At 39.4% G+C, this 71,548-nt stretch overlaps 4 protein-coding genes across 12 annotated transcripts in view; 2 read left to right on the top strand and 2 right to left on the bottom strand.

The window, feature by feature from the left end:
* The window catches only part of LOC117401809 (STE20-related kinase adapter protein beta-like), an 8,350-nt gene extending 6,439 nt beyond the window's left edge, over nt 1-1,911 (bottom strand). The window contains exons 1-4 of one of the 2 annotated variants that reach the window (XM_034002669.3): nt 1,553-1,910; nt 718-803; nt 234-304; nt 1-11 (exon numbers count right to left, since the gene is read on the bottom strand). The exon at nt 1-11 is cut by the window's left edge and continues 70 nt beyond it. In XM_034002669.3, coding sequence (XP_033858560.1) covers nt 1-11; nt 234-245 — 23 coding nt within the window. In that variant the 5' untranslated portion in view covers nt 246-304; nt 718-803; nt 1,553-1,910. Of the gene's footprint in view, nt 12-233; nt 305-717; nt 804-1,552 lie in introns of both variants that reach the window. The other variant, XM_034002668.3, reaches the window with a different exon arrangement.
* A 98-nt stretch (nt 1,912-2,009) lies between these two features.
* On the top strand, nt 2,010-35,111 carry LOC117413205 (trafficking kinesin-binding protein 2-like). 7 transcript variants are annotated; one of them, XM_034022040.3, is made up of 18 exons: nt 2,038-2,158; nt 10,668-10,796; nt 12,065-12,408; nt 14,521-14,718; nt 19,635-19,670; nt 20,148-20,224; nt 20,916-21,032; nt 21,575-21,784; nt 22,020-22,098; nt 22,761-22,891; nt 23,650-23,724; nt 24,426-24,563; nt 25,269-25,348; nt 25,668-25,850; nt 26,955-27,232; nt 28,447-28,764; nt 30,996-31,095; nt 31,773-35,111. In XM_034022040.3, the coding sequence occupies exons 3-18, from the start codon at nt 12,354-12,356 to the stop codon at nt 32,485-32,487; spliced, it is 2,790 nt and encodes a 929-aa protein (XP_033877931.3). In that variant the 5' UTR covers nt 2,038-2,158; nt 10,668-10,796; nt 12,065-12,353; the 3' UTR covers nt 32,488-35,111. The 7 variants fall into 7 exon arrangements, with proteins under 7 accessions (XP_058888097.1, XP_033877921.3, XP_033877941.3 ...); XM_059032114.1 differs by lacking the exon at nt 10,668-10,796 and having other exon boundaries at nt 2,010-2,158; nt 12,065-12,247; XM_034022030.3 differs by lacking the exon at nt 10,668-10,796 and having other exon boundaries at nt 2,010-2,158.
* Nucleotides 35,112-45,501: 10,390 nt separating this feature from the next.
* Nucleotides 45,502-56,068, top strand: LOC117414260 (caspase-8-like). Of its 2 annotated transcripts, XM_034024093.3 has the most exons (10): nt 45,502-45,690; nt 47,158-47,482; nt 48,410-48,515; nt 49,130-49,265; nt 50,590-50,702; nt 51,351-51,399; nt 51,654-51,718; nt 52,023-52,155; nt 53,480-54,002; nt 55,472-56,068. In XM_034024093.3, the coding sequence occupies exons 2-10, from the start codon at nt 47,190-47,192 to the stop codon at nt 55,599-55,601; spliced, it is 1,548 nt and encodes a 515-aa protein (XP_033879984.1). In that variant the 5' UTR covers nt 45,502-45,690; nt 47,158-47,189; the 3' UTR covers nt 55,602-56,068. The 2 variants fall into 2 exon arrangements, with proteins under 2 accessions (XP_033879984.1, XP_058888096.1); XM_059032113.1 differs by having other exon boundaries at nt 45,502-47,482.
* Nucleotides 56,069-57,615: 1,547 nt separating this feature from the next.
* LOC117408574 (caspase-8-like) lies at nt 57,616-70,992 on the bottom strand. Its single transcript, XM_034013700.3, has 13 exons — nt 70,752-70,992; nt 68,525-68,838; nt 67,957-68,062; nt 66,925-67,060; nt 65,906-66,015; nt 63,988-64,021; nt 63,530-63,600; nt 62,875-62,908; nt 62,280-62,354; nt 61,419-61,513; nt 59,786-59,927; nt 58,533-59,028; nt 57,616-58,050 (listed from the first exon to the last, which is right to left on the bottom strand). The coding sequence occupies exons 2-13, from the start codon at nt 68,815-68,817 to the stop codon at nt 57,861-57,863; spliced, it is 1,782 nt and encodes a 593-aa protein (XP_033869591.1). The 5' UTR covers nt 68,818-68,838; nt 70,752-70,992; the 3' UTR covers nt 57,616-57,860.
* Between the last annotated feature and the right edge of the window lie 556 nt (nt 70,993-71,548).

Here is a 71,548-nt window from a genome sequence, read left to right as displayed (position 1 = left end):
CAGGAACAGTCCTAAAAAGACAACGTAGAGGAATTCTGATCAGTTGATCTCTTACATTAAAAGCAAAAACACATTTTGAACAAGAACTAAATTGCATAAAGACTGATTTTTGTTGTGGTTGCTTTCTACAGTGCTGGTAACAGAATTCATTATTGCAGATTGATTGATCAAGAATGATAATAAAAAAGTAAAGTTTCATTAAATAGAGCGTGCTAGTATAAAGCAGTTCATACCAAGAAAGACATGGAATCCTCTTAGTGGCTCAGTGCTTTACATTACTGTACATTTATCCTTCGTAAAGGGGCTGAAGAGAAAGAGGGAGGGAGGAAAAAATAATCACTCAATAAATCAATACTAAAGGTTAACAGACAGACAAACATGATCACTCCATAAGGGTTAACAGACAGACAAACACCATCACTCCATAAGGGTCCACATTATTTATGAGGACTCTAAAAGATCACACTTATTTAATTGCCCTGCATAAGTCTTTCTCTATCAAGCCTGGCAGGTAGCCTGTGCCTTTGTACACAACCATAGGGCTGCACAAGCATATACTGCCAGAATCTACCGCTGTGTACTAACCATGAGAGCACATCTGAAACCACTTAAAACAACGATTGAACTGCTCCCTACTGCAACCAGATTTTTTTATGCTAGTTTAATGCTATTTTTGTTCATGCATTGCTTCAAAACAGAGCCCTGTTTTTTACTTACCCTTACAAATGTCATGTTAAAGTCAATGTCAAGCAGTTTTCACTGAGTGAATATGTATTTTTTTCTGTGAGGCGCCTTCTTATGTTCTGTGAAAAGTAAACAAGACAAAAGGTATGAGCAGCGAGCATGACGTCAGCGACTTCCACCCCCGCACCTCCCCCCAACCCCGCCACAGCTGTACATTTAAGAAAATGCTATTAGTAACATGTAAAAGCAGTTTAGGAGCGAGATAGACAGCTTCCACAACGAGAATTGAAATTTTAAAAAGTAAGCGATATGCAAAAAATCTGAACCGTGACGGTACGCCTCCTCATTCTATTCTGCCCTACTTGGATTAAATAATTTAAGAATTGTAATTTTTACATTTTTTGTTATTAATGATGTTGCTCATGAGTCGTGAAATACATAATTCCTCTCTACCCGCAGAGACGCAAAATGCAATTGGTAACGAGAGTTTTTAAGCCTGAAGTTCATTTTCCATGCCCCAAAAAGTCTTGCTCTTGGACCCGCAAGCGTTCACTGCTAATTTAACTTAGTAGCAAATGATATACTGCACAGTACAGAGCCGGTAACCCCGGTCAGCATTCTTAAACTTCTGATGTTTTGCTTACCCTAGAAGTTATACTTCACGCAAACACTTACTGCTAGTAGTACACTATGGCAAAATAATCAATTCAAATACAAAATACATTACCAGCAATACAACACATTACAACTATTACAAGCGAATCGTTTTAATTGCGTGGACACATTAAGTAATTTTCACAGAAAAAAAAAATGACTAGTAGTATGCAACACCAAATAATCAGATCATTAAATGGATCTAGACTCTTACCGTTTACATTTGCCTGGAAGTATAGCTAGCTTGGAAAGTTAAATTAGGCAAAATGTCCGTTGTTCATAAAGTTCATATCTAACTTCGAAAGTTGTTGCAGAAGGTTTTTGTCTCAGCTCTCAGATGATCTGTAACAACATCGCCTGAAGTCATTTTAGAGAGACACAAAGTCACCTTCGTGACTCGAGTTAATGACGAAATTGAAGTCGGATTGCCCACACGCGTCGACTTGAGAAAACCCGGTCGAAGACAATCCTTTGTGGCGATGGAGAATGACAGAAAGAAAACAGGTTTTTCAACACGTCGTCTCCTTCTCTCTATACCGCTTTGGTTTGCTTGATATGAATATTCAGTCCGTTTCCTGTTTTCAGGCAGATTCCTGCATCCTCGTGTCCCAAATTAATGACGTTACAAGATTTCTTTCTTTCTCTCTCTCTCGCTGACTGATGACGATTTGAAGCCATCACGCCCTCACTCCCTGCCCTCAAATGTCCTACCTACGGCCGCTCGATGGTTTTTGTTTCAAATTGACAGGATCACATTTACAGCTGGATTGCTTGAGATTTATAAAACATTTTCTCAGTCGGTTTGAGAATTTCATACAAGGTATGTATGTTATTTAAAATATAACTTATGTAGGACTTTTGATTCTCCGAAATAAAAAGGTGTCCGTGCTTTCGTCATGTGCTCGGTTTCTCTTCGTTCTGTGTTGCGTTGGCAGCACCATCGTCAAACACACACTCGCCGATATTGACAACACTACTCCGAAGAGTGTACCAATCATTTAGTGAGGTTTATTTACATTTTAAGAAACAGCCCGTATTCAGTGACATGGTACATATAATAATTATTTCCGCGATGGGATTCGAAATGTAATGACCTGTTCTGGGTAGAAATGTTGATTAGCATTGACATTTCGACTCTTCACTGGTTTCGTATAACTAACTGACGTCAAACTAACATTTTGAAGTGACACCTACCGCTTACTGTTAACCTTGCATTTCGTAATCAGTTTAATTTTTAAATGTAGTTTACACATAAAATAATTGTCCGGCAGTCGCACTTGCCAAGTAAATTATCCTTGATGTTTATTCAGGATATTATGAGAAGGTACTATATTATTGTGGTATGATTTCCCTCGTGTGCATTGATTTATATGCGCTTATTAATTTTATTTATTTTAAGTATTACTTTTTATTTTAAGTAGAGCTGGAAAGTTTCCTGTGTTGGGTAGGGTGTTTGACATGGCAATCCGCTTCCTCAAAATAATCCATATGACAATGAACCAGCTTTATGACACGCACGTTTATTTTGTTGTTAAGAACATAACAAGAAAGTTTACAAACGAGAGGAGGCCATTCAGCCCATCTTGCTCGTTTGGTTGTTAGTAGCTTATTGATCCCAGAATCTCATCAAGCAGCTTCTTGAATGATCCCAGTGTGTCAGCTTTTCAAACAAAGCAGAAGTTATTGCGTAACTTAGATGTATGAAGATGTATGTTTATCCATTTGAAACATTTGTAATTTTTTTGTAAATTAATCTACATCGTCTTTTTTTTCCAAAAAGCGCAATGTATGTTTTCTACTAAACATTGTACCATACATCATTATTGCGATGAAACATTATATATATATATATATATATATATATATATATATATATATATATAAGGGTGTGATGCATTAGTCAATGCCTCTCATTAACAGTTTGACTTGACACTGGCATTCATCTGCAGTTCTTAGCTTTTATCATTTTCATTGCACACTTCAGATCAACTGCAAGCTGGCTTTTTTTTGGTAGGTAAACATTATTATTCCGAGCAATATCCATGGTTTTAGAAATGATTGTAGATGGGTCCAATTGTGTATATAAACAACATTCTTTCCATGTAGCCTTCTTCAAGCTCTGGTTCTGCATTGTAATTTACTGTACAAAAAGCTTTATCCTCCTTTGTTTTGACCAAACAAACACATCTTACATGCCATAACAGGCAGATAAAACGTTTTGTAGTTTCTTCAATGTGTCAATTGAAGGAACAGGGCCTTTAGTCTGAACCACTGGTCCACAGTTAAAGCACCAACAAGATTTTGCTGCAAACTGTTTTTAAGAAAATGTGTATATTGAAAATGTTTTATTGTCATCTGGGTGTGCCTACGTAATAATTAACCAGAAATAATTACACCACAGATTGAACTCAGCAGCTGCGCACCTGAAAGCAGTTCACATTGCAAATACATATTTCATGCTACTGTAGCAGTGATCCCTACAGGCTGACATTGGGAACCAGTTCTCTAAAATGTACCTCCTCCATCTCCTCCATCTCCCTGCCACTTGTTAATTAATGCATTAGGGTTATTAGGGCTTCTCTTCTTGGATGAAGATTAAGAACCAACATTACATGTTTCAGAGCGCACTGGATTAAGAGAAGCTGTGTTGTTCACATCTGTTTGTTTAGTTAAAGAATCGGAAATCTTTTTTTCCTGTTTTAAATATCGATCTTCCCAAGATGTAAGCTATATGTTATCTGAAACATGGGGTGTTGGTTGAAAATGGGACGGTTCGTCTTGATTTTTCCAGTTGTAATGGATTTCCTCCTAGCGGCTGATGAGTTAATAATACTGACATTTGCATAAGAGCTGTACTTACCAGTTGAACGGCAAGTCATTTTATAACCGTATGTTTTGCGGTTCAATGTGCTGAGATTGTAGTTCATTACATTTGAAATATTTTAATTTGAACCATTACGATGAACACTCCAGCAAACCCCAGTACCATAGTACATTCTATAACAGAATATTATTTTATATGGTAAATCTCTCAGAAAGAAACTTTTTTTTAAAAAAATGTAGTCGTCACCAGTTATTTTTATTATTTTATCCCAATTTAGAATGTCCAATTATTTTTAGGCTGAGCTCACCGCTACCACCTCTGCGCTGACTCGGGAGGGGTGAAGACGAACACACGCTGTCCTCCGAAGCATGTGCCGTTAGCCGCTTGCTTCATTACACCTCAGAGCTACAGCGTCGGAGGACAACGCAGCTCTGGGCATCTTACAGGCAAGCCCGCAGGCGCCCGGCCAGTCTACAGTGGTCGCTGGTGCGCGGTGAGCCGAGGATGCCCATTGCCGACCTAAGCCCCCCTCCCCCCGGTGCTTGGCCAATTGTGCTTCGCCCCCTGGGAGCTCCTATCCACAGTCGGCAATGGAATAGCCTGGACTCGAACCGGCGACGTCCAGACTGTAGGGCGCTTCCTGCACTCCACGCGAAGCGCCACTCGGGAGCCCCCCAAAAGAAACCTTTTATATATGAAAACTTACTCTGCAGTTTGAATATTTATCTTGGTTCAATCTGGTATAAGAAGTACATCTTTTCTGGCAGTTACCTACTTAAGTGTTTGCAGCTCTGCAGTGCAGTATCTGGAAGTGTTGCTGCAACTGCAGGCTAAGCATGGATCACAGAAATGTATTTGTTTACTACTTCAAATCACTGCTTTACTGTAGTCCAGCTGGAGGTAACAGCATCTGCTTGTACTTCTTCTTCTTCTTCTTCTTCTTCTTATTTTATCCAAAGCAACTTCCAGAGACTAGGGGGTGAACTATGCACCTTATAACTGGTTATCCCTGATAAACTCCAAGCTCTGGGTCAAGAGATCTTTTTTTTAATTGCAGTTCAGTGCCTCCTGGTTTGATGTTCTTAACGTGGGCAGCAAATCTCAAAGGCCACACCTTCAGGCACAAGTGTTAAAGTAATTTGCCGTTGTTGCTGAGGAGGCACATTTTACTTGGAAATTGGAAACTGGATTTTACAATCTCTGAAATGCTGTGCAGTCTGTAGTACCCAAAGGTCAGCTGCTGCAGTACTGCTTCTCCCCATTTGTGTGTAATTAAACAGGTAACCAGCCACAGGTTCAAAATATGTGCTTCAGAGCAAAGGCCTGGATTTAATCTCATTATTATTATTATTATTATTATTATTATTATTATTATTTATTTCTTAGCAGACGCCCTTATCCAGGGTGACTTACAATTGTTACAAGATATCACATTATACATTATTTCACATTATACAGAAATCACATTATTTTACATACAATTACCCATTTATACAGTTGGGTTTTTACTGGAGCAATCTAGGTAAAGTACCTTGCTCAAGGGTACAGCAGCAGTGTCCCCCAGTGGGGATTGAACCCACAACCCTCCGGTCCAGAGTCCAGAGCCCTAACCACTACTCCACACTGCTGCCCATTATTTTTTTTAGATGATTTGAAATTGAAATATTTTTCTTTAATTTGATCATTATGAGCCTGACATTCCATTTCACCAAGTGACATCAGCAATGTCGAATGAAGTGCCTTTTGTCACGTTTGTGTATTATCAGGCATGACTGTTTGCAGTGGCACTGATTACTAGCGAGACATCAGCCTGTCTGATTTAAAAAAAAAAAAATTTAGTAGGACTCCCTGGGTTATGAATAACAAATAATGTTCAGCACTTGTCTGCTTCCATGTTTCTTATTTGAAGACCTCAAAATGTTGTATTGAGCTGGCTTATAATGAGCCACAGCTGTGGCTCGATAAAGCTGTGGCTCATTACAAATTTAATTTTTAAAACATTGGCAGATTGCCACTTTCTTTAGTTTCAAATGATTTTAATTTCCTAGTATGGTCTAATGACTGTGCCCGTTCCTGAGGAGTTACAGTAGATTTAAGCAATGTTTAAGGCTGAATTTGACAGGAAATGAAGCATTAACTACAATAGAGATTGAAACATTTAATCAACTGCAATTTAAATTTTGAAAACAGGAAGTGACAGTTCCAGCAGCATTCTCTGTTTTTTAAATAAAAGCACGTTTGTGCTGCCGGAGAGGCTCCAAGTCTCTGTAGCCAAACACACTCGCTGTCTTTCCAAAAGAAGGAATCTGGACCGGAAAAAGAAGATTAGAATTGTTTTCTCTCCCTACCCGACACCCACAAACTGAAACTGAATGTAAAACCTGGATTGTATTGCAGTGTTATACTAGTGGTGACAGTATGGTAGCTTTAGCTTTGTAAAAATCAAAACTGCCTTTAGGTATCTTTCCACACAAAAGATTTGCAATTTCTTTTGATAAGAATGTATTTACACAAGCTAAGCTAAAAACAAATAAGTCTGCAGCTAAATCTGTCTATTTCATTGTTAATCTACTGTTGAGAGAGAGGCTGAAGATTACAGTACATTGCCCGGCAAAATAGATTTAGTAGGATTAACTGGATAATACAAGTTATTATTAATCTTTAAACCTAAGAACGCCTAGTTCATTCTTAGTATGTATTATCTTCTTGGTCACCTTTCTCCAAAGCAACCTCCTGTAGTGGGCAGTGTATTGCTCACTGCTGTGTTAACCTTTATTTTGCTTCTGGTATGCAGCAGTAGATGTGTTTAGCTAGTGATTGATTTCTTGGACAGAATTTTAGTGCTTGACCAGCTGCACGGTAAGCAGGCTGAAGGGGTGCCCTGAAGGACGTGTTTGCTAGGAAAATGGGAACTGGGCAAATTGCTAATTGGAGCACACAGATTTTAATGTTTATCTGCAGATTGTGATTACAATGCTACAGTGCACCCACGTTTTATTATTAAAAAGGTGGGTGTGGAGATAAATATATTTACAGGATCAAGTCCAGTTTTATGGTGAACAACTACGGACCCCAGGAGAGAAATCAAAAATAGGCCCAGATTGAAAAGGGGCTCGTCCACTTGGTTGCATGAACCTGGTGACTGGGGGATGTAGAGGTGGGGTGTGGACTGTAATTATTCATCATTGTGCAAATGCAGGGATGGAAATAAGACTCCCGTTGCATAGCCTGCTTTTTCTATAAGTTTTAAGACACACCTGAGCTGGTTACCTTGCTTAAAATAATGTTTAGCCTAAGTCTTTGGCCATTCCTTGAATTGTGATTAGCAGTCTTTTCCAGGCAGTGATTTCAGGTGTGGAAAATCACGACAGAGACATTTGATATGTTTAGATCGGCTTGTATCATATTTAAATAGACCTTAAGCATAACCCGAAAACATTAGGACTGTTTTAAGGGCTATTTTTGGGAGATTTTTAAAACATCCTCTTAATTAAACAGTGATTAAAAGTTTTATCAACAGGGCTCTCTGTAAATGTTTTAAGTATACACAGCAGAACAGTATCATTGCCGGGATGTGTGTTTGTGTTACTGTACGTTTAGTTATTTCATTAGTATTTGAAGTAATATATTTGAAATGTTTGGGTTTTTTTCTTAAAGGAGATTATAAGCTGTGGTTTGTGTTTTGACTGTGTAAAATGGGTCAGCTCACTGGGCTTGGTTTTATTCGAAGGGTATTGGCTGTTTGCCAAGGGCCAGAATCAGTAAGGACAGATGACTGGCTAAATCAGGATAAAATGAAGTTGTTGCAATGGAAAAGTACAGTCCAGTCATAACACATCATTTTAAGAATGGGTACTTGTTTGAGTATATATATGTAATTTATCATTTGATCGCCATAACTTCTATTTTACATGCCTTGGTGCCCAAGTTAGAGTTCCTCTTCAATTTCTATTTATTTTGGAATGAGAAATGAGAGAATCTAATGCAAATAATGACTTCTGTCTTTTTAATAATAATGTTTTCTCAATGCACACATACCATTATTGTGTATAAGAGTCTACACATTTGTGCATTGATTATTGTCTTTTAATACATGTCCAATAATCAATTTCGCATTGGCTAATTGCACATGATTAGTACATTCCACTCAGTACAGTTCACTGCAAACTAAGTTACTGCATCGGTTCTATTTTAGTATGGGTTACACCTTACTGGCTTCTGAACTGGTTTGGTAGTAACCCTAAGCAGACTTCTCCATAGTTATTATTTGTTTATTTAGCAGACACATTTATCCAAGGCGACTTACAGATACTAGGGTGTGTGAACTATGCATCAGCTGCAGAGTCACTTACAATTACGTCTCACCCGAAAGACGGAGCACAAGGTGTTAAGTAACTTGCTCAGGGTAACACAATGAGTCAGTGGCTGAGGTGGGATTTGAACCGGGGACCTTCTGGTTACCAGCCCTTTTCTTTAACCACTGGACCACACAGCCTCCTCTTATTAGTCCAGGGGGTTATCTAATTTCTGTTTGTAGGGTTTCACTGAAGGGCAGATCTTTTAGTACTGTGGTTGTGAAGAAGGTTTCTTAGTGAAATTGCAGGATGAATGTGGCATGCTTGCAGTGGCGCCGTTCTGTTCATAGCCTTGGAGGTCTGTGTTACAGTGCAGTACAGTACAGTAGAAGAGGTGCTGCACCCAGAGAATGTGCAGAGCTGTTTGCAGTGACAGAATGCTGAGTGCGAGGGCTGTTCACTGATCCCAGCTGACATATCCAGGGCAGACTGAAGGGTGTAAGGACCAAGACTTTAAATGGCATTTCTTCAAGTCCATTTTTGCTTTGCTGGCTCACCCTTTTGTTTTGCAGGCTGTTATTTTCGCTCTGACTCCGATTAAGTCTGTTCAAGCCCCCATTACCACTAATCTTGAGCTACTTTACCTACAGTAACGTGACAGTACAGTACAGTACCTGTGGAACTGTGGACCCACAACAACCTCAGTATTGCATTCTGCAGTATGCTGCTCTGAATTATCTGGAGAGCTTCTGGTTTTAGGTTTTTACTGATAAAGCACCTCTGAAACTACTACCTGCTTTGTGTTCTTGGTGCAGGTTACTGTGTTTTGTTGCAGTAGTAGAGGTGTAACAGATTTGAGCATTTTCAGAATGCCTCAACACATCACCACTCCAGAAGAGCACTTTTGGGCAATATCACAGGGTCAGTTCTTACAGTATAATGTCAGAAAAGGGGAAATAATAAACACCTGAAAACAGAATGCCCCATTAAGTTAATAGTGCGTTCATGGTCAGGGGGGGGGGGTATTAATTCCTGAGTGTGAATGTGGAAAAGCTAAAGGGGCTTCACCTGAACCATGAAGCAATGCATGCCATGTGAGGTCTACAGTGCACCGGCACTGTAGGTCACCTTGGAGGCTGTTTCTAATGTTAAAAATGAGTAAGTGATGCCACTGGACTCTTGGGATGATCCCAAAACTGACAATGTGACGTAACTCTTGTGACGGAGAGATCACCTTGCATTTAAAAAATGCTTTGTTGCGTGCCACAAACAATTGTGCTCAATGCACGGACTGTCCTTTTTCATTTCACGCTGGTTACTTGTATCTGCAGACTGACGTTTTTTTTTTTGTTTAATTTGGATGACATTGCGTTTTAACTTTTGGCAAATCTCGCTGTTGTGGTATTGCCCACATATTTTTCTGAGGGTTCTGAGGTCAGGGCTACAGTAGTCAGGGTTAAGCTGGTTGTATTTGGTATCTGTTGCAGAACAGTGTTGTGATGTGAAACTGAGGTACCGCATAGGAAGTGGTTTTGCATAGCAACTTTTACTTAGCGTTGTCTTTGAAATATACATTATAACCTCTTTAAGAAAAGGGAAGCCGGTGATTAATAATAGTCCTAGGTTTCCTACCAGCCACATACCAGAGGTGCCTAGTTGGGCACTAATTGAGGGCCACACCTGGTATGGGTCTGTTCAAAACTATTACATGGAGTTCTACAGGACACTTCCCTGGCCAAGTCTGCCGTTCTGTACCAAGCATGACAATGGTTAACTGCACCAATAAAGCCTACATCCAAATCCTAACATTATGCAGTGTGCCACTAAACCTGCAATGGAATGGACTGCTCATCCTGTCAATATCTACAGTATCTGTCCGCTTACTGGATGTGTTGGTCATCACCCATTAGGAAGAAAAATGATATCACATGGAAACCTAAGGAGACTGAAAATGGTATGCTGGTCTTCTGCATATCTATTGAATCCAGCTTGACTCGCTGTGTTCCAATAATCCAGTGTGTAACAATAACCTTGACACTTCCAGGAATGAGCTCTCAGGCTTTCTCCGGATATCTAGGTGGGCTGAACAGTTCCTCTTGTTAGCTTAGCTGCTGTGTGCCAGAGGGAAGAGAAACACACAGTGTTTCTACCTGGAATATATCTTGCTTGGAGGATTGATTGCATTGCTGTTTTTGTTGATCTTTCCACAGTAATAAGCAGCTGTCCTGTCACAATGACAGCGTTACAGTATAACTACGTCATCTTCACAATCCATATGTTTCAGCAGTGAGCAGGTACCGTGCCAACCAGGAAGGTCTTCAGCACCATTATACAGAGATGTAGGTCATCCAGCTAATATTTAAAAATAAATCTTATTTTTTGGATTTGCTTAATGTACAGTATACTGTTAAACCTGTACATGTTTGGACAAAAATATAATTGCATAGTAAAACCAGAACAGTATGCCAATGTTCTCTCTCTCTCTCTCTCTCTCTCTCTCTCTCTCTCTCTCTCTCTCTCTCTCTCTCTCTCTCTCTCTCTTTCTCTCTCCCTCCCTCCCCCTTTGTACTTAACAATTTACTTTAGCTCTAATCCATTGTGATATTAACTTGACCTGAAAGGTCCTAATCTTATTTATTGAGCAGTCAACTAAAAAAGCCTTCAGGGAGAAATGAGCTAAAATCTATATCTGACATCCAACTGAGGGCTCCTCATGATGGATCAGCTGCTGTTCTATGTGCCTTTTGATCTTGGATCACAGCCCTGGGCAAGTTGAGTAACACACCTTGGAGCAAAAAATACTAATTAAATACAGTATGTGCTTTCCCTATATATAATATATTGGTATTGGTTGGATCCCACTTCAGGATAATTGATTGGTTTTAATCTTGACTTGAAACTACTGTTATGGGTTGTGACCAACAGTCTTGAGATCTTGGTAGGAAGCATTGAGATCTTGGTAGGAATCATTGAGATCTTGATAGGAAGCATTGAGATCTTGGTAGGAAGCATTGAGATCATGGTAGGAAGCATTGAGATCTTGGTAGGAAGCATTGAGATCATGATAGGAAGCATTGAGATCTTGGTAGGAAGCATTGAGATCATGGTAGGAAGCATTGAGATCATGGTAGGAAGCATTGAGATCTTGGTAGGAAGCATTGAGATCTTGGTAGGAAGCATTGAGATCTTGGTAGGAAGCATGCTGCTCTGGTGTGAGGGTTCTGTTGGGGAGGGGAGACGGAAGAATCTGTCATGTAAAAAAGCATGGTTTATATACACAAGCAGAGCTTATCTCCGCGAGGGTTTCAAAGCACTTTAGGACTTATCATTCGTGAAAAGTAAGAGAACTGACTTCCCCAAAAAACAATGTGATTCCTGTATTTTAATCCAGACTTCCAAGGGTGTCATTAGCAATACTGTCACACAATGAAGCGCACAGTGGTTTCAAACCAAGCTGGCCAGGCCAGTTTTTATGATTTTAAGGTGAAGCTGATTATGAAATAAACTATGACTATGACTATGCTGTACTACTTGCCCTCTCAGCAATGAGCAGAAATGAAATTGTCTAGGCCAGTAATACTTATTGTGCCTCTTTTTTCCTTTGTAGGCGACTTGGAAGTGGACTTTGTGACCCTTGTTTGGTGTTGCATTTTCTTCACTTGTTTTTGGGATTTGCCAGAACAGAATGTGACACCAGCCTACATTTATTTCCGTGAAGCAGTTTGAATAAGCAAGGCCTGGAAGACGGCAAGTTGAATGGAATGGAACAGCACAGCGAGTGGCTGCCGCCGTAAGTGAGCCCTTTTGTGGCGGCCACTTTTTTTTAACCCAAAGTACCAAAGCAAACTGTGAGTCCAATGCAGGAGAGGATCCTAGGCACTGTCTGTGGCTGAGTGATGTTTGAAGTTAAATCCATGACTGTGGTGCACAAAGAGACGGGACCCATCACTGGTAAGTGAAGCAGTTCCATCAACGAGAGCGCAGACCTGGGCTCAGTTATCATTACAATTACAATTCTATTTTCTTTAATTACAATTAGTTACAATTATGCTATAGTAATTCCAAGTATACTTAAAAGTAACATAAACAATTCATAATTTTAAAAGTAACATAATCATGAAAACGCTCCTCACATGCTGGGACAGTGATGAAATACCCCTGACGGGATCGTCTTCACTGACATTCATCAGTGCTTGTTATATAAGCAGTGTGGAGTAGTGGTTAGGGCCCTGGACCGGAGGGTCGTGGGTTCAATCCCAGGTGGGGGACACTGCTGCTGTACCCTTGAGCAAGGTACTTTACCTAGAGTGCTCCAGTAAAAACCCAACTGTATAAATGGGTAATTGTATGTAAAAATAATGTGTAAAAAATAATGTAATTGTATTTAAAAAATAATGTGATATATTGTAACAATTGTAAGTCACCCTGGATAAGGGTGTCTGCTAAGAAATAAATAATAATAATAATAATAATAATAATAATGGCACTTGCTGAGGCCTGTTGACTGAAAAGGACTCTGTTTATGTCATCAATTCTGCAGAAACTGGTCTGAGAACACCAGTGTACAGTAAATTAACCCAAGCACCACACAAAGCTACTGTTGTGAAGGGGGTGAGACTTTCTGAGTTGTGAACACCTGTTGTATAAATGATACGACAGCAGTGATAAGGTGGTTAGTTGCTACTGTATCTGAATTTTCTCAGCTCTACGAAAAAATTAGGCTTTGAAGGCAGAAACCATAGATTTCATACCGTATACAAGAAGTGCTGAATTAGTATCTCCCATGTAGAGTGAGGGGAAAATCCGACTGACAGAAGATAGTTCATTACTTTCTAGATAGGCTGACATGAATAGGTTTGCTAGTACAATTTTTTTCAGTGTGTTGTCTGAAATGTTTTTCAATGTCAAGAAACTTAAAGATAACTAAATAGTTTTAGTATTGATACCTTTTTTGACCTTTTATACTGTATGAAGACTGTTTCTCGAGATACATGTGTCCTGAATGGCTCATTCCTTGTTTCTAGTCTGTTCTGATACTTGAAATGGCTTTGCACACACACAGATCAAATGTATTACATACTGAACATCGTATATAATACTACATGAGAGTGGTCAGCTAGCCGACAGATTAGTGCAAATGAGAGGAGGACAGTTGCTTGGCAGCTATTCAGATATGTGAAAAGCAGAACAAAACTTTAAGCACAAGTTTACTGTTATTATGCTGGTCCATGCATCTGAAAAACCACTTCTGAATTGTGTGTCGACATTAGTAAAGGCAGTCAACCTTCTTTTATCAAGTCATTGTGGGGATCAGATTGTGGGATCTGGAGGCGTCTCTCTCTCTGTGATCTTTGATCTAGCTACAGTGGATTTTATATACCGCTTATCCAACTTTTAACACTGTTCTATACTATTCTATACACAATGTTGATATACAGCATGGTCATGAATTGGTTTTGTTTTATATGTATGACCTAGTTCTTGTATCACTATTAATGAAGTGCTGCTCCCAGTCCTCTGCAGTTGTTGGCTCTGGCAGAACACACATACTGTATTATAGGTTTGCTTTCTGTTGAAGCTTGTGTGTACGAGTGTGCCATCTAGTGGCTTCAATAAATACATACATTTTTTACATACTATTACCCATTTATACAATTGGGTTAGTACTGGAGCAATCTAGGTAAAGTACCTTGCTCAAGGGTACAGCAGGAGTGTCCCCTACCAGGGATTGAACCCACGACCCTCTGGTCAAGAGTCCAGAGCCCTAACCACTACTCCACACTGCTGCCCTGTTTTTATGTACCATACAGACGAGCACAGTGATACCTATTCAGGGTTGCATTTTCTTGATTCCTTTAAAGCGTCATAGGAGTTTTAAACAGTTACTGTTCAGCCAGGCCATTGCGTTATAGGTTGTGCTACTTTATTGATGTACAGTAACAGTGATATTGTCAGTAAACAAAATTAAAACAAGATATTGCATCTCTTCCTAGTGAGGAAATCGTTTAAAAGTTTTGGTTGTGCCAGTTATATCATTTCTGTCTCTCTCTGTCTTCTGTGCAGATGTGGTCTGCAGTGAGGATCTTCCTGAGACAGAGCTGGTGGGCCTTCTGGAAAACCAGCTGCCCCAGTACCGCCTGCAGGCCGACTCCCTGTACCTGTACGACAGCCAGGACTGGGTCCAGTCACCCACCGACTCCACCGGCGACGTCTCCAGTGCTCTCTCACCAGTGCTGGCAGAGGAGACCTTCCGATACATGAGTGAGTGTGGCCAGCCTTTTATACAGACTGTGCAGCAGTGAGTGTGGCCAGCCTTTTATACAGTTCTGATGTCCAGCTTGGATGGCCAGATTTTTTAAAGGTCAGAGCTGCCTCTTGGAAATATTTAAGGCTGAGAATAAAACAGTCCGCAAGCTCAGATTTCTCCTGTCCTGGGAAAGGTCGTAGTCATTCTTGAGTGTTTTTTAGTTTTTTTTTTAACTGTAGCTAATCAGAGCATAACAAATCCTAAACTGAGGGATATTTAGGATGTCATTTGCTGCTGCCTGCAGAACACATCCTGTTTTGTTTGCCTCAGAAAATGAAATCCTGCACCAATTTACAATACTATATGAAGTGAGCTTTATTAACCCAGTGCCTGTCACATTTGATCAATTCATAACACTGTATAACATGATGTAGAAAAGAACCGCTTTTACAGCTTTTCTGCTCAACTTACATTACCATGCAGTAAACTCTATAACCCCTTGCCAGGGATACATATCCCTGGTAACAGGAATATAATGATATCCCTGGTAACAGGAATATAACAACAATATCCCTGGTAACAGGAATATAACAATATCCCTGGTAACAGGAATATAACAATATCCCTGGTAACAGGGATATAACGATATCCCTGGTAACAGCAATATAACAATATCCCTGGTAACAGGGATATAAAGGAGGCAACCGTCCATCCCCACATATACTGACACGTTTTCTGAATACTGTATATCTAGAGAACAGCTTGACACTGTTATTAGTGCAGCACAAACCGATTTTATTTGATGCTTGGATTTGTGTAGATTGATGTTCACCACAGAGTAAGAAAAGCAGCAATCCGCACAAATATAAGCAGCTGTTTCTTTACTTGTTTCGCTTTGAATGTTAAATGAGCCCAGTCAACATCAATGACCCTCACCTGATTGTCACCACCTGATTTCTGTGGAGAGCGCAGTCCAAATAATCGAATAATCGCTTTGGTTTGACATTCTTTACCACAAGTTATTGATATATGGAGGAAGCTGCCTGTGTTTACAGTAGAGCTGTGATTTTTATGGCAGTCAATCCGTAATATAGTACTGATTGATATGATGCCACACAATAGATGAATACAGCCCCCAGTGATTTACTAATTGGTGGGGGAAAAGCAGCCATTTTTATCAGCTTTCTACTTATAACCTTGTCGTAACAAAGCAGTACAATAGAGAACAATGCAAGGCTGGGGCTGTCAGAGATAGGGCAATGTGGGAACATTTGGACAAGAGCCAAAAAACTAGAGCAGCCTATTCCTCCAATTCAAGGGGGGTGGCATCCTTAAAGTCTCAATAGTTACCCTTGAATTTATTTAGTTTCATTTATTGTATGGTGCTTTTAAAAGGTTAGGTTATATCAGTGAGTATTTCAGTATCACCGTTTGCAAGTGGACTGGACCTACAGCATGGCAATTTAGCAGTAGACCAGATGACTTGGCAGAGCAGAGGGGGTGTGTGTGTGTGTGAGAGAGAGAGTGTGGAGCTGTGTGCTGGGCTGTAAGGTCTTGTGTGTGATGTCACACGCTGCATGTCAGATTGTCACATTGGCTTTATGTGAGCCTCCCCTCACTTCCCTGCAAGGATGTAAACGAAAGGGGAGACGTCATGCCTTTCTCTAACACAGATGTCTGTAAGAATGAGGAACTGTATGAAACTTTCGCTTTGGAAGGTGAGCTGCTTCAATTACTAGCAGTAGATGCAGTAGATGTTATGTTTGGGAGTATGATTGTGAAAGACTGCAAGCCAGTGCACAAGAATATAACAAGTACAGTAGTTTGCATGACCTTTAAAAGAATTGCTAGACCTAAAAGGAAAAGTTCTTACTTGCCAGCAAAAAAATGCTTTGTAACATTAACATTAGAAATGTGATTTAAAGGATACTCTCAATAAATCTGCTCCATTCTTACTATGGAGTAGAGGTGGGGCATACACATTGTTAATATTAGCATGGTAAGTGTTTGTAATGCTCTCAATGTTGCTGTTGTCAGATATCACATTTCAGGCAATAATTAAGCTCTCAAGTGGCACACAGAAGTATAAAAATAGCACACGTATCCCTGAGGCTGTGATCAAAATACAGAATATAGGACACACTCTCCTGTCTGTTATAAGCAAAGAGGGGACACATGAAAGCATTTGAAAGAATGCTTTTTGACGCAGGGTTCTAAAAATATCAACTTGCTTTGAAAGCTGTTTACCCCAGTGTTATTATTATTATTATTATTATTATTATTATTTATTTCTTAGCAAACGCCCTTATCCAGGGCGAATTACAGTCGTAAACAAAAATAAAAAAAATACATTTCAAGAATCAAGGTACAAGTGTAATTTGTAATTTTATAAGATGTTTATGATTATATTTGCATTGGGTTACAAATTAACTACAGCATATACTAATGCAGCTGTACTGTTTTATCACTAAGGTCACACTCTGTGGGTGGGTATGTTTCTGTGCAGCACTGATATCTCTGCATTGTTGTATTTATTCTGAACTGAACGGAATCCTGTGTTACTCTAATGATCTAATGTGGACGGCAGGAGACGTTTCTTCAGTGGAGTTTTTGGACAGTTTTTCAACCAGGTAGGATTGAGCAAGACTATAGACAGACAGATGGGGTACTTTTGTCGACTCCTACCTACAGTACCTACCTAAGTTCAGCAGACCGACTGTTTTGAATGATGGCCATATGGTCTAATAATAAGTCATTGTTTTTAGAAGTTTATGTGACTGCCTCTGCTTTTTAGTACAGCTGAAGGTCATGGTCTAGTCCTAGTGCTTCCAGGACCTGGGGACTAGCTCTGATTGCTGTGTGATTTGCATTTTTAATTCCCAAACTAGAAGGTTTTTCTCCCCTGTCCCATTTATTCATGAGGTTAGCTCATGCTGATGTGACGGAATGCAGGGTGATACTGTGTGACCTTCACAAACTCGAGTGGACTCAATTTGTAGCCTTTTTGTGGCTCTCTAATCATGAGACTGCTGTTGTGTCTCACTTTCCTAGTGCTGATAGACTAGAATGAGGAATATTGAACAGTGGAGACAGAAACTTAAAAAAACACTTTTTATAGGGCTGACTATGGTATCAAAGACTGGTATATGATATATTATCAAATTGTAAAAGTCTATATGGGGAATAGTCTATATTGACATTGGCACTCTTAAGGCAAATTGAAATTCCTGGGAGTGGTTTGTTAAATTGACGTCTTTGATGATGATTATTATTATTATTATTATTATTATTATTATTATTACAGTATTCTGAAGTACAGGATTAAATGCAGTAAAAATAGGGGGCAGATAAGAGCAAAATAAAGCACATTTAAATGAAGGGTGATAGTGTCCCAGGATACAAACAGAGGAGTTCTACAGGTGCTGTTTGAAGAGGTGAGTCTTAAGGAGGTGCCGGAATGTGGTCAGGGACTGGGCAGTCCTCACATCTGTGGGAAGGTCATTCCACCACTGTGGAGCAAGGGTGGAGAAGGAGCGGGCTCGGGAGGCGGGGGAGCGTAGCGGAGGTAGAGCTAGTCTTCTACTGCAGGCGGAGCGGAGAGGTCGAGAGGGGGTGTAGGGAGAGATGAGGGTCTGGAGGTAGCTGGGTGCAGTCTGGTCAAGGCATCTGTAGGCTACTACAAGAGTCTTGAACTGGATGCGAGCGGTGATCGGGAGCCAGTGGAGTGTGCGGAGTAGTGGAGTAGCGTGGGAGAAGCGAGGCAGAGAGAACACCAGGCGGGCAGCGGAGTTTTGGATGAGCTGGAGCGGACGGTGGCGGACGCAGGGAGGCCAGCCAGGAGGGAGTTGCAGTAGTCTAGGCGGGAGAGTACCAAGGCCTGGACCAGGAGCTGGGTAGCGTAGTTGGTGAGGAAGGGTCGGATTCTTCGGATGTTGCTCAGGAAGAATCAGCAAGTGTGTGCCAGAGTGGAGATGTGCTGGGAATAAGACAGGCAGAGGTCCAGGGTGACACCGAGGATCTTAGCAGAGGAAGATGGAGAGAGTGTGGTAGATTCCAGAGGAACAGAGATAGAGAGATCAGAGGAGGGGGAGGAGGAGGGAAAGAAAAGGAGGTCAGATTTAGAGAGGTTGAGTTTGAGGTGATGCGAGTGCATCCAGGAGGAAATGGCAGATAGACAGGTAGAGATACGGGAGGAGATGGTGGAGTCAGAGGTGGGGAAGGAGAGGAAAATCTGAGCATCATCAGCATAGAAATGGTATGAGAAACCATAGGATGCGATGAGGGGGCCCAGGGAGCGGGTGTAGAGAGAGAACAGGAGAGGACCCAAGACTGACCCTTGGGGGACTCCTGTTAGGAGAGGGTCAGGTGTGGAGGTTGCTCCATGCCAGGTTACCTGGTAAGTGTGATTGGAGAGGTAGGAGGAGAACCAGGCCAGAGCAGTGCCAGAGATCCCCAGGTCAGCGAGAGATGATAGTAGAATAGAGTGATCAACAGTGTCAAAGGCAGCAGAGAGGTCGAGGAGAATTAGGACAGACTTAAGTGAGTTGGTGACAGACAGGAGGGCGGTTTCAGTGGAGTGAGCAGAGCGGAAGCCAGATTGGAGAGGGTCGAGCAGAGAGTGGTTGGACAGGAAAGGGTTGGACTTTGATGCATAGTGTAAACACTTTCAATGCACAGTTTATGGCACTTAATCAAAACAGTACCTTATTTTCATTCAAATGTTTTTTTTTATTCTCCTGTATACTTTGGTTAATCTAAAGACTATTTGTTTAAATACTGGTATCTTGTCATCTCTCTTTTTTATTATGTATGTGCCTCATCATTTTACAGTATTCTACCTCTCTGCAGGACTTACCCCCACCCCCTCCTCCCCTCCCAGCTCTAATGGTTTTCTCTGTCCTTCCCTCTGCTCCCTTCTCTCTGCCTCCAGCCTTCCTTGCGTTGGAGCCCCACAGCCTTTCCCAAGGTAATCTGTGGTGATCTTCCTCTGTAACCCCTCACAGTAATTTCTATGGACGGCTACACCCACTTACTAACCTGTAGGCTTGTAGCAACACATTAAAGCCAATATTACAATATGCTGGTTACAGTACAATGTCACAATTAATGTGCTAGTCCTGGTGGGCTACTTTTCTGTGATGTTCAACGCATTCACCACTAGCTTTATAGAACAATCACCCTAAATAAAACTAATTAAATAGTTTCAGTGTCTTACTGTATTTTGAAGAAGAAATACAAATGGACACACAGACCATTAGTTTACTGGTCTGCTGTATTGACCAGTTGTCTTTCCTCTGCTTTTTTCAAGACCTGTATAAAGTGCCATCATGCCCAATGAGGTGCTTTGAATAAGATGCTAGCACAGTGTGTTTGAGCAGCATTGGGTATCCCTGTTTTAACTGAATATTAAATATGGGTTTCCTTTTTTTTTTTTTTCCTCCAGTTCAAGGTTCAGACAGAGTGGCGCAGATGACCAAAACCTACAATGACATCGACATGGTCATACATCTGCTGGCTGAGGTACGCTATTTAGTTTCTAAATTAGCACTCTGCACTATTATATTGAATATAAAATGCTGAGAATTTTTCCTGTTTACTGCACTATTTGCACAGCAGTAGTTTTACAAAAACCAGTACACGCACTCACAGCATGTCCTCTTGATTGCATATTGTATATTTTTGTACATTGAATAAAATAGAAAGTTTATCAGATTGTTCTCAAACACAGCCCTAAGGTCACTAGAAGGCGAGGAGCCTGTGATAAAAGTTTTTAGAAGTTTAGTAACAATTCAAGGCAGTCGTCATGTTTACCATGTAGAGTGTGACAGGACAGATATCGGTGTGTAAGGATCCATCTTTGGAAGGATGACCCTAAGTAGCAAGAAACTAAGTAAACTTCAGAGTCCTTGCATTAACATTCTGAGATGCTTCACTGGAGTTTTACCATTGACGGTATTTTACTTTCAAAAAAATGTTACAGTTTGCAGACTGGAGTAATAAGTCACACCCAAGCCTGTTGAACGGATTGAACTGCTATAACAGTGACAGTCTTATCTGATATCCTGGCATGACTCTGGTTAGGGTTTCCCCACAATGCCATTTCAACAGCCAGAACACATTTCTTAACTATGACTCCCAATAAGTGCCATTAACAGGAGCGCTTGTTCTCCATTCGGACACCCTGACTGTGTTTGGTGTTTCCTTGCTGCAGCGCGATCGGGATCTGGAGCTGGCAGCTCGGATAGGCCAGTCCCTGCTGCAACGCAACCATGTACTGGCTGAACGGAGCGAGGTCCTGGAGGAGCAGCTGGCTCAGTCCTTCGACCAGGTGAGGGCAGCACTAACCAAACTAATCACAGGTCCCTCTTTCTTATTGTTGAAGGTATGTTCTTTGCTGGTGTTTGTGATATGCAGATCTGTCAAAGACAGTGCTCTGTTGCAGGCTGCTGCAGCTTCCTGGTCCCCAGTCAGTAGTTCATCAATCAGACCACGTGACCTACAATACAGGTGCCAGGATCCACAAATATAGCTGGTGTTTTATTTGAAATATTTGCACATTTTTTAATTAAAAAATAAATAAATAAATAAAACAAGTGAACAACCAAACAAGCACCAACGATCACCAGTAATAATGGTACAATGGAGTTAGGAAATAGATTTTAAAGAATTGCTCAGACATTTCATTCAAGCTTACTGATGTTGGTGGGGCTTGATTAAACACTATCACACTTGCTTAACTAATTACTTCCATGTTCCAATTTTTTAAAACGTCAAGTTGTGTTTAACTGCCAATAAGGAGTTGGAAGAGTTTTCTTTAGCCAGGCTGCTCTGGTGCTGTGTCTATCCTCACCCTGTGTTTGCTCTCTGCAGGTGAACCAGCTGCAGCATGAGCTGTCGAAGAAGGACGAGCTGCTGCGCATCGTGGCCAGTGCCTCGGAGGAGAGCGAGACCGACTCCAGCTGCTCCACGCCGCTGCGCCACAATGAGTCCTTCACTATGGCTCAGGGTCTCAACCAGCTGGAAGCGCTGCAGAGCAAACTGAGGGATATGGAGGAGGAGAACCTGGCCCTGCGCTCCAAGGTACCCCAGCGAGCCACACTTCACACAGCACATAGACACTGCCTCGTCGGGGCACCTACTTTTTGAATAGGTTTTCTCTGAACAGACCAAGTTTGCTATATGTAAAAGTCTCCCAGGCATTCTTTTTCTGTAATGCTATTACAGTGTTCTGGATTTAGGTCACGATATCCTAGTTGTGTATGTGTTTATATCTTGGGCGGGGAACCATGCATGTTACTCCAATACCTTGTTCCAGGCCTGCCATCTGAAGATGGAGACCATCACTTCTGAGGAGAAGGAACAGCAGTTGGTCAGCGATTGTGTGCAGGAACTCGGTGAGTACATAGGGCAGCAGTGTGGAGTAGTGGTTAGGGCTCTGGACTCTTGACTGGAGGGTCGTGGGTTCAGTCCCAGGTGGGGGACGCTGCTGCTATACCCTTGAGCAAGGTACTTTACCTAGATTGCTCCAGTAAAAACCCAACTGTATAAATGGGTAATTGTATGTAATAATAATGTCTAAAAAATAATGTAATTATATGTAAAAATAATGTGATATATTGTAGCAATTGTAAGTCGCCCTGGATAGGGGTGTCTGCTAAGAAATAAATAATAGTAATAACTAATAAGACATACCTGAAATACACCATGACTGTCGATGGTTAGAGAGTACAGCTCAGAATACATTTTTTTCAATACTGTACAATTCAAAGCCATTCTCATTGTTTTGCATCTTTTTGAAGTATGTTTTTAAACTGTGCTTTTGAGAGGTGGTAAAGGGAGGGGATAGTGTATGTCATGCTAGACAAAGAAGCATTTCATTAGCAAACTTGTGTTAACCTATTTATACCCATACCTAACCCGACGAGGATTAAATTGGATACCTTATACAACCCTCCCCAAGCAGAGTAAAATCACATTTGTTCACATTTGAGTGGTTGCTGCTGTGAGGTGCATTGCGAGTGTCACCTGGCTGAGCTGCTTGTGCTGTTGCCTGCAGGGGAATCCAACAGCCATATGGTGAGGCTGACGGAGGAGCTGTCCCAGAAGAACGAGGATCTGGTGAGGCACCAGGAGGAGATCGCAAACCTGCTGTCCCAGATCGTGGACCTGCAGCACCGCGTCAAAGAGGTGGGGGAGAGGCAGGCACATGCACACACGCACACCTACAGCTAGGGCCAAAAGTTTGACATCGCCCTATAGAATTAAGTCATTTTGCTTCATAAAGTTAAATGAAACCTGCTGAAAAAATGTTAATTTAATATATTGAATTACATAAAGCTTTTTGTAGTTTTCCATGTACTGAACGAAAAACTGTCAAATTGAAAAATGTGTACTGTACTACTATTATGACTTCCAGTAGACTTTTGCAATATCATTTTGTAGTTTCTTTGATTACATAATGTTAAATAAAAGATGTACATTATGTTCATGTAGTTTTTTAAATTGTCTCAATCCTAAAATTCTAGCTGATGCAAAACTTTTGGCTGTAGCTGCACACAGACACACAGCTGCACAATGTGGTTTTTTTTCTTCATTTTTTTGTGTCTGTATTTAATAAGTGCACCACAAATGTTGATTTGTATAAGTATACTGAGAACAATATGTCACTTGATACCATACAATTTACACTTGCATAGCTAATTTTGTTACAATAATCTCACATTTTAACAATAAATAAGTACAAATTGGGCTACTTTCTACATATACATTTAGTTTTTAATTTTGATTTAAAACCAGGGAACAATTCAAAATCCCCAATGGAATAAGGAAGGGGCAAATACAAGTCTTTTTTATACAATACAATCTTGGAGTGTTTCCCCCAAGGTTTTATAGAAGGATAATTTTAACAGCCCTTATACTTGAAATATTTTGCTTTTCCTGTCCAGTTGGCCATTGAAAAAGAAGAGCTGAAAATACATCTGCAAGCCTCCAAAGTCGCTCAGCGCCAACTCACAGCAGAGGTAAGCAATGTTATTAATGTATGTAAAGATCTGTTTGAGTAACCCATGAGGAGAGCTTGTAGGAATTTACAAATCCACAAAATAGGTAAGGGTAGTTGTTATATACATGTTGAAATCTAAGTGTTGCATTGTGGCCCTTTTCTGGTGAGCAGAGAACAAGATATGTTGTCTTTTGTTAACTAGGTAAACAATGTGGATTGATATGCACATATCTTCTCGGACGCCATGAGTACACACAATAAATGTAAATGATTTATGAACCTTAAAATGCAAATCTCTTTTTAATGGCATCTTACACAGCAACTGCAAACCAAATAACTATAAGCAGCTCAAGGTTCATTCGTCCCTTGCATGCCTTGTTTTTGTACATTGCCCAGGTATCGTCATTGACAGGATTTAGATTTCTACCCATAAAGTACAATGATATGTATCAGCTGGTTTTAACAAGTAAAGGTATTTACTTTTTAATAAGTGTATTAAATTGAGGTATATTCATGTTTTATTTGTTAGCAGTATGATAAAATACAACCTGATTTAACCCATTTTACCTTACTGTGTCCAAACAAAAATAACATTTGAAAAAAATCAAATAAATGTATTGATAGACCATAACCATAATGCCTTTTGAGCCCTTCCTTGAATACATAGCCTCTGTTCTGTACAGTGCTGCATATATATTCATTCTTTTTCTTGTGTTTCAGCTACATGATCTTCAGGATCTGAATGCAGAGTGTCTGGGAATGCTCCATGAATCCCAGGAGGAGAACAAGGAGCTGCGGAGCAAAACCATGGCCACCACCTCCATGAGACGCCACCAATCCTACGGGATCTTCCCCATGGTGAGACCATTTGGAGTGTGCCTTTCACAGACCATGCCTCCCAGCTCCAGTTTCCATTCATGTTTCAATACACTGGGCAGCAGTGTGGAGTAGTGGTTAGGGCTCTGGACTCCTGACCGGAGGGTCGTGGGTTCAATCCCAGGTGGGGGACACTGCTGCTGTACCCTTGAGCAAGGTACTTTACCTAGATTGCTCCAGTAAAAACCCAACTGTATAAATGGGTAATTGTATATAAAAATAATTTAATTGTATGTAAAAATAAAGTGATATCTTATAACAATTGTAAGTCGCCCTGGATAAGGGCGTCTGCTAAGAAATAAATAAGAATAATTCATTACAAACCCCACCTGGTGTGATTTACCGTACAGGAGCCAACGGTGGCAGCTTGCTGCTCCACTTCTCATAATGCAGACAAGGTTTTTATTTCTGGTGTATCATCTTCAATCTGAAAAGCTGCTGAAGGTACAACACTATAGAGCAGCCCTCTCTTTAATGTCAGCCTCCATCTATTGGCTTCCTTTACTGGGCAACATTAGGAACCGTGCTGAAGACTTGCTGTGCCACCCTGGTTTGCCTTCAGTTGGAATGAAAAGTTATACTAAGCAAGTGGTAAAAAGGGTAATGTAGTTAATTAAGGATAGGAACATTTACTTTAATACTATAGTTTAAATGTGAGGCTGACAGCTGTGTGGTTGTGTGTTACAGGACTCCTTGGCTGCGGAGATTGAAGGGACGATGCGCAGGGAGCTCAGTGTTGAGGAGGAGACCTCTTTCCATGACCAAAGGTAGGCTTGACCATCAGAGGGCTGTTCACACACAGGAGTGTAAGTGTGTATTATAACAGTGTTCGGAATAATGTAGTCCATTACACAAAAGAAAGCCGTATGTAAGAGAGAATGGTCAAGTAGGAAAAAGTTTCGCCCAATGCCTTTTTATAGTTTGATCTCAGAAAGTTTTAGTAATAATGCAGCAAGCATAGACATTACAATACAATACGTAGTGCCCACGCTACCTAACCCACTCACCAGTGAGATGGGGAGTGGGAGCATTGGTCCCATCCCAGTATATGTGATTTCAGCTGTTGTTGATTCCTTCCCTCCACAGGAACAAACAGAAACGGGTTTTTGACGCTGTCAAGACTATAAACGAGATGGTACGGTCTCACTCCCCCATGACTCTCCGCCCGCTGCCCATCCCTGGATCAAACCAAACCAACGTCATCATGATGGCACAGCCCTTCCTGTCTGGGGACAAGAGCAGCACTGAGCAGGCAACACACAGCCCCAGGTATGTACAGTTCTGGATATTATTATTATTTATTTCTTAGTAGACGCCCTTATCCAGGGCGACTTACAATTGTTATAAGATATCACATTATTTTTACATACAATTACCCATTTATACAGTTGGGTTATTACTGGAGCAATCTAGGTAAAGTACCTTGCTCAAGGATACAGCAGCAGTGTCCCCAACCTGGGATTGAACCCACGACCCTCCGGTCAAGAGTCCAGAGCCCTAACCACTACTCCACACTTAGTTCCAATATGATTCTCCATTTAAATTATACAGGTAATACAAAATACGATCTACTACAGGTAAAACAATGACATGTTTAAATGTGAGATTAAAGTTGGTTATCAGCAGGAATGCTTCCGAGCACAGCAGCGCTGCTCAATTGTAACCTACAGTAGCTAATGTGATCTTATTGTTCTGCTCAGATTTTCTTTGTAACTGGGATGTACAATGCGTCCCCTATACACACTGCTTTTGTGGAACTCCAATAAAAGCAGAAACTACCAATATTAATCTTTGTCAACATACATATGGACTATGTGGACAAAATTGTAATGTAGTCTAAAGGTGGACACACACAACCGCCCCTATTGCAGATCTATTGACTGCTTATAAACAAGTAACTTCAAATAAATGGGTAATTGTGTATCAATAAATATCTACTTATGCAGGTACTTATACCTACTTATGATTTATTTCTTAGCAGATTTATTTCTTAGCAGATGCCCTTATCCAGGGCGACTTACAATTGTTACAAGATATCACATATACATTATTTCACATTATACAGATATCACATTATTTTTACATACAATTACCCATTTATACAGTTGGGTTTTTACTGGAGCAATCTAGGTAAAGTACCTTGCTCAAGGGTACAACAGCAGTGTCCCCCACTGGGGATTGAACCCACAACTCTCCGGTCAAGAGTCCAGAGCCCTAACCACTACTCCATACTGCTGCCCTTATATGCACTGTCTATCAGTTTATGTCTGTCTGTCTGTAAGAACATGTTTAGCATGTTTAGCGAGCTAATGTCCTGGTGCCTCAGTGTTTCTCCAGCTTTCCTAACAGAGTGTTTGGTTGTGTGTGTCTCAGGGATGGGCACAGGCTGGGACAGCCCAGCAGCCCTGGCAGCAGTGACCTGGGGGCGGCGCTGCACCGGCTTTCCCTGCGTCGGCAGAATTACCTGTGCGAGCAGCAGTTCTTGGAGGAGGAGCAGGAGAGGAAGCTGCAGGCTCTGGCAGAGGAGGACGGGGAAGGCAGCGGCTGCAGCACGGGGACAAACCGCTCCGACTACACCGATATATCGGGGACTTCCAGCAGCTTCAGGAGCTTCCTGCCTGATAAACTGCAGATTGTCAAACCAATAGAAGGTACGATGGTCTGCTCCTGAGGGGTTTAGCACTTTACAGGAAATAGGAAAAACTTTCAACTGCGTAAATGGTGTGAGAAGAAATTTTTTTAACTACTTTTAAATAAAGTTGTCCCTTACTGTTACGACAGTGTAGGGCCTATACTTCCTTTCTGAACACGTTTTTACCTTGGTTATCTGTGAAACTTATGCCCTCCAATAACAATTGGAAAAGTGCACTGTGCTATGCAGGACCCCAATACAACTGTTCTATGAATAGGACATTATTCACAACTTACACATTTATATGTTTAAAATTAGAAACCCCTAATTTAAGATAAGTCACATCCCCATGGGAACCTATTAGCAGCTACACCTACAATTTTGCTGAGCGAGTAGATCTCACTCTCAGAATGTCAGTGATATAAACGTGTAACTGTATTCCGGGGTCTCCAGATTCTGTAACAATGGGTTAATATTTAACCCCCCCGAAACAGAATTCTATTAATCTATGTCCGTTACTAGGACTCGGCAGAACAACACTAATTGTATATCACTAAACCCTATTCTAACTCCGATCAGAAGTAATGAGACTAATTGATTATACTGATCCCTTTATTAAGAGAATCGGCTTGAATTTCACAGTGTTGCTAAATTTCACAAATGTCAGAATATATCTTTAACTATAGGAAGTCATTCAAGTTCATTATTTAAACACATTTGTAAGTATCCCAGATTAGGAGAAAGCGAGGATTAACACAGCTATTATGCCATGCCACTTTCATTATTTTGAAGCCAAAAAGGATAGCTAAATAAATGACAGTACCATTTTACCCCACCAATCAGAATGAATGGCTCTAAAGTAATACCCAATACTAGTAGAAATGACATAGCATAAAAGCAGGCAACATACAATGCATTGTATTTAGAAAAATCATCACTGTACAATAAACATGTGCTAACCTTTTAACATTCCTTTAGCTCTGCCTCCCCTGCTATATTCTTTCTCGCTCTCTCTCTCTCTCGCTCTCTCTCTCTCTCTGCATGACAGACCCGACTTGCTTTGCTTGTGGGCCTGACAAAGCAAAGTGTGCGCAAGCAGTACACTCACAGCTTGATCAGAGATAGCCACCAAACACTTCTAAACATACAGTAAATGTTGTACCCCACTGTTTGCCACGCAAGGCTTTAAAACCCATCTTCTTACATGTTATCCATTATCTTACCTTTCTTTAGGGTCCTTGACTCTGCACCATTGGCAGCAGCTGGCTCAGCCACACCTGGCCACCATTCTAGACCGCCGACCTGGGGTCGTCACCAAAGGCTTCAAACCACTGCTGGAGGACAGAGTGTACCACATATCAGACCTGGAGGAGGATGAGGAACAGAGGGCAAAGAGGGAAGAGGATGAGGAGGAGGAGGAAGGAATCACCTTCCAAGTCCAATATACCTCAACGCCAGAGGACAAGAAACGAGCCCCCCAGGAAGAGGAGAGTCCTCCAAACATCTTCCTACCAAAGTCCCAAATCCTCAGCACTACAGCCCCCTCTTCTGGTAAGCTTTGGAACCAGTCCAGTCCTTAATGAGGTTAACAGGGATCGAAATTAACACCCACCCCCCCACCAAACGCGGGTTAATTTCACATTCTTATACGCCACAGTGGCGGGTATGTTTTTGTACCCTTAACACTTTGAATGCCAGCGCTCTGTGCCAGTGGTGTGAATTTGCAACAGACCACTGTATCTTTAATAAACAGAAGCTGTTGACTAAAACAACAAGAATCATAGTATTTATTGAATATAGTTAGTTAAATTATTTTTTTACTATTAAATAATATGCATCTATGATCTCCCTATATATTAATTTGAACAACTTGTATTGTTGAAATATTTATTGTTGAAACAACAAAATTAGCATTTTTTTTATTATTTTTTTTAATTATTTAAATTATTTTTAATATAGGGTTGATGAACAGACCGGGCTAAATCTAGTAATGACAAACAAGCACATTGCTGAGGTAGAAAGATGGCAGCTGCAGAGAATAAAGGGGGCAAGGTTCCTGTCAGTGATGTCAGATGGTTCAACCGCTAGCGCTGTCATAGAAGAGGAGCTAGTATATGTGTGATTCTGCCAGAAAGGGCTGCTGACTGTGCAGCAGGGTTTCCCCTGGGTTCTAAATTTTTGTAGTCACTAGTGACTAATACTTTCTAAAAACATTAGCCACCAAGTAAATATTTTGGACAGTTTTTAAAACAATTGTTGCTTTATTTTTACGTTGGTGTTGTTGATAATATGATAAACGCGTATATCTGCTTCAGGTTAAACGATAGGCGTGTTACACAGAACACTACAAATAAAATGTCAAATATACACTATGTATTTCGTTGGTTTTGTGGATTTGCTAAATTTTTAACTTATTTTAATACTGCACATAATTATATAGTTTAGAAAATGCTACTTGCCAAAACCATGCTGCACGTGAACTGTATTACATAATAATTTCCATTATTCCAATTCCAGTGGTGTTTTCTCAATGCAAGATGTATTGTAGGCATATATACAGTGCCGTTTTATCATGCTCGATAGGCCTACTGGCGAAATGGTCAAGAGACAGTTGGTGCTTAACACATACGGAATAATTTTGGCCCTGAATTTTAGCATTTTTGGTCATAGAAAAGATACATTTCACATATTTTATAACTTTACCGTCTGCTTTTTTTTTTAGTTAATGATGCGTTTTCGGTTCACAAATCTTCTGCACACAGTATTTTTAAGCACAACTATAATAACCTATATTTCAGCAGTCACTGCCGAAGCTTATTACTTATTCTTCCAGAAGTAATGGTCGGGTGTAACAGGGATATTTGCACCGGGCTATGTTGTTATTAACAAGCCTAATGTTGTCGTCCAAGCTTTCCTATGAAACTGCCTGTAAGGGAGGGTGTGTGAGTGCATTCTACTGGACTGGAGAATAAAACACAGGAGTTTAATTATGAAAACGCAAGTGTAAACAAACAAGCAAAAAAGATTAGCCTGTCGTCAGACATGTCATGGTAATACAAAATGCATTAATTTACTGTATCGGTATTGATTGCGTCTGGTCAGGGAAGGGGGACACACGGGCGCGTTAAGAGAATTTCAGCGGTAAATTTTTTATTTCAGCGGGGCATTGGCGCGAACACTGCGGTTGCAAAGGTTTGAGCAGAACTCTCTGTAATCGTGAAAGCGCAGCAGCAGAAGCTGTCAGGTTGCAAAGAATAATGTGAGGCTGAAAGCTACAGCAGCACCGAGTACAGCCTCATAAAGCGGTCTGGGTTACCACGGTAACTGACACGCAACATTAAACTGAGGCTCTGAATGGCTGACTGCATTTACGTTGCCTACCACGGGATGAGAACGTTGCAGAGTCAATGAATCGAGAATCGTCACTTTCAAAAAACATTCGCAAATTACGAGAGTGACGAGCGACAGCGAAACCCCTGCTGTACAGTGTGTGCACATGCAGTCTGCGGAGAGGGCAGATCCCCAGCACATCTCAGAAGCTGTATCTTCACTCATGGGCAGATTGTTTCAAACCCCATTCAGACTGCTCATAAATGTTGCTTGTTTTTGAATTTTCTTTTGTCGTCGTCACCCCCCGGAACGATGTTGGCCAGTAAAATGTCTGTGTGGCCGTTGGATTTTTCCATGATGACTAGTGCATGGAAAAGTTCATTTCAAGCCCTGGGTTAGTGCTTGACTTGATAAACAGTCCTCATGTCGTTCTCCATGTCTCTCCTGTGCAGCTTATAACCCAGGAAAGTGTCTTTCCTCAACCCACTCTACCTACACCTTCACAAACTGCAGGATTCTTCACCCATCTGACATCATTCAGGTCACACACAGGTACGGCTGAATTGTGAGAAATGGCGTTCGAAATGAAATGATGTTCAGGGGCTTTGTCATTACTCTCAACTAGAGTAAGTGTTTCAGAAGTCGGGGTGCATACAGATTTATAATCTGACTTTAGATTCCCCTTCTATGTCCTCCCCTATTTCAGAACCAGGACAGTACACAAGGATGTTGTAGCTACAGAAATTAAAAAAAATAAATATCTGATTGCTGGCTTTTTGATATAAAGGTTGAAATGCTCCTATCTGAAAACAGCTTCTTAACATGTAATTTTACACCCATACAGACTTAGTTTTAATGTTACATTCTCTTTTTTTTTTTTTTTTTTTGGTGTTACTGACGATCTTTTGATTTGTGTAGAGTTTTAATCCAATTCACACTGTTATTTAAAATAAATCTCAGACCATTGAAGATATTCATTCATGTTTTTTTGCTTTTTTTTTCTAATTTCAATGGCTGTTTCTCTCCTTTTGTTTAATTTTGTAAGGGACCAGAGGTTATTTGGTGGGATGCTGTTGTGTGATTTTTTTTTTTTTTTTTTTAAATTGAAATCCCAAAATATTCTTCCACCGTGTATTTACAAAACATTTAGTTGAAAACAAAATAATCAAACATTTGAAAAATCCTTGTTCATCTTTGCACTACTTTTGATTCCTCCCCGGCTTCCCTAGCTCCATGTATGCACCTCTGCCCCTCGGAGACAGCACTCCGAGCTCCATGAGGACCAGTCCCAGCACTCCGGTCACGTCCTGCCACATGAGCCTGGGAGAGGCCTTCACCCACCGGCGCAACTCCACCACCACCCTCAGCACCACCAGCGGCCTGGCCAAACTCCTGCAGGAGCATGGAATCTCCGCCCAGGTGTACAGCAGCCCAGTCTCGGAGACTCCATCCCCCATTCGGAGCCCAAGAAAAGCAGCCTCTCTCCCTGCTCCTCCCTCCACCCCTCCCAACTCCCCCTCCCACTCCCCGTGCGGTTCCCCTGTCCCCTTCGAGCCTCGCCAGGAGAACTTCCTGGCGTCGCGGCCGGCCGAGGTGTTCCTGCAGGATGTGTACGGCCTCAAGCCCAGTCGGAGCCGGCCTGACCTCACCCAGAACAGAGTCAATCTGGTGGAGAGGCTCAAGAGGATGGGCTTCACCAAGGTGCTGCAGGCAGGGCCCGAGGGGGGCCTACAACGCCATGAGCCTGCCCTCTTCGTGACCACTGGAGGAGGAAGCCTGCTGGACGGGTTGAGGAGGAACCAGAGCCTGCCGGCCATGATTGGAGGCCTGGGACCCACTGTGAGCAGCCCCCTTGCAGTCCCCCTCACTCTCCCACGAATGGACAGCATGAGAGAGGACAGGGTTCCCGAGATCAAATCGCCAGCAGGAGAGACAGCTGATTGAAACGGACCAACCTAAAGTAGAAAAAGTGAGGAAGGATTTGTTAATATAAAGAGCGAGTAGCAAATACAGGAAAGGTTATAAACGAACACACAAAGACATAAAACAACAAAATCTGTCCATTTCCAAAAATACCGGTTTCAATTTCAAATCACAAAAGCTTACAATTACAGTTGTACTGAATTTTCTAAATGTTGACCAAGCTTGTAAAACATGCTATAAGCAAACAATTCTGTTAAATGCAAAACTGAAAATAACTGTTAGATTTAGTAAACTGTAAACTGTATTGGACACACTAATACTGTCTAAGTAGTTCCTGTATTGTTACAGTATGTGCTTTTTTTTTTTTAATTAATTTTTTTATGGGAAGTTAAGTTGTGTTCTTGAGGTGTTGCAGTTACAGAAGGAATGTGGAAGTTGAAAAGGGTAAGAGAAGGTTTGAAAAGATAGTGTGGGGAAGGGAGAAAGAGGTAGGGAATCAAAAAGCTGAAGGGAAGGTAGATAAGATAAGAGATGGAGATAGACTTGGGATGAGGTAAAGTGAAGGCTCTAGAAAGTAACCCCCTTAAGAAATGGCTAAGCGGTCCTTGTTAACAAGACCACATCTAACTCCTTTTAAATAAAATAAAGGCCACTTTGCCCAAGGCAAACTTGTGTCCACTTGGCGGAAAGCTGTGGGTTATTAACCCAGCACTCCCACCACTGGTGACGGCATGTCTGAAGAAACATTATGGTAATTAAACACTAGTAGCAAAACTGTTTTAAAAAGCTTAAAGCGCATTTTTTAACAAACAAATAATGGTGTACACAGACAGGTGACCTATTGATTTTACGCTTTGTTATAACTCCCTAATGAACTGTGTCAAGGGAAATTCAAAATAATTAAAAGACAAAGCTGGGGGGGGGGCAGCCTTTTGGAGTTCTGGAACATTCTTCAGTGGCGCTCAGATCCAGTTATGCTGTCTGGCTCTCAGAATTCTAGCTTTTTGTATATTTTATTTTTAAGTGACAAGTGTGAGATTCTGGTAATCCAAGCCTACTTGTCTAGAAGCTGCTTATTTTATTGACATGAAATCAAAGCTCCCTCTAATTTCATTGGACCACATTATAAGGCATGTAAAACATTCCAAGAGTTTTAAAAAATGAAGGAATGCATTGGCAGAGGTTCTCCTGTTTTTAAAAGATAATGGTTTCTGTCAATGATCAACATGTTGCTATTTTGTACATTTCAAAAGAATTGTTCTCCTAACCTACTGGCATGGTACTGTCTTCTTTTCTTGTTATAATTCCAGAGTTGTATCAATTTGTGCAAGATTATATTATATTACAAGTGTTTATATACAGTTAATGAGTAACTTTGCATTCTCAAAGCATGTTAAGATTGTTGTAACTTTTAAATAATGCATTTTATTAAACGTTGTGAAATGCAAACTCTGGGTTTGTTACGTAGCATTTTCCCACGGACAGAGTCGCATGTGTGAATGGAAGGCAGATTCTGAGCTTCTCCAATATAACACTGTGGTCAGGAGACACTGTTAAGGGAAAACCAGTACTGCACTATAGAGGGTTTCCTTATACTGCTCTGCTTGGCTATGGGATAGGCAAAAAGAATGCAAACGAGTGTGTTCATATATTTTATATTTTCAGTATTATAGGAATATTATAGGACATTTTTACAACATTACACAAACCTCTACCCCTTATAACAAATATTAAGTAAAAAGTATTGAAGTGTTTAGTCAATAGGAATCGTTCCCTTTGTAAGGAGGACCCCGCACCCCAGCTTTATCTGTTAGTCGTCTTAGTCAACCATTAATCATATCTGTGCCGCCCACATGGGAAAAGAAACCATATGTTTGCTGAATACCAGATCTAGTGACTGTTCTTGAACCATATTCCACAGGGTTTTGTCTCAAGGTCACCAACCTGACTCTCCTCTTCAGTCCTGAATGTCCAGCCCAAGTGTTGTGTATTGTTCTAGAGGAGTGTGTGCTAGAATCGTGTGACAGACCCCCATGTGTAGGACTGTTAGGGTCCTTATAGGAGCATGCTTGGATTTAGATCTGGGGAGCGGATCTAAAACCATGTGGCATTGTGATGGCAGCTGAACCTGTAGTTGCCTTAGCCACCTGCTCATCGTTCTTCAGTATAATGAGTTTGGATAGTTTATCCAGTGTACTGGGTATAAAGCATGTTAAGAACAAACCGATACAGTGCTCCCTTGATAATTGACTAATTTGGTTATTCCATGTTGACAGTAAATTGTAGAAGCGTTCTATTTTATTGTATAAGGACCCTTCACTAATTCAGTGTATTCAATATTTAATGATTTTTTTGACCTGAAGATCAGGTAGCGAAATAAAGAGGGAGCGCTGTAGTTTGCTTTTAAAATGAAGAGGATCAAAAATAAACAGGAAATCCATGTTAACAATTCAAAATATGACTTATTATTACTGTTGTTTGTTGCTTTATCTTACCAGGGCAGCTGTTGACAATTTATTACCGTACATTCTCAAATTAACAATCCTTGAACAAATGCTGCAGCTGTTTTGGTCAATTTCAAATAAATGCTGCTGCGTTCATTTGTAGGTACAGTACTGTGCAAAAGTTTTAGGCAGGTGTGAAAAAATGCTGTAAAAGTAAGAATGCTTTCAAAAATAGACATGTTAATAGTTTATATTTATCAATTAACAAAATACAAAGTGAGTGAACAGAAGAAAAATCTACATCTAATCAATATTTGGTGTGACCACCCTTTGCCTTCAAAACAGCATCAATTCTTCTAGGTACACTTGCACACAGTTTTTGAAGGAACTCGGCAGGTAGGTTGGCCCAAACATCTTGGAGAACTAACCACAGTTCTTCTGTGGATTTAGGCAGCCTCAGTTGCTTCTCTCTCTTCATGTAATCCCAGACAGACTCGATGATGTTGAGATCAGGGCTCTGTGGGGGCCATACCATCACTTCCAGGACTCCTTGTTCTTCTTTACGCTGAAGATAGTTCTTAATGACTTTCGCTGTATGTTTGGGGTCGTTGTCATGCTGCAGAATAAATTTGGGGCCAATCAGATGCCTCCCTGATGGTATTGCATGATGGATAAGTATCTGCCTGTACTTCTCAGCATTGAGGAGACCATTAATTCTGACCAAATCCCCAACTCCATTTGCAGAAATGCAGCCCCAAACTTGCAAGGAACCTCCACCATGCTTCACTGTTGCCTGCAGACACTCATTCGTGTACCGCTCTCCAGCCCTTCGGCAAACAAACTGCCTCCTGCTACAGCCAAATATTTCAGATTTTGACTCATCAGTCCAGAGCACCTGCTGCCATTTTTCTGCACCCCAGTTCCTTTGTTTTCGTGCATAGTTGAGTTGCTTGGCCTTGTTTCCACGTCGGAGGTATGGCTTTTTGGCCGCAAGTCTTCCATGAAGGCCACTTCTGACCAGACTTCTCCGGACAGTAGATGGGTGTACCAGGGTCCCACTGTTTTCTGCCAATTCTGAGCTGATGGCACTGCTGGACATCTTCCGATTGCAAAGGGAAGTAAGCATGATGTGTCTTTCATCTGCTGCAGTAAGTTTCCTTGGCCGACCACCTCGTCTACGGTCCTCAACGTTGCCCGTTTCTTTGTGCTTCTTCAAAAGAGCTTGGACAGCACATCTGGAAACCCCTGTCTGCCTTGAAATTTCTGCCTGGGAGAGACCTTGCTGATGCAGTATAAATACCTTGTGTCTTGTTGCTGTGCTCAGGCTTGCCATGGTGTATGACTTTTGACAGTAAACTGTCTTCAGCAACCTCACCTTGTTAGCTGAGTTTGGCTGTTCCTCACCCAGTTTTATTCCTCCTACACAGCTGTTTCTGTTTCAGTTAATGATTGTGTTTCAACCTACATATTGAATTGATGATCATTAGCACCTGTTTGGTATAATTGTTTAATCATACACCTGACTATATGCCTACAAAATCCCTGACTTTGTGCAAGTGTACCTAGAAGAATTGATGCTGTTTTGAAGGCAAAGGGTGGTCACACCAAATATGGATTTGATTTAGATTTTTCTTCTGTTCACTCACTTTGCATTTAGTTAATTGATAAATATAGTCTATTAACATGTCTATTTTTGAAAGCATTCTTACTTTACAGCATTTTTTCACACCTGCCTAAAACTTTTGCACAGTTCTGTATATGGTAGGAGTTTCCATCAGAGGAGTTAGATCTTTTCAAGCAGCTTTTCTGCAAGTACAGAAATCCAAAACAGTAACCCAAACTTTTGTGTGCTGCTGTATATAAAACAAATATTTTGTTTAAGAAAGAAAAGCCTAAACAATATATAATGAAATGCGTTGCTCTACTGATGTGGAAGATGGTTAACCATTGTGTGGTTCTGCACACAAGAAAGTAAATGTGTTGGAATGTCTGCCAGTATTCTGCCTTTTCCTTCATTAAGTTTTCCTTTTGATACTGTTAGGACTGCATGTCCATTTGTTGTAAAATTCCTTGAGAAACCCATGACTTACTTTCAGCTCCACATGGTAAAGTCCCAGCAAGATTACTGTTCAAATTGGCCAATACTGTAAGGAAACTCATGGTGAGGAATTGGAAAATAATTAGAAGTGTAATATTAATGGATAGATTCCCTTTGTTAAACGTAGCATGCTTGTCCTATTATTAAATCAGAGTTATATGTAGTAATTTAGATTGACACTACTCGCTTGTGTTTATTTTATTATTTTCGCAGGATACGTTTATATATATATCTATATATACAGGTGTATAATTATGTCCAGTGTATTCAGTTTGGAAGAGCTGAGGTGATCATGTAACAATGTTATGCCTTCTAAATAAAACTGACCCCTAAAAAAAAATAAAAGCGTGGTCTATGGTGGTAAACGTCTGCTATTCCCTATAGAAACCAGAATATAATTCCATCATAGGATGGCTAGTCAAAAAAATAATTATAAATAAATATAGTAAGTGCTTGAAATTACAGTCAATTCCCATTTAAAACGAGCTTTGATTAAACAAATGTCCTTATTATTATTACTTTATTTAGCAGACGCCTTTATCCAAGGCGACTTACAGAGACTAGAGCGTGTGAACTGTGCATCAGCTGCAGAGTCACTTACAACAACGTCTCACCCACAAGACAGAGCACAAGGAGGTTAAGTGACTCGCTCAAGGTCACACAGTGAGTCATTGAGTGAGCTGGGATTTGAATCAGGGACCTCCTAGTTACAAGCCCTTTTCTTTAACCACTGGACCACACAGCCTACAGTACTACGAATTTCGACATGGTCCCAACCAAATTTACCAGCTAGTCGTTTATTGTAAATGACAATGTGAATTTCCTGTTTGGGAAGAACAATTTGAATAAAACGAATTGCCCTAGTTCTAACAGCTGAGTGTAAAGGACATTGGGAAATGTATTCATTTGCTTCCAGATTATAGTGTCTCTGTACTGTACTTTAGTGCTGTTTTGGGATTACTGCTCCAATGATGCATTTTGAGTTGCCACAGTGCTCACGCATCAATGCAATTTCCGTGAAGCAGTGCAAAAACGTGCATCATCCTTGCAGAAAAAAGTGAAGTTAAAAACATTTGCACCACCATTTAAAAAAAAAAAAAGTTGCTGCAGATTTCAACATTTCAGCAAATACTTTTGTCAACCATTTTGAAAAGCTGGGATACAATAATGAAGGCCTATGAACAGCAAACGTGTTTCCGATTTGCTCAATACACTGGTGTTGAGGATGCCTTTCTTTTGAGGTCTATAAATGCCCATTATCAGAATGGGACATGCAGATTTCAAATGCAGTGAATTTGTAATGTATACTTTTTAAAAGTTCACTTACAACCATATTTTCAATAAAATGCACAGTACTTTTAAATGTGTAACACTTCATTATAACGGACTCCACGGGACAATGGAAGTCAGTACTTTGTAAATGAAGTGCTTAATAAACACAATTTGAAATGCTGTATGTAACTGCAGTGTGAACATAAGTGCCTTAAATATAAACAGTACTCGAAAGCTGAACTACCAAAGAAAGGGTTTCTTATTTGTACAAAACGCAGTACAATGTAATAAGTAGTACCATTTTACGAATGGATATTTTTTCGCTAAATGTAATTAAAATTGTATAGGTTTAAACTGTACAACGGCTGTTCCAACAAAAACATAGACGAATAAAAGTAAAAGGCAACTGTTGTTCGTGCCTGACGTCACAAATGCCGGCACCGCCATTGTTGAATTTAAAGATCTGTTCAGGGATTAGCAAAAAAACTGTTTACTTGAGATTGCTGCCCTGTTCTTCAGCCCAACATTGCTTTTATTTTACAAGTACTAGGTATAGATAGTACAGAATTAAACACAACCAAGACTATTCTAGAAGAAGAACACGTACACATTGTCACTTTCTGTTTGGCAAAGCACACATTGTTCGTAACATCAAAATAAACAATCATTTGAGCCAGAAAGGATAGTATTGAAGTTATACTATAACCCAAATGGACACACATACTGGTACTAGCTAAGAGTTGTCTGCCAGTAGACTGAGAAGTTAACTAAGGAAAAAAGAACACTTTCTATTGAACCTTTTCCTTTTCAATTGAATAGCCAATCCGCTCAGAGTCCTGTTGCCGTGAGTAACAGCCTGGGCCACTGTACATTAAGCCAATACACAACTAGAAACACAGTGAACTTTCACTCTGCTGGTAACCATGTGCAGGGGAATTAGCTGGGGCTGGGGAAACCAGGTATAAAAGAATAAACAGAGAAAAAGTTCCAACAAAACCCTGCTGTGAGCAGCATCTTTTTAAAAATGTAAAATGAGCTACAAAGCTTTTAATTAGCAATGACATTGCTTTTTGATTTTGTATGCCCAGATCAGAAACTCTCAGCACTAGAAAATGGTGTCTTATTTACACAGGTATAAACAAACTTTCCAAAAGGACAGACTGAACCAGTGCATTGAGCATTCATATTCAGATTAGATTTGGTCACAACTGAGAGAACTGATCTCATGTTATCTATAGCAGGGAGTCTCTTAACTCATGGTCATTTCAAATAAATAAAATATGGATTAGATTCTCAAAGCTTTATCAGCATGACCAGAAAAAAAACAAAAACACTTCTAATTGAGATTCCAAATCAGAAATAAACAATGCAGTCATTTCATTTTTAGGAAGTTCTTTGGTATTAGTTTTAGTACTGTAGCTGGTATCCCTTTCTTGGCAAATAACAGACAACCCTAAAAATCACTGTGATTGTCATATTAAAAATGTATTTGTTCTTTTCTTTTGCGACGAAGCACTGTTTAAACAAACTGAACAAGCATCTCCGATCATTTCAATCCTGGTTCAGCCACGAATACACCACAGACAGCCTTCTGTGATTGCCTGCGTGTCCGAAGTGCCAAAGTAACAAGAAGGAAACGCCCTGACAGTGGCCCTATAAGAGAGTCTGCCAATCCGAGTGTAAGGATGGGCCTTGTCCCTCTTATCAAGCTGCCGGTGGAAATGCACCTCACCATGGAAGTGTATCTCAGCCAGCCCCAGGATTACGACTGAGCAGCCAACATCAAGGCCAAGGTAAGCAGAAAGGAGGTCTGACTGGAAACAAGTAGGTCCGACAGTCTTTATTTAAAACAAACCATTGATTTAAACTCTTCAGTGAGCTGGTGTCACGCTAATACAACATTTTCTGACATATGTCCCTGCCTGATGGTTACAAGATAAAGATAAACCCATGGGGTTAGCTGTGCAACTTCATATTTTTATTGTGCCTACAACATGGGTATGAGATGGCTAAAAAAAAATGTAATTATGGTGCAATCTGTATGCCTATTTCTAACTTTATTTTAACTGAGGATTGAGCTGTGTGTTTTGTTTTGGGACTACACAGTGTTGGGAATTAGATCTCTGCAGTCAGCAAGGTAACCTGTAAAAATACTGCTGCAGTATAAATAAATAGGGAAGGCAGGAATCGCCTGTTCTGAACCAGAGAGACCATCATACACTGTGACGCTCTGCTTACATCTCTTTGGTAGGTTTGTACAGGTCTCTGCCCATACAATCCCTGTGCATTTGTATGCAGTCCCAGGTTTTTAGCAGGTGTAAAGGTTGTTATTTAAGCATCAGGGCTGCTTAAACTTTGAGTTGTGATCACACGTTTTTGAAGATTCTGATCAATGTGAATTAAGGATTGCTAAATGACAAGCTTGGTTTCTTCTCACCCAAACTAAGCTGTATTAATAACAGTCAAAGTTGTTATAATAGTGGAAACCACTAGTGGAGGCTTCGAGTAAATTGCTGATTTTCATCACAGAATTGAGCATTTCGTAAATATTAGTCAGTGGGCATGGAGGTGTATCTAGCTGTATTTATTGCTCTTGTATTTTGAAATGTATCCATATATAATTTAAGAAATCTAATTGTATAAAATTAGAAAGTGTTGTTGTGTAATTCAGAGCCCTACTGTGAAAACATAAAATACTGGTGACCATTATCATTAAAAACAGTGCTGTTTGTTATACATGTCTAACAGGGGGTCAATATTGAGATTCAGAGAGAAGCTTTAGCTTGGTAACACTGACAGCCTGCCTAACGAAATAAAAAGAGGGTCAAAGCTCTTCCATAAGCACTACCCATGATACTCGAGCTGTAAAAATGATTTTGCTTCACAACTACTAGGAATATGTCTTGCATGTACTGTACATTTGGTCATGTATCCTTTCCACAAATAATGGCTGGAGAGCCTTGTTTTCAAATAGCTGAAATATTGTTGACCAAAATGTATATTCCATATCAATAGGAAAATATAATTATACCTATTGTTAAAAGCGACTGACTCTTCTCTTCTCCCCAGGTGCCATATCCCTGAAGAATTTAGCTCACCAGATATGCAAGTAAAAGCCTTTATTTAAAATGTGATACACACTGTATGAAGAACCCCCGCAACCTCAATATACTGTAGCTCTCAGAATCATGTCTACCCAAGTCCATCTAGTACACCAGAGTGTAACCATTAACTTGTCCTCCTGCAACACTCTCCAGTGGAAGAAATACCACATTTCTTCTTTTGTCGTATTTCTTTCTGATGTATTTCTAGAATCCTCATGTTATCCACCAGCAAACAAATAATAATAATAATAATAATAATAATTTAATTCCGAAACCAAAAAGTGACCAAGAGGAAACAGTAACTGAAGAGCGACAGCAGGTGTGTCAATTCACTAGCTTCTTCCAAGCCTTTCACTTTCACAAAATTACAAAACACAGTTGTCAGCCTCTGCTTGAGTTATTTCCCTGTTCTATGGTGTTATTCAATCATACTATGCAGAGCAGCTGTATAAATGTTTTATAACTTAAGTTCCTGGAGGGTTTCCTCCTACAGTATTGTGAAAGTTTGATTTAATAGAGCCATAGAAACAGGGAATAAACACAGGTCAAGTACCGAGTGTCTGTTCCCTTAGGGAGGAGCTTATAAAGGACCTGCAGAACAGATCTGCAAGCTGGCTGCCCTACTAGCGGACCAGCAGAAAGCCCATCGGCTCACTCGCAAGACGGTGAGCTAAACTCAATTCACTCGCAGTGCTGTGCGCACACAGAGGGCACAGATCAATAGACCCCACTTTATTCAGAACTGTAAACTTTGTAGGAGGAGTACCCCCGAGTTTGAATGGTGCTGGATAGTGGGTGCTTGACTGGTAGGATCATCTGTATCCCAGACTGTTTAAACTGGGAAGCCAATGGCGGATCGGTCCATCCATTTACTGCCATGTTAATGCTTTATGAATACTGACTTGTGTGGACGGAAGTGACAGATGAATGATAGGGAAATAGTACATAGTATTGGGATATTAAATGAATAAACACACACACACACACAGACACTACCCTGAGTATCTGTACTACATCAAGCGCTTAAATTACATTTGCTGCACTTAAGAGTGTTACTTGTTTTGATGGCAGCTTACCAGAGGCAGAAGAGATCGCCCTGAAGATGCTACAGCAGCATCAGCATAAAATCAGGTAGATCGGAAATCATTCCTTTTCACATGGCACATTCTACCCAGTCCCCCGTCCTTGTGCTGCTGGCTTTATTTTCCCTCTGCCACCATAAAACCAGTACGACCAGTATAAGTACCACATCGAAAACACAGGGAACCATAGCTGAGAATCTGCAGGACTCTGAATATTTGTATAGTAAAGAGAAGAAAGAAAACACTTCTGATAGTAACATGCGTACTAAACTATTACAAAGTAATAGTATATTTATTCTGTAGTAAAATATTATGAATACAATATAAAAAAGAATTCCAGTAATGCTTTTATTAACACAGTTAATTTAGTATTATTTCAAGTTATTTAGTATTATTTCATTTGATCACCATAACCCTAGGCTCAATCCTTACCTTAACCGGATCATTATTAACAGTTGTTCCTGGTAAACAGGGAATTCTAGGTGATTACCCTTATTATACAGTGGAATACTGGTAATTGGAACCTCAGAACTGTCCTCCACCAATCAGGAAGTTCCATTCCAGAGCTCTACCAGGCAGCAGATGTCCGCAGAACCTCTAATCAGGGTTCCAGTGCTTAATTGTTCCCTGGTTAATATGAATCATTATCAGAAAGTCTTACTGGGATCTATTCAATGGATCTGCACAGATTCTTGTAATATGACATCTTTGTGTAACAGTTATGAAAACCAACATCACTTGCTGCACTGGGAGCCTCTAGATAGCATGGTCACAGTGATAAATGCTTTGTACGTAAAAATATCATTAGAGTGAAAATCATACCTTCTCTTAGCATTTTGACATTTCCTTTTCATGCGGCTGAAAATATGTTTTTTTTTTGTAATCCTATAATATAGCCTGTTGTGTTTTTAAACAATTCACTGTTAAAAAAAAAACCCAAAAAAAACCCAATGACTTCATTTTGGTTATTTATCCTTCTATTAAATAGACATATTTCTATTCTAGTCCTCTTGGAGAAAGACTACGAATTCCTCAAAAGTGCCTTTTGTATACTTACAAGGTAAGGCGCCATTTGAAAGAGCATGTTTTTGAATGCCAGCCGAACTGTAATCTAATTTCAGGTCACCGAGGCAGCACCCTCATGCAGACCCAGGTTATGTTGTTGAGGTAAGCACTACATACTACACCAGATTCAATACATGAGTACTGCAAATGATGCTGGACACCTTCACCTGTTCCCAAATAAACAGCTTAAAAGTGTAAGTTTAGAAAAGGGAAAAAAACAATAACATCGTAATATTCACAACTTGTTTTCTAAGCCCCTACTCACTTCCTGTTTTACAGGAAATAGAACCCCTCCTGACCCCACATACTGACTGTACTCTCATTTATTATGTGCATCACAGTGTGCGACAGTAAGGCCAAGGAAGGGACTTATTACATGTAACACAGGAAGTAAACATATATTGTTGTAGTTTGAAAAAAAAAAACTTCCTGAGTCTGCAAAAAATATACTGTATATCAACAGCAAAACAATAACCTAAAAATATCTATGCTATAATTGGAGGAGAGAGATTTGAACACCTTGGTTCAGCCACTGTTCAAGGTTGATTGTTTCTTTGAGCTCATATACAATGACCTCATCACACCCACAGGGGTCAGTAGTCTCCATAGTCACAGTGAGACTGCCTGTTACACTTAGCTGCACTCTGCCCTGTTTCTCAGTCTGCTCTCATTGCCCCATGTCTAATATCTGGATTTCTTTCCCTAACTGTACAGTAAATGGTCACTCTTTGGAAATGATTGTACGCAGGAGGAAATGGAGTCAAAGTGGTTCAAAAGAGAGAATGACTGGAGGGTGAAAATTGAAAAGGAGAAAACAATCTTCAACACAGTAAGTGGTCTTGTAATGTGAATTTCTCAAAACCACTCTTTTCCCTGGTGTGAAGCAAGTGCAAAGGCGGTAAAATAATTTTAAACAGGAAAAACTAGCAAGAAACTACTTCACTATTATGCAATCACTCCTTCCTCTAACTAAGGGCTTTCCTGTTTCGTACTTAACAGAAAAAAACAAAAAAAACGTAATATTATTATTATTATTATTATTATTATTATTATTGACGAAAGGTAGGCTGATAGAATCTGAACAAAACTATGAGAAGAAAATCTCAGACATGGATAACCGATAATGCACATTCCAAATGTGTACAATTAACATATTAGGAAACATATGTATAATTTGGTCAGTTGGTGGTAATATACAAATGTAAGACATGTCAGTCTATGTTGGGAAAGGGAGTCTTAATTGTCCATCCTCAACAGCATTTACGGAAAAATGTAAGCTTGACTTGCAAACAGTCGGACGAGCTACAAAGACAGCCTCAATACACCCCAAGATTATGATAACCTAAATAACTTGCTAAATGTCCTTAGGAAGTTTCATCACAAATCATACAATTGAACAAGCATGATGCACATATGCCTGCCTCCAATATATTCCCTGGGAAGTATATGCAACCCCATAACTATTAAAACACTCAATAGTGCTGAATTTAGAAACAAATAAGAAGTATTTTTCAATGTTTTTAAATGTGGAAACTGAAAAGACTTCTAGTCAAAAAGTCACTGGATTTAAAATGCTTCTTTTAGTGTTTGTAGATGCAGAATAGATCCCCAGAAGTGAACAAGTGGCTTAAATGGGAAGCACAGAACTGTCAGAAAACTAGTGGCTTTATTGTAAACCTCAGTCAGGCTCATGGTGTACAGCTGTTTACACTAGCAGGGAGGGTTCTTAACAATACAAAAGTCTACAAAAGAAATTCCCCATAGAATTTCCAATCCTACTAGATTATTGCACCATACTGTGTTCTACGCTGTAGCAGTGGTGCTGTTAGATAGCAATGTGACCCTGCCTTGGGCGGTATCCTCTCTTGCAAGAGTGGCAGAGGCAGCAGATCAGACTCATGAGCAGGAAGTGAGTCAGCTGTTTTTGAGCAACCAATGACAATGTGTTTGCCCTTTCCTCCCTCCTCCTTTGAGGAACTCAGAAACTACTTTAGATAGTCAAGAGCTTTATTAACAACAGCTACTGAGTTAACTTACCAGGACTTTGGTAGTTTGAATTTGTCTTTTTGTTAAATATACTTACATATATATGTATGTATGTATACAGAGGGATTCACTGCTGAGTTGGGAGCTTGTTTCAGTGAGCACCACAATTAGAAGTAAGTACACTTTATACGAGTTTTCTTTGAACTTGGTTTAGTTAATGTACTAAACCTAGACAGTTTGCTATGCCTCCACATCCCACTTTTAACAACTTCTCCTTAGATCTCCTCATGGGTAATAAAAAATGCAGTAAGAGATCATTAATTGCTGATATTGTACTGTAAATATTGACAGAAAAAGTGGAGCAGATTTGAACACCTTGTATGACCCTATATTATTCATGTAATGTGTGTACCAAAGACGAGAGAATAGACAGTGCACACAAACCTGCATACTATATAAGAAAATACTAACCTCTGAACTGCTGTTAAATAGACACATGCATGGGGAGTTACTTTTTTGGTTTCACTTTCCACAGTGGTATCCCAATAGGCAATGTAATGTTGTCTGGGACATTTAGTGCTGGTTTCACAGACCCGGATTAACACTAGTCTTGGACTGGTAACATCAGGTAGTCCAGGCTTAGTGCTGTTAGGATCTGTGAAACCAGCCATGAAATAATCTATTATGAATTAAAAAAAACAGGCATTAATTCCAGTTTCACACTGAGTAGAGATGAATCAGTTCAAAATCCAAAAAAGTGTCATATTTTATCAAAATGTCACAAAGAAAACATGTGAAGCTTTACATTTTACACACTTTTATTTATTACACTTACTATAAAAAATATTTGTTTCTTGGTTTACAAAATGAACACAATAGGGTAATAACAGGTGAAATCAGGTTTAACCATAATTTTTATCGGGTTTAACACCAAAATCAGAACCCCTAATTATTAACTGAATACTTTGCTAAATCTTCATGTTACCGCAGTGTAGTTTCTGCAGAATGATTTTGACGATGGTGCTCGCAGGAAAACATGCATCTTTATTTCATTAAGTTTTCATCATACCATTTTATTAATGATATGTTATAAATAATGACCATAAAATTTATGGCAAGCATAAAAACATTTTATATCATGCAACAGAGAAAAATACATGTTTTTTTGTATTCTATTATAAATACCTAGTGTAGGTTAAATTTAATCTTAACATTGAACCCAGTGTGCCCTGGGCTGGATAGGGTTAACCGATAAGAATTAGTAAGAACACAACATAATTGTAATAGTTTCCGTTATGCTATAATCAGATGTGAACTTTGGGCAATGTGTATTTTTTGTTTTTTTGTAGCTTGTCAATACAAATTTAATATTAAAGAACTTTTCAGAAAAATGTTTTAACTCAAGGTATGCAACTGTTTGTGTATAAAAAAGATATCCTTTAAAATCCTTACATGTCTTGGGAAACTAAACATAGCATCAATATTCAAAATTAAATATAGGTATTAAAATTCAATTAGATACCAGGAGATGTCAAGGGCTAGATGTGAATTTAGTGTAATTTCAAGCCATGCCCGTGTGAATATTGGAATCAATAGTACCAGGACATCACGCTTCTTAGTATAAGTTTTTTGCTTTACAGACTAGGATCTGGGTGACTGGTAATCGTACACCATGGATCTTAGTATGCTTCACGAAATCGATGAGGATCTGGACTCGGAAGAGGTCGCAGCTTTGAAATTTTTGTGCCTTGATCACATCCCGAAAAAGAAGCAGGAGACCATAAGAGATGCCAAAGACTTGTTTATCAGACTGAAGGAGCAGGGACAGCTGGGGGATGATGACCAAGACATTGTCCCTGAGCTCCTCTACACAATTAGGAGATTCGACCTGCTGAAACTGTGTGGAACGTCCAAACAAGAGGTTCAAAACAGACTTGATACGTCCGGAAAGATAACTGAATACAGGTGAGCTCACAGTATTGCTGCCTTTCACTAGCACAGTGCGTGTTCCGTATGACATCATCACACCAGTGTGCTATACTTTGATGAGCTCACAAAGAAAATAAAGCGGTAACAATTCATTTTATAAGGCAATTTCTTGTTAACAACTAACTTACTACCACAAATTGTTTTGTGTTAATTCTCAGTTCCGAGTCAGTGAAATGGATTTAAATGTCATAAAGGCATTTTTAGAGAAGACTATACTTTTTAGTTGTTAATATTAACCACACAAAAAAACAACATTGTTATTGCAGTTATGTTTGTAAGAATGCAGTTCACACAGGTGGATCAAAAAAGTGCCCTTTTGGACAAAAAATGTAACTATTTAGAGCTTCATTCCAGCTCTCTCCAGGCAGTTTTAAAATGGTATTAAAAACACACCACATTTAAACATGAAAGGAAAAGCAAAAGTGTACCGTAACCAAGATGTAATTGTCAGTGGAAAGTAAGAAGTTGTTGGCCACTGGTTGGGTGCTGATAGAAATAGATAGTAAGTGCCCTGTGTATTTAGGTCAGCCACACATTTGCTTTAAGATGATAGTAGACTGTATCTTTGTCATGGATAAAAATAGGAAGAAACTTCACAAATGAGACCCTGCTTCACAACGGGGCTGTCATAAATAAAGATTCTGTTCTCCAAACTCCCCCCCCCCCCCCCCCCCCCCCCCCTCCGTGCTCTGCAAGACAAAATAAAGAAAAGCGATGAGAACCTTATCTATAAATGATAATTGCTGTAATTAGTATGATTACAAGTATGACCTCTTCACTCTTTCTACCACAGTATCATTGACAATCACAGCAAAATACAGCTTCCCCATTCATTAGGACTAGATTTAAAATAGCAATACCAGACAAAGACAAAAAATAAAAACATGTGTTCGTTATTTTTAGGAAAATGCTCTATGGCATTTCTGAAAATGTAACTACAAATGAAGTGAAGGCAATCAAATTCTTGCTGATTGAAGAGCTCCGCAGGTCCACATTGGAAGAAAACGCAGTAAGTATACAGAGACACACCGGACAAAAGCGCAAGTAAAGCAGTCAGATACTTGACCTTGTGAATTTGTGATTATCTTGGCCCAGCTTGTCGTGGCATTTTCTTAATATATCATTACTTACCTGTTTAATGTCCTGTTATTTGTGTTCTATATGGTTATCTGTGGGTTTTGTTTTCTGAATAGATCATTATTTGATTTTTAACTATTCCAGCAGACCAGTGTTGTGCAGGTTTCAGTGTGCAGTGCTTCACCTTTGAGCTTCAGGGAGCAGCACAGTTCTGACATACTGACTGACCCACCTCACCTTCCCCACTACTAATATTGGTTGGTGGGAGGCTTGTAAAACTTGCATCAGTATGTAATTGTATTTTCTGATAGGTTAAGAAAAAAGGGGTGGTGTCATAAGGGAAGCCTATATTAATTCAAACATGTGTATCGATCATTGATTCTATTATAACTTGTGCTTAAGGAAAATAGAGTACCCTGCTGCTCTACTGTATCTATTAAAATATTTGTTGAAATCACAACAGAGTTCAGAATCACAATTATTTCTACTCATGGATGCACGAAGGAGAGAAGACAGATAACAAACTTTAATTTGTGAATTCTACAGACTATACTGGAAGTGTTTGCGGAAATGGAGAAGATGGAGCTATTAGGAGAAGACGATCTGAATAGGTTACAATATGTCTGTGGTAAAACCAACAAAGACTTAGTCCAAAGGATTGAGGAGTATAAACAGAAACAAGGTAAGAGCTGCATACTGTATATACACACACGCTCCACAGTAGCAGCTTTACTGCTGACACAAGGACCCAGTACAAGAGGTTTGTATTCATTTTGGATGTCAGTTTTAGAGAACTGCATTCTCTATTGGCAAAGATGCCTAGCCAATCTTTAGAATTGTGTGGCTTTTTAGAATTAGTTACAGTCTGTTACTTTATTTAAAAAAATAATATATATATATATATATACACATACACTATGATAGTTCTTTAAAAACAGAATAAACAAATACCATTTCTTCAGTAATTGTAAAACACAGCAAGACATGTTAAATTTTATCTTCTCATGAACATGCAGATCAGGGGAATGTTTGCAATAGTCCTGGTTGCTTTTGTAACCAGGGGTGTAGTTTTGTTAGAAGCAGAAAGTGACTCATGGGGTTGTTATTGTACAGTATGGTGCCAGGTTGCCTTCAGGAGAATTACAGTACCAAAACTGATTTTTCAACCAGTGTGTAGTTATGTTGGGACCTGAATGCGTCTAATTTATTGACTGTTGCCAAGCCAGGGTGCCTTCAGCAAAGCATACATAACATTACTGGAGCAAGCTGATTCATACTGGGCTCAATACAGTACTCAAAGTATACATTCCCAGCTAATTGTAAAGCAATGTGTGTCTTTACAAACGTACAAAAGCCCAGTGTCTGACAGAACAGCTAAGACCATTCTGTGACCTTTAGAGTTCTGATACACTTGCAATTCCCTTCTTTTTTCAGAACAGATGGGTTAATGGGCCAGTAAAGTTCTGTTTTTCGCTGAGGATGGTACATTTGTTTAGGAGCATATTAACAGTTAAACATGGCATATCCAACCACAGTGCCACCTCTGTATACAAATGTACATCCCATCCCTCTTGTGGTGACCAAGGAACTAGGCCTTACAGTCTCCTTAACCTCTCAAATATAAATGGAAAAAAATGGGAATGACAAATGAAATAGAAATCTGCAGGTCACACAGCTGTCTTCACCATCAGACAAATCTTTGTGCAGATTCCTTATAAACAACCCTCTGTTTAGCAGATACAGAATACAGCACCAGCAGAAGGCTAAGCCAAATCACTGTCTAAGAAAAAAACAAAAGAAACTCCTGTTAAATCAATAAACTGTTCATTTTAAACACATACAAACTGCGCCTCCGACAAGTGTGTTGGGAACTCCATGGAAGTTTGACTGCGCGCCATAACACATGGAAAACAACACAGGTGCTTCATGTATTGATTGAATCCCTCCCTTTGTTTTAAATAAGATAAATACGTTCATATTTGATTTGATTTGATTTGATTTTATAGCTGCAAGGAACCAGACTCCCTATCCCTTTGACATGGGCCGAAGTGCAGCTTTAGTTCCTCCTAGCGCCTCCAGAGAAGATCACACCAGACAGGCTCCACAGCACTCCCAGCAGGTAGGGAGAGGGAGAGGGAGAGGGAGAGGGAGAGGGAGAGGGAGAGGGAGGGGGAGAGGAGCGAGGTGGATGGGGGGTTTGTTCATTTTGCTTGCTTTGCTGCACAGAGGAGTCAGCAGTGGCTAGTTCACAGCTTTACCTGATATACTGAGGTGCATCTGTACTTCACCTGGCCAGGGGGTGGCACTGCAAGTGCAGCAAAAGGAGTAGAAAATTCGAGGATAATTTTGGAAGTGTTCACTCTAGTGTTAAAAAGAACTGTAGAGCTAACAAAACAGTTCTAGTAAATCTTACCAAATATGTACAGTATTACCGGGCCCTTTTAAGGACTGGGCTTTTTTTTAATTTAATATTTTTAAAATTCCATCTTAATATATATTGCATTTGGTATTTTTTACATTTTTGGATGGTATTTTGTGTACCAGTGGTCCTCTCGCTTCCTGTCCATTTCAGTTGAGAGCCTTGTTCTTGTTCCAACCAGGTCTCCAGTCGTACTGGAATGGAATGGACTGAAATAACATTTAGACTATTATTATATTTTTGCAAATAGCTAAATATGCAGATTTGTAGTAAGGCATGTGTCCTTGTCCTAATAGTTGTTTTGTAGGTTTACATTGTTTACTTCATTTGCATTTTCCTTGTCTATAGTTTGGAGATCATGCACGTGACTTACCGGCCCAGCGATCTTCACAAAACAGTAAGTTTGGGATTTTGCGTGGTTTATTCTACAAAACCGAAATGACCTTTATATGCTATGTACAGGGTATTGATGTGAGGTACACTTGAAGAAACCTTTCTTAAAGCTTTTTCTGTCTTATTTTAATAATACAATTACATTCAGGTTTGGGTCTTTTTAAAATAAATACTGTATATTTTTTAATACTTATAATACATAAGTCACTTCTTGTCATGTCTGAATTTTTTAAAGCAAACTAACTTCTGTCTTTCCAGGTGAAGTCCCCCGGAGTCTCAGCCTTGATGCTTGGCCTGTGTCTGTAGTACCTGTGGACAACACGGTGATATAATCTAAATATTTTAGTATATTTTATTACTTAACAGAAGCTTGATCTAGTTAACAGAACAATGTGTGCTACATATGACATGTATCCTATTTGTTTGGTCCAGTGCTGGTAGAAACAAAAATTGTACATTGTACCATTAGGGGTCGTTACAAAGTGTACTGTCAGGTTACCAAGAAGCCATCTATTTCAGACTGCAAAGCTTTCTGTTTCAATGTTGGAATATTTACTGTAAGCAAAAAATGCAAGGATCGAATAGCGAGTACATTTGTACATTATTTATTCATATTTTATTTTGCAGCTTGCAGTTTATAAAATGACTACCAAGCCCAGGGGCTATTGTGTGATAATAAACAACAAGGACTTTGAAAGAGCAAGGCTGAAATTTCCTTCACGACCTTTGAAAGACAGAAAAGGCACAGATATCGATGCTGGTGAGAGAGCTTTTAACAGCACATTACTGTTTATCCCTAAACTCCATTCATTTGTTGGTTAAGCCACTAAAGAGGTTGATCAAATGTGGGACAACTGCAGTTTTTGCTAAATAATCATTGAAACTTATTATAATGGTAAGCCTCTATAGTAATACATCAGGAGGATATTGTTACAGGTTTTCCCTACATAGCAAAAAATGAATCTCATGTACTTGGATCGGAACTCCCTCAGGAGCTGTGCACTGGACTGAAATCCACAGCACTGGGTTTGCACCAGACAACTGCAGAAATGCTCATCACGCAATGGGCAAAAGCTTTTTACTGCGAATTCTGGAGAAAAACAAAACACTTCTTAAGCTAAAGTAATGACAAGACTGTTAAAAGTAAATGTCTGGGCTGTTTGTTGAGTCCTGTTGCTACCCCTTTACTGTGTATTTGGCACGTCTGAGTTGTAGCATCACCCTTCTGTTTGGATTCGATGAAAGAGTAAAGCTGTTCACTGCAGGAGCCTGAGCACTACAGGAAGGGCGTGGTTTACAGAAGAATCTATGAAAAAGACCTAGGAGTTTATGTTGACTCAGAAATGTCTTCATCTAGACAATGTGGGGAAGCTATAAAAAAAGGCCAACAAGATGCTCGGATATATTGTGAGAAGTGTTGAATTTAAATCAAGGGAAGTAATGTACAATTTACAATGCATTAGTAAGACGTCACCTAGAATATTGTGTTCAGTTCTGGTCACCTTGTTACAAAAAGGATATTGCTGCTCTAGAAAGAGTGCAAAGAAGAGCAACCAGAATTATCACGGGTTTAAAAGGTATGTCGTATGCAGACAGGCTAAAATAATTGAATCTTTTCAGTCTTGAACAAAGAAGACTACGCAGTGATTTGATTCAAGCATTCATAATCGTAAAAGGTATAGACCATGTCGACCCAGGGGACTTTTCTGACCTAAAAAAAGAAACAAGGACCAGGGGTCACAAATGGAGATTAGATAAAGGGGCATTCAGAACAGAAAATAGGAGGCACTTTTTTACACAGAAAATTGTGAGGGTGTGGAACCAACTCACCAGTAATGTTGTTGAAGCTGACACCCTGGGATCCTTCAAGAAGCTGCTTGATGAGATTCTGGGATCAATAAGCTACTAACAACCAAATGAGCAAGATGGGCTGAATGGCCTCCTCTCGTTTGTAAACTTTCTTATGTTCTTATGTTCTAACTGTAGAGAGGGGAACCCCACCTCCAGTGGAATAACACATTTCCTCATATAACTTGTGATAAGATAATTTAAATAATATTGGATGCTATTTCCTCCCCCTCCAGAGTATCTGACAAAGGTATTCAAGTGGTTGCATTTTGAAGTAGTGCAGTACGATGACCAGACAGCAGAGGAAATCCATTCCACTATGGAGAGGTACCGCAAGAAGGACCACAGTAGCAGGGACTGCTTTGTCTGCTGCATCCTCTCCCATGGATTGAAGGGAGCCATTGAGGGCACAGACGGGTGTTCTGTCCCCATTCGGGAAATAACCTCCTATTTTACTGGGAAAAGGTGCCCCTCTCTTACGAAAAAGCCAAAGGTCTTTTTCATCCAAGCTTGCCAGGGGCAAAAAATCCAAATGGCTGTGAAAATCCATGCAGACGGTGAAGGTCCTGCTTCACAACCGGAAACTGAACCAGAGCCTGAAGCAGATGCAGGCCCAGTACAGGTGGACACCATCCCCAACGATTCAGACTTCCTCCTTGGCATGGCTACAATGGAGGATTACTTATCCTACAGAAGCGTCTCCAAAGGTGCCTTCTACATACAGGCCCTGTGCAGGAATCTGGAGCAGCTCTGCCCCAGGTGAGTCCCGCAGACAGACCTACTCTACAGTATGCAGCGAAAGCAAGACCCTTTTCAAATAGTTTTTTTATAGGGACAGGGCCCTATATGAGAACATTTTTGTTAAGCTTCCCTGCGCACCACCCCCAACCACTAGATAGCTGTTTTAATTGGATATTCATAAATGAGCAGGTTTGACTTGTCACAATATACTTTCCCCTTAAACACTTGCTTTACCACAGCACACAGATGGAAATTCAGAAGTGATGATCCCACATTATACAGGAGGTGGTGTGAATAGGTTATAAGTTACTGTATACGTTCTAAGAGAAACAAGCTTTAATAGAAACAAGCATCCATACAAGAAAACATGTGCTCTGCAAGCTCATATATCATTTAACATAACCTTCAGCAACCACCCTAGTGACTGCAAACAGTAAATCTGGATTAATGTCTTATATTCTTAATAAAACGGCACCAGCTGGCAAAATATGTAACATATGTGTACCTGCCAGGCTGTATTGTCTGGGTTGTGTAGCTCAGGTTCTTTTCTCCCTGCTTTGAAGCTGCGTATTCCTCTGTCCTCACTGATTACACAGCAGGCTTGTTGTTTTTGGATTTCCTAATTAGGAAAGTAGTTTTCAGCTGTCGCTTCTTTAACAAACCCCTGCAGCTGACTGATTCCCCTGCAGTCTGACTTCCTTTTCTGAATCTGCTGTAGTCCAAGGTTGTAATTTTTTGGACCTGCACCTAATGTACATCCTGCCCTGCATTCACTATATATTCTTTAAGTAGTCGTTGTGAGTACTTTGTGGATTTATTATTTAGAAATAGTAAAGATTGTTTCTAATACTAAACTCTTTCTTTTTTTTGTATTTCTAGATATCGTTCAGTGTTATGGGTGGCTTTGTATTTTGCAGTAGTAAATTAATATTGCTAAGTGTTATTTTATCAGTATACTGAATTTGATAAATTCATTTGTTTGACATTTACAGTATTCAAAAATAAATCTCAAATCAATTTTAAATCCAAGTTATCTTTGTGAGTGTTATTATAAGCAGCGCCATTTGTGAGAATGTATCACACGATTTGGGGTTTGCTAAATTAATTTAGCAATATTTTTCCTGACATTTTTGTGCAAATTGTCACAATTTGTTATGCAGAATAAAGCCGTGACATGTATTTGATAATACATACAGTAGGAGCTGCGTCTCCCTGTTTGTTGGCAGGTGCATCAGTATCCACGACTTTACTGATGTTTTGTGAGAAAGTCTCAAAGGTGAGGTCCCAGGTCCCCAGGTGGCTCACCTGGTAAAGGCAAGCCCGGGTGTGCCGGGTGAGTGGAACAGACAGCCGAGCGCAGGTTCTCTTTGTGTCTGTGTGAAGTTACAAGTCTTCGCTGGGAATTCCGCTGGGAATGACTGTGCATGGTGGCGCTACACTCTACTGAAACCCAGCTGTTCATAACGATTTCATTTCGTTTTTTGTAGGAATGAAGACATTCTGAGCATCCTGACCATAGTGAACAGAGAAGTGAGCAGCGAAAACTTTATGAACTACAAGCAGATGCCAGAGCCAAGATATACCCTGACGAAAAAACTCCTCTTCCCTACGTCTTGAGTGTGAAAACAAAGCTGAAAAGAAGCAAACATAAAAATGTACAAAAAAAGGTGCTGTGATGATGCGAGGAACAGCTGTATATATTTATATATGTACAGAGCAATTGTTTATGTTGACTTCACAAAAAGGTGACACATTAGTCCAGTTATTAAAATAACTGTACTTAGAAACCCACATAAATAATGTCATTTAAAATATATATATTGCTGTAGACAAGCTGTGAAGTGCTTCCTGGTACTGTATCTCTATTCATAGCACGCTATGTGTACTGTTTTGAAAAATGTGCAAAGGCAAAGGCACATCTTCTGAGAGGAATAAAACAACATTTTAACTGTATACAACTTGCAAGAAACAACTTAGTAGCAATTAAATTACTGTTGTAACAGGTTTCTTTACAGTCTTCAACTGTACAAAACAATATTGTATTCCTTTCTGCTAATTTGGTTTAATAAAACTGAATTCAGTCATTGGATTTAGAGCGTCTATTCACAAAGCGCATGGTTACCTGTCAGAATTATATTCCATCATGTGTTTTTGTAACCTACATACACATACAGTACAATACATTGTCAACTGCAGTTGAAGTTGATGTGGTAACTTTTAATCTTTATCATACAGGGTTGCTTGAAATACCTGTGTCAGATTTTGTACCAGACTCTTCAATAAGATGATTTTTTCTTTTTAATACACGTTTTAATAAACTATTTTACAGAAAAATAAGTTGTTTTTCTTTTTAAGATACTAACTGCATTTTGTTGTAAGTCTCTGAAGTCCAATTGTACTGGTATAAAACATGCTAAATGTAAAATGTTGTTTAGTAAGGAAAATGTATATACTACAATATGTACATATTCATTCCCTGCAGGGATAGTAATTTATTAAGATGATCACACATTATCTCCAAACACAGCAGAACAATCTGAACAGGCCTCTTGGTTTTTCAGTTTTTTTAAGCTTTTTAACCCCCAAATTCCCAGGTCAGTTCTTACAGATTCTTAATATGAAATGTGGCCTACTCAAGCACATGCAAATAAGTAAATCCATGACTGAAAATATTATGGGATACATTTTTGTTAAAATTAAATACGTATTTTATTGTAGTATTTGTTTCCATGTAAAAGGAGAGACTGTGCATGAACATAGGCTATACTGTACTACTGAAATGCCATTCCTGCTCCACTGCCATCTGATACAAGTTCACACGGGCTGTCACTCAAGGCAATTAGAAGCAAACTGAAAACATTTTATTTAAAGCAGATACACAGAAACATGGATAACTATAGCAATCCCAAGTGGGGAAATACTTAGCATATTTATTTGTACAGAAATGTCATTATGAAGTAATTTTTATGTTAAAATAAACATGATCTTTAATATATATATAGCACCTTGAACACACCCTCTTCTTACACTGCTCTTAGAATGCAGTGTCCAATTCAAATGTCCAAGAAGGTTGTTGCTGAGACTAATATATCTGGTAAAATTACAAGAGGTAAAGGTATTTCATGCAAAATATATATAGATAGACATATAGACTTGGGAGAGAGGTCCATGTTAAGAGGTGCAGGGAGAAAAAATAAGGTACTGCATCTGGTCTGTAAATGCTTGTCGAAAGAGCCCGGCTCTATGGTACAGTGGTTAAATTGTGGGCTGGCAAGCCACAAGGTACAGGGTTTGCGCCTAGTCTCCATCTGCATTGGGTTTCCTTTTCCTGCCCACTTCCTCTGCCTTAAAACATTCCTGGGAACCCCCTTTATAGTGGTCCAGCCTACCAAACCATCCCCCTTAACTGCGGACAATGTGATCCTGCATGCAGCTGGTATATGGGGACCTCCAACATACAGTACAGTATCTGCTCCACAGCACCCCTCAATTAAGAACATAAGAAAGTTTCCTAGTAGCTGATTGATCTCAAACTTTGTGAAGTTCATTATGTTGTTTTGCAACCGAAACTGTAGCTCAAATTATTATTATTATTATTATTATTATTTATTTCTTAGCAGACGCCCTTATCCAGGGCGACTTACAGTCGTAAACAAAAATACATTTCAAGAATCACAGTACAAGTAATAAAATACAGTCAATTCGTAATTGTTTTTTATGGACACATCTCATCATTCACACAGATCAACCAGATCAAGCAAAGTGTTTTTGGAATCCCCCCCATCCTGTCCCCCTGTAGTTTACTACTTTTTAAGAAGGCTGGCCTTGGCACAGTTGAGTTGAGTTGGATGGTGCCAATAGCCAACAGCCAATCCTTTATACAGCTGTGATTGAAGACTCCAAGAGCTGCAGCAGGGCTGGGGGGCGCTCAGCAGGAACTGGGAAGACCAGTTTCTTCCTAAATGAAAAGGCCGGCTGTGGAATCTGCTTATTTAGCCTGCGTTTATCAGTTTTTTGACTAACATCCATGTTTACTTTTGTCAGGATGGTCAACAGGTCTTCTTTTCTGGAATGAAAGAACATGTTATATTGTTTTTTTTTTGTGGTTCTGTAGTGAGGAAAAATGATTGAATGAATTAAACCCAGGAATAACTTGGTAAAAAAAAAAAACTCCTGTGAAATTATTTAGCTGCTAGCAACTACCGAGTACATAGTGAGACAGAATATAACATTGAGTTAACACCAATAGCTCTAACTACTAGAACAGTGCTTCCCAAACTCCAATCTTCTGTGGAACACCACAAGTATTTAATGAACAAAAACTTTCACTGATGTGGTGAGAGGCGGGCCTTGTGAAAAAATACCAAGTACATTTACCATGGTAACCTTTCTTTAATAACATTGGTACAGATACATATTTTTCTGTCCCAAGACTGTCTGAATTAACTAACCAAGGTCAACCATCTTTATCAGGAAATTGCCATTATTTCCTGAAAACTGCAATTCAAATAGTTCATATACAACTAAAGCAATTATTTTCTGGGTTACCTTGGCACCAGTTGTAGAAGATTCTGGCAGAGGCTCTGGATGTACCATGTTCCTTTAGATGTGTCTCGGTAGGAAACATAATCTTCTATGGTTGCCATGCCAACCAGGAAATCAGCATCCTCAGGAATTGAATCAGGGACCAGGTCATCTTCCTCAAGCTCTGAAGTATAGCCATCAGCCTCTATTGGGACACCTGACTGTTTTTCATTGCCTTGACAAGCTTGAATGAAGAACACCTTAGGTTTTCCAATCAAGAGGCGGCAATTAATGCCTGAGAAAGGTTTGGTTATTTCATTTATTAAAACGGCGCGTCCATCAGTCCCATATATCTTGCCCTTCTCTCCATGGCTGAGGATGCAGCACACAAAGCAATCTCTGTCTTTGTGGTCTGTTATATTTTGGTATTTTTCTATTTCTTCGAGTATTTTTTTTTTAGTCAAGTCTTTTAAGCATACAGTGTCAAATCCCAGCCACTGGAAAACAGTATTTAATGCACCTGAAATAGAAGAAGTTGAAAGTTGTAGTCCCTAGTGTTTTTTAAATGTCATTGAAACACCCACCCTAAGACACTCAGGTACCGTGAATGCTGTATCAGTCTTAAAACCCATTTTTTAGGGGTAAAATCAAATATCCCACTATTTGTGATCACTGTACTTATTGTTTAGAATGCTCATTAAAATCATACCAAAATAAAACATAGAAGTCATACTAGAATCAAGCAATACATACATAAAGTGCAAGTTCAACGCAAGAACTATGCAAGGATTTCGACCATACCCTGGACACATCTTGTAAATTCCTTGTGTGAGACTTTGCAAGACTGAAAACTTACTTTTATAAAATGGCTTTCTTCTCTTAGTGGGTTTTAATGTAACTTTTATATTGCAGCATTATTATTATTATTATTATTATTATTATTATTATTATTATTATTATTATTATTATGATGGATGTGTGTATGTAAGTATATTTATCTATGTATGCATATGTATGTATATCTGTATATATATATATTTTTATTATACTGTTTGAATATGGTATTTAAACTTGCTTTAATGGTCTTGCATGTCTTGCTTGATCTTAGCATGATCCTGTTGGTTTTTGTTTTTTTGGGGTGTAGTTCTGAACTGATAACCTTGGTCCTGCGATTTAAACAAATCAATATAACCTCAAATCCTACTTAATGTAGAAAGGAAAATAGGAGCCTGTGAATGATTCAAATCGATAAGAACTTGTGGAAAAAAGACACTTACTTGCATCAGCGTCTGTTCCACGTCTATCAGTACACCACTTCTGCTCTAAGATGCTTCTGGTGCGTGACTCACTAAAATCATAGTTGTTTATGATCAGGCAGTATCCTCTCTTCTCTCTATTCATCGTATAGGTTTCCAAAATCTGACAGAATAGACCAGAAATGTAGCATAATCTAAGGGGTATGTCATACAATGCTGAGAGATTTGTGAACATGAAGTTATATGTAAGGCTTGTTTCATGGTTATCACAGATTTCACGATTTCTGTGAAATTTACCCATTGCTGTATAATATGTAGTTCCCAGTGAAAATTCCCATTTCTGAAAGAGTAGTGTAAATATACAGCAAACGTTTGCCTGACTGACTCACTACCTGTTACACTGCATTTAGGAACCTGGCAGCCAGTTTAGTTTGCTTGCAGTAAATGATATAACACACTGCATAGAGCTGCATGATTGTCCATTCCAGTACAAGAAGGGGATATTTCACACGTCTTGTTCTTTTTTTTAACATTTATTTATGTTTTTATTTTGTTTGATAATTTACTGACGGTGAAAATAGAATGTCTTAAAATAAATGTTGTACAATTTAGCATTTACTGTTTTTCAGGTAAGCACTGAAATATTTAGGAACATTTGTTGTATATGATCAGTTTTGAAAGTGACAATATGTTTTTCTGCTTTAAAATATGTTTAATCGTGATATATCTTGTTATTTTTACATGAAATAAGTCATTTTTTTTACCGTGAAAGAAATACAGCCCTAGCTATATGGAAATGTGAAAAATATCTGTATCATTTAGATTTTTACTGGACACCACCTGTAATGGAACTTGAAGAGAATAATAGAATGAAGCTTTTAAAGACCAGTAGTCTGTATCAATAATATGACAAAAAAGACTTCATGTCGAAATATCCGGTCTGTATCATTGATATGGCCTGAGGTTAACGCAATGCGGCAGTGAAAGGGTTAATTTTTAAATGGGCAATTCTGGTAATTGAACTTGCGTAAGAAAATCAAAGAATACAGCTGTGTACCAAACATTAAGACAGTGACTCAAAGTGTAGTCTCTGTGCAGGTGGAACTGATCTCAATATGGCAGCCATACCAGGTCATGTGACTTTTGAGGTTGCATCTGTAGTTTCGCTTGTAGTTTTTACTTTATGAAAAATCAGAGCACAACTTGTGAAACTATTATTTCAGCCTTGTGTGAAAGCATAGTTAAGCACAGGTAAGCACTGTAACTCCCAGAGAGGTATGGTAGAACACACTAATACTGCAGTTGCTTTAAAACTTGCAAAAAGAATAAAAGCAGCATATGTATATAACAATTGAAAGAAAGTGGTGTGGTTTAAACATTTAAAAGTGTTATACGGTTTGAGGTATTGTCTTACAGTAAGTAGATTACTGGAAAATAACTCTTAAATGAGCTACTGCTTTTTAAACCTGCCATCTTCATACCTGGTTGACGACGATATCTCAAAAGATTTGAACTTCGCAACAACAGGAACTTTTTTTTTTAAGAGTCCACACTTCTTTTTTTTGTAGGCTGCACACTGTTACAACAGTATATTTATGTTGACATTCTCTCATCATAGACATCAGAAAGGTTGTTAAAGACAAACAATACCTACCCATTGGTTACAATCAGCTGATTCACCATGGCCAACAGCAACATCTGTGTTTACACTTGAAAAACCGGAAGATGGGTGTCGAGGCTCCAACTCAACTAGAATAATTGAACAAGAGAGGGATTTGCATTGACTGTCACATCAACTCAATGATTGCATCTTACCTATGCACAAGCCTTCAATTCAGTATTTTGCAGGCTGTCAATGAGACTCCCATTGCATGGAGGTTTTACTTTGAGCTAAACAAGCCCAAGATATTGCTTATTACTATACATGATGCTTAATTAAGCTAATTTTAAAGCCTGGTCTTTTTAAAAGCTACTACAGTAGGTCTTAATTTTACCCCAGGCCCATAACAGCAATGTCATAAATTGACAATGTTAAAAACCCTCAGATAGGGCTCCCGAGTGGCGCATCTGGTAAAGGTTGCTGGTTCAAGTCCAGGCTATTCCACTGCCAACAGTGGACGAAAGCTCCCAAAAGGCTGCGCAGAATTGGCCGAGCGTTGCCAGGTGGGGAGGGCTTAGGTTGGCCAGGGTGTCCTCGGCTCACCGCGCACCAGTGACCCCTGTAGTCTGGCTGGGCGCCTGCGGGCTTGCCTGTAAGCTGCCCAGAGCTGCGTTGTCCTCCGACGCTGTAGCTCTGAGGTGGCTGCATGGCGAGCCTGCAGAGTGAAAAAAAGCGGGCGGCTGACGGCACACGCTTCAGAGGACAGCGTGTGTTTGTCTTTGCCGCTCCCGAGTCAGCGCGGGGGTGGTAGCGGTGAGCTGAACCTAAAATAATACAATTGGCTATTTCAAATTGGGAGAAAAATGGGGTAAAAATCAATTAAACAAAACAGTTGAATTAAATGTACACACAAACCTGCATTACTGTCACTGGCTCCACTAAAGGGGCTCAGGCTTGGTTCAAAGTTCCCTATCTGATTATCTACAGTCACTGTAAAAGAATTAGAAACAACAAGATGAAAAATGATCTAACTCTGCTTATATGTATTAGTAATGAAAATACAAAGGGAATGTTAACCCACACAATAACCTATATGTATGTACTGTATTTCCAATACCACTACTTTTAACATGCAAAATCAGTATTATGAAAAGCACCTACATCTAAAAATGTAAGTGTGCTTCTGATACTCTCAATAACATGTGCTTAATGTCCTTACCAAGTTTCATCACAAATGGTTAATCAGTTCTCTAGATATACCACTATGTGGAAGTAACTTTTGCTGCTTTTTTGTGCTCCTAACAGCATTTTGCATCATTTGATTAGATTTCTCTTGCAAGTGTGAATATTTCAATCCTAATTTGTCTTTATTCATTAGTTTTTTTCAGGCGAAAGTTAGGCTGTTTCAGGTCTTCATGTCTGATATCACCTACTTGGTCAGGTTAATACACTGTGAAACTGTACACAGCAACTGTATAGTGCCAAGCAGAGCTCAATACTCTGTACATACCCTGCAAGCTGTTTGATATCTGTTCTTCTCCCTGCTAGAAAAGAAAAGACAGAGAGGAAAGTAAATGTAATTAAACATACGGTCATCCAAAAACACAATGCAAAAAAGACAAAACTAGTTATCTGGATTTGTGAAACACAGTATAAATAAATCTATTATATCTGTAAATGCTATATGAAGCAGTGGCCATGAATACTGCCATACATCCCTAATAAAGCTAATGAAACATGAAGCACCCTTCAGGCAATTGTGCTGATGACTGCTGAAGCAACTGATTTATTGTGCCACGTTTAAGCAGTTTGAACCAAGTCAATCTAATCAATTATGTTTGAGGTTGTTGCTTTAACTCAGGGTGAATTTCTGGAAAAGGTCACAGCAGCTGAAGTTGCTTGAAAAGCTACCTGAATGCTGACTCATGTTTCACAGGTTCAACATAGTTGTGTTCTTAATCACAACGTATTACCCATTTGTGCATGAGCTGGATACTAAATGTTCCAGTAAATGATCTATTACAAAGATACCTAGTCAGGGGATAGCAAGCTGTGTAAATACTCAACATGGTATTACATGGTAGCAGACTGCTAAATTAGACTCCCTGCATTCTCGCGATTGACACGAATGAGTCGGTGTCCAATTGAACACAAACAGGGCTTACTTCACTTGCAGAAACAGAGAGGGGCAGCAGCAAGTCTGAAAGCTGTTGATCTTCGCTTGCTCTTCTAGTCCCTTGAAGTGGCAAATAGTTTGAAAATAAAATCAGTATAAGCTTGCAGGAATGGAGAAAGTGGACACTTTAATGATGCTGTTGCTACACAACAATAGGGGGAAGACACTGAGCTCTGAATCTATCCAGGGTAGTCCAAGCTTCTAACAAGAGAATGTGTTGAATGTGTTCGGCTGCATTCCCACCTGAACAATGAAAATGTACATGTGACTAAAACCATAAAAACAAGCGTGATTGCATATATAGTGTGCAGATATGCAAATCCCCCTGGCAGGGACAGACATATTGAGTAATGACTCTGTTCTGAACTCTACACAGTGATAAAAAAGACACAGTAATGTGACAGGTCCCCCACCCCCTACATAAATAATGATATGAAAAATTACCACCTGACGCTGATCTTGAATCCGATGATGATTCCTCCTGCACAAATTCAATTAAAACAAAACTGAATGAATAAATCAAAATAATAAGTTGAGAAAAAAAAGGAAAACGTTCTGTTAGTTAACAAATCTTGTCCATGTTTACATACGTCATTGCTAGTGAACAAAGCGTACGGTATGTTAACGAAAATCAAATCTTAAAATAACCAAACTGTACTTCATAAACTAGCTCCAATAGTGTAGGTCACAAGCACTGTAGTGTATCCTCTTTTCTGGGTTTTACTAGTCAAATGCAGTTATAAACTGTTACAATTGAATCTATAAGTACAAGTATAAGTCATACTGTACCTGCAAGTTATCAAAGTCAGTAATCAGTTCAGGGTGTTTTGCTGCAGTTCTTAATGTGCATTCTAACATATATCCTTTGCTCGTACTTGGGATAATGATCATGGGTACTGGTATATATACCGAGCATCAAAAGAAACTTATCATATAAACTTATATATAAATGATGGACATTGACGAAATGTTTATTGGTTTCTTTTTAATCACTCGATCATTCATCCTTGACCATGACATGCTTGAGTGACTATGACTGAAGCATATGCACTTAATCACCTAATTAGTGAGACAGTTGATTGGACGCTGGATATGGAGTGATTTCAGCTGTTGAATTGCAAGCTTGAATAAAAGCAATAAAGAAAATCACAGGAAAAAAACAATATTCATGTCTGTCAAGAGAGCAGCGCCTTCGTGCAATCGGCATGATGGAGGCAGGACTAGGGCAGTGTACAGTGTATAACCAGACACACTCTCTCAATGACAGGCCACGAACTGGGAGACCAAAAGTCACAACACCTGCCCAAGATCGACAGATCATTTTGCAGCATCTTCGTGATGTCAATTGTTAATCAGCACAATAAAAAGTCACTGCACCTGCTCTAAAACAGAGTTTGTCATTTTTCAATCACATCTAGTGAATTTTATGATGTTTCTTTTGATGGTCAAATACAAGTAATACTTTTTTTTTGATGGTCAAATATAATAATAATAATAATAATAATAATAATAATAATAATAATAATAATAATAATAATAATAATAATAATAATATCTTTCTTTAGCACCTTTCATAGTGGACCACCATCACAAAGTGATTTCCAGAGGTAGGCTGTGAACTGTGCATTATATGTAGTCACTTACACTAGGACAATGATTTAACATCTCATCTGCAGGATGGAGCACAAAGAGGTTCAGTGACTTGCTCAGGGTCACACAGTGAGTCAGTCAGTGGCAGAGGTGGGATTTTAACCGGTGACTTTCTGGTTACAAGCCCTGGACTTTAACCACTGGACCACACTGCCTCCTTGACCACACTCTCTCCTTAAGTGATAAGTTTCTTTTGATGCTCAGTACAAAATTTGGTACATGCAATGGTGCAATTGTCAAAAGTTAGCCTAGGCATTTTCTTTATTTTATTTTTATATACCATTTGTGGGATTTTCATGCCTAAACATGATGTTAAGGATGATATTTCTACACATGTGATAATGAAAATTACAAATAAAAAAAGTACTTTCTTTAAAAAACCAACAAACTTCAAAACAAAAGTTCTCTCGGTTTCAAAAAAGTGGGGCTTATTAAGTACTTGCGTAAAAGGCTTCAACTGTTTGAGCCACATAACACTAACCTGCCGTTCCAGAATCTATAGAGGCTTGTGCACACATGCCCGACTCATCTGCACTGTGGCAAAGAGGCTCGCCCGGGGAGTATGTGGTCCCCGGTACTCACCCATATCCTTTCTTTTAAAACATGCCACTGATTATTTCAGGGCATCTTGGTGGGCTTTCCCTTAGCCTCGACTACTGCCTATGTATTGTGCTATTAATATACTGTGATGTAAAAAACAAAGTCAAGTATATACATGTTGAGAGGAGTGACTCAGAGGAGGGAGCTGTGACTCTGCATACGGCTGGCTGGGATTCTTTCCATGCGCTTCTGAAGAGCTAAACCCAGTCTCCTGTGTGCAGTGTCCTGTCCAGAAACATCAACAGTCATTTATAATCCAAACCAGAAAACAAGCCTTAGCCAATTTCATGTTTTAAGATGTGTGAATCCCTCTCAGTAATTCTGAGTTCTCTTTTTCCAATATTATTATTTGTTTAGTTAGCAGACGCCTTTATCCAAGGCGACTTACAGAGACAAGGGTGTGTGAACTATGCATCAGCTGCAGAGTCACTTACAACTACGTCTCACCCGAAAGACAGAGCACAAGGAGGTTAAGTGACTTGCTCAGGGTCACACAATGAGTCAGTGGCTGAGGTGGGATTTCAACCGGGGACCTCCTGGTTACAAGCCCTTTTCTTTAACCACAGCCTCTGATCTGTAGGCATACTTCCCTTTAAGCAGTTTCTAAATAGCTTTCAGCTAAATACTCCTCTAAGGCTGAATACTAACTACTCAGGTACTGCCTTCAAATTCCTCTTTTCTATTTATATGTTTTCCATGAATACCACAGGACAAGTAGACAACAAAACATTATCTTGGTTATCCATAGGGCGGTAAAAGTTACACAATTTTTCTCACAGAACCAGATTGGCCAGTCAAGTAACAATGCTACAGAAAAGCTGTAAACACTGCTCAAATGAATACTGCCAATGAAGAGCATACAGTAATACAGTAATACAGTAATACAGTAATACAGTAATACAGTAATACAGTCACAAAGTATGCATCGATTGTCAGAATTGGCTGGACAGAATTGTCTTTTTTTAAACTAGCCGTGAGCCAAGAAACGCCCTTAGTGACACATTCCTGTACACACACAGCTACATTGCTACAGATGAGTTATACAGCACTTATGTAGGACTCAAAAGAAACTATAGCAATATTGAATTAATGCCAATGCAATCAAATAGCTTCAGGCTAGAAAATGGGGCTCACCGTTTTCATTTTTATACTTGGTTATTTTTTTCACTAAACTGGGAGAGATGATTTGTAAGACTTTCTCTAGCGTCTCCAGGTTGCTTCGGTCTAAGAGGTCTTCTTTCTCCATCTGTATGAGAAGTTTAAGCATAGTCTAAAAAATAAAGATATAAATACATCGGTTAGCTTTATTTGATACACCGGTATGTTTTTCTAATCCATTATACCCTTGTTTTTCTACACAAATTGAAGTTTAAGCACAGCTAAAAAAAAATAAAAATAAAAAAAAAGTCATACATTGATATATTTTTTAAATTAATTGTATCCTTGTTTTTTTACCCAAATTATACATTGAATCATGTTGCCACACCACTGCAACCCAGTCTCCACTCAGGAAGACTGAAGATCAACCTCCATACACGCTGTCTAGCCAACCCCCTCTTTACACCCGCTGAATCTAAGCTAAGGATGTTACCAAGCTACTAAACAATGGAGGCAAGGGCCCAACCCAGGAAGCCTCTGGGGAACCTGCTGAAGAGTGATGAGGTGAACGACCCACAACTGTTTTTTCTGCCATCCATCTCATTCAAGTACTTGATTTACTGGATGGTGACCTCTGTGCATGTGGGGCTATTTATTGTCCAATTATACTGATCACTATGTTCTTTTAACATGGATAATGGACTGGAGAGTAGCCTCTGATAAATTCTTCTTGCATTTTCCCATGCAGTAGGATGCACAATAAAAATATAGTACATGCATTCTACAGGCACTGGGGATAGCACGAGACAGCCTGCCCTGCCCCTAAACATAGGAAGGACCCTTTGAAGTTTATTTGTACACAAGTTAAAGGTTAACTTGTGTTTTGAAACTACAGAGCTACCAAGTCCATACCCATATTCTTTAAAAACTAATCAGTTGCCAGCTACTGTAGAGTCAGAGCAATTCATCTACAAAGTTCAAACTGTAGTGAAAAGCAAACCCTTATTCCAGACTGCATATTACCAGCTGGTCCTGGTACAGAGTATGGTAGAATGCAAAGTCACTTGCCATGTCATCTTCAAGTCTGCATCGCGGAAGGCTGTTTTGCAATAGAAACTTTACACTTTTCAGGTCATCTCTGGTTATGTCCTCAGACAGGTCATATAACAGTTGCCTGGAAATCAGATCAGATATAAAATAAGTTTTGATATGCTGCAAGTTTGCATGAACGCATTGTTGTTTTTCTATGTGATGTGCAGACATAAAACTGGAGATTTTGTCTCACGATTTAGGAGTGTGAGTTAGACACCTGCCCAGGCACCATTTTCGCATTCAAATATATAATCAACCACAAATGGAGGAAGCATGCAGAATTCTTCCCAGAATTTGAATGAGCTGGAATAGACCTTACAATTTACAGTAAATTAAACTTTTACATGAAACACATGAACACTGTTATGGATTGGGTTTCTAGCAGTGGGTTACTATAAAAAATAAAAAATATGTCCTGCAGGTTTAAGACTGCATAAATAAAACTGGGTCGGTCATTTGCAGTAACACTGCATTTGATGTGCATCCAAAATACTGCAGTATATGTACTGAAGTATTGTACGGGAAACAATGCCAAACTACTCACCTATAGTTTGAAATTCTTCCTTTCTGTGGCAATTCTTTTTCAACCTGCTCCTTACTTTTTCCCATTTTTTTAATCAAATAAAACTGTCGGATTCGGTATAAAAGCTCTGCAACAATAAAGTCATCTTCTTCCTCTAAAAGGTCCATGTTCTTTAGCGTTGTGAAGAGGTGGGATGCATTCACCATTTTGCTGAGGTCTGTATCAATGATGTCTCTACACAAGAAAGCGAGTGCCTCTGTTTCATCTTTGCACAGGGCTTGCTCTATTTTGTGGAGCTGTACTTGGAAGTCCATGGGTGTCACGAGATTAAGACTCTGAAAATAATAATAATAATAATAATAATAATAATAATAATAATAATAATAATAATACTATTGAAAACCTTAATCAAATATAAAAGGCCTTAATCAAGATATGTTGCCCACAATATAAGGTTAATATAAACACATGCTACTAAAGTTTAAATAAATGGCAGATGTTATAAGAAGTAGGATTTTTACTGGCACTAGGCTGCTGTTTCCGCTGTCGCAACTTTCCCTAAACTTAAGGTCAAAACAATTTAAGTATTCTGTTTCTTCAGCCCTGATGTGAAACTACTGGCAGCAACATTTGTGGGGCTTACCAGCCAGCATGCCCAACTGGGCCCCATGTGGGTAGTAGGTGGTTAGGCTGGGATCAGCTGGGCTTGGGCTCTAGGTGGGCTTACTGCTGGGTTCTGCGTGGGCCCCAGTTGGGCATAATGCAGGATTGTGCTTGGGCCCCAGCTGGGCTCTGTGTGGGCCCCAGTTGGGCTCTATGTGGGTTCCCTCACTAAAAACCCAGGTAACTTGAATATGTTTTCTTTAGCTTCCATGTGGATTTTTTGTACACTTTTGATACTTTTTTGTAATGGTTAGCTTTGTTGCTTGTGTTCATCCAGGCATTTTAATATATTGCAATCATGGCCTCTTTGAAAATCACCATATTACATAAAGTTTTGCCTGATTTACATTAAAATATATATATATATATATATATATATATATATATATATATATATATATATATATATAATACTATTATTAATAGTATTATAAAACGTTTAAAAGATCATAGTAATATATAGTCAGCATTCTCAAGCGGGCCCCATATGGGCCCCAGTTAATTTTGTCCAGGGCTCCATGGGGCCCCAACTGGGGCTAAAGGGTTGGTCCCTTCAAACTCATGAAAACATACAGCATATAAACAAAGTACAAGAAAATAAAGAGACACCATTTTGTAATGAAAACCTGTTTATTTTCAAAACATTGGCAAAGGGAGGCAACGGGGCTCAGTGTTGCTAGATTTGGTAGCCAGTTTATAGCCCAATCACAGCTAAAATCCCAAAAGTAGCCCTATCACCAAGTAAGGAGGGGCATACAACCCCATACACACCCTAATACATTTGTATTATAACAACAATACTTATAGCAAGTAACAAAGAAAGATACATTAAATGTTTACACTTACTGACTGCACTGGTCTTGTACCTCTGTATACTTAGAATTTCAGAAACAGAAAAGTGAACTATATGCATTTCACTTTGTCTCCCATTTTACAGCATTGCTGTACATGCTGGAATCAAAATTGCCCATTTGTTCCCGGGGAGGCTACGTTCCTTCTAAGACTTTCATTTAGTTACGCCACTGTGGCTAAAGTAACTTAACATTTTTTTGCGACATTGGAAAAACTTAAACGACTTAACAATACTGTAAACAAGTTAAACATACTGTTTAGAAGACCAAAAGACGTGTTTTATTTGAAAACACGTAAATATTTAACTGCCAGTCCCTGCCCTTTACAATACACATAAAACGTATATGTAAAGTGCACTATAACTCTGATTCCCATTTAAGAAATGCCAAACTTAGTCCCACATGAAAAAACGTCAGTACATATTTCCTAAATTCTGAATAGGTTTGCAGAGATATTCATGTAGTGCATAATCCTTTACATTATTTTGACTGTGACGCGGTTTTCTTTCCAATGCAGGACAGTGCACACATACACCTCGGTACATGCACTTCAAATTTGACTACATACAATTGGCCCGACGTCTAAGTTAGCAAACCAACGAGTTATGAATGAATAAAAAAAAAAGTAAATGGCATCCTTATCTGTAATGAAAAATAATTGGTTTTGAAAATATAAAACTGCCATATGCCATAATGCCATATTCCAAAAGATGAATAAATCGCAACGTAAATACCTTTGTTCTTGTTTCTCTGTCTTAAAAGTTCTGTTGTGATGATGTTCTAGTATCGTCGATACTGGTGAGAGTTTCACTTTCGATTTGGTTTAGCAAGTCATATTTGCAACTAAAATGTTCAATTTTATTAGCAAATATATCATTAGCAGAATATACTGCATTATTTTACTGGTCCCTCTGAATATTATTTTATGACGAAAGCCAGTGGCCCTATTTATTATGAGAATGTGCAATTTAAATGCGATCCACAGATTATCGCAAACGCAGAAATTAAACAAACAGAGAAAACCTGTGATGTCATTAAACAGGCAATGCTGTATTTAAAACACTCGGCACTTTCATTTCTTCTGGTCAGTCAAAAGACTTTTAGATAGAGTGCACTGCAAAACTGCACTCGGACCACTCCAGGTACAACTCCAGACAGGACTGGAACTGTTCAGAACTGTCAGAACATGACACATGGGTTTAATAAATTCACCATTAAAGCGTGTTTTATTGAAAGGTTTCGTTCTAAAGTGGCTAGCAGAATAAACAGTACACAGTAATCCCTTAATTACACTGCAATGAAATCTGAACGTCCTATTGGTCTTAGACTGCTGCCCTTCAGGATATAAAATCAATAGCCAGAAAATCAACAGCCAGAAAAAGGGGTCATTGTTTCCAACATCTGCTGAAGAAGAACGTTTTGGCAAAACAGTAGATGATGGTCAAGACAAATTAGTTGGAATCACATTTGAGAATACCACTCATAGCAACCACAACACAGGAAATAGCTATAGACAGGGGTTGACAGTATC

This window comes from Acipenser ruthenus, chromosome 10 (assembly GCF_902713425.1).
Source record: "Acipenser ruthenus chromosome 10, fAciRut3.2 maternal haplotype, whole genome shotgun sequence".
Taxonomy (NCBI): Eukaryota; Metazoa; Chordata; class Actinopteri; order Acipenseriformes; family Acipenseridae; genus Acipenser; species Acipenser ruthenus.
Note: the sequence above shows the minus strand (reverse complement) of the source record. Positions and strands in the feature narration are given on the sequence as shown.

Bases quoted from the DNA above. Each gene is read 5' to 3' on its own strand.
- LOC117414260 (XM_034024093.3), top strand. From the start codon at position 47,190: ATGGATCTTAGTATGCTTCACGAAATCGATGAGGATCTGGACTCGGAA. The intron at 48,516-49,129 runs GTAAGTATACAG...TGAATTCTACAG, and splicing joins CCACATTGGAAGAAAACGCA to ACTATACTGGAAGTGTTTGC. The intron at 51,400-51,653 runs GTAAGTTTGGGA...CTGTCTTTCCAG, and splicing joins CCAGCGATCTTCACAAAACA to GTGAAGTCCCCCGGAGTCTC.
- LOC117408574 (XM_034013700.3), bottom strand. From the start codon at position 68,817: ATGGACTTCCAAGTACAGCTCCACAAAATAGAGCAAGCCCTGTGCAAA. The intron at 67,061-67,956 runs GCAAGTGACTTT...TTTATTTTTTAG, and splicing joins GCAGACTTGAAGATGACATG to ACTATGCTTAAACTTCTCAT. The intron at 62,355-62,874 runs GTATGTACAGAG...ATTCTTTTACAG, and splicing joins GATATCAAACAGCTTGCAGG to TGACTGTAGATAATCAGATA.
- LOC117413205 (XM_034022030.3), top strand. From the start codon at position 12,354: ATGTTTGAAGTTAAATCCATGACTGTGGTGCACAAAGAGACGGGACCC. The intron at 12,409-14,520 runs GTAAGTGAAGCA...TCTTCTGTGCAG, and splicing joins AGAGACGGGACCCATCACTG to ATGTGGTCTGCAGTGAGGAT. The intron at 31,096-31,772 runs GTACGGCTGAAT...CGGCTTCCCTAG, and splicing joins ATCATTCAGGTCACACACAG to CTCCATGTATGCACCTCTGC.